This window comes from Marmota monax, unplaced genomic scaffold (assembly GCF_021218885.2).
Source record: "Marmota monax isolate L192 unplaced genomic scaffold, Marmota_monax_Labrador192_F-V1.1 WCK01_AAM20220418_F8-fsc00206, whole genome shotgun sequence".
Classification (NCBI taxonomy): domain Eukaryota; kingdom Metazoa; phylum Chordata; class Mammalia; order Rodentia; family Sciuridae; genus Marmota; species Marmota monax.
Window position 1 is genome coordinate 297137 of NW_026694490.1, and position 66237 is coordinate 363373.

The 66237-nt window shown below is 38.7% G+C and overlaps 2 protein-coding genes across 12 annotated transcripts; both read left to right on the forward strand.

Moving 5' to 3' along the window:
• Positions 1-21706: 21706 nt before the first annotated feature.
• Positions 21707-52398, forward strand: Gprasp3 (G protein-coupled receptor associated sorting protein family member 3). 11 transcript variants are annotated; one of them, XM_046419155.2, is made up of 8 exons: positions 21716-21791; positions 22074-22134; positions 26297-26396; positions 27342-27464; positions 27744-27814; positions 47134-47228; positions 48032-48110; positions 48651-52398. In XM_046419155.2, the coding sequence occupies exon 8, from the start codon at positions 48946-48948 to the stop codon at positions 50581-50583; it is 1638 nt and encodes a 545-aa protein (XP_046275111.1). In that variant the 5' UTR covers positions 21716-21791; positions 22074-22134; positions 26297-26396; positions 27342-27464; positions 27744-27814; positions 47134-47228; positions 48032-48110; positions 48651-48945; the 3' UTR covers positions 50584-52398. The 11 variants fall into 11 exon arrangements, with proteins under 11 accessions (XP_058427227.1, XP_058427228.1, XP_046275112.1 ...); XM_058571244.1 differs by lacking the exon at positions 22074-22134 and having other exon boundaries at positions 21707-21791; XM_058571245.1 differs by lacking the exon at positions 22074-22134 and having other exon boundaries at positions 21707-21791; positions 27360-27464.
• Positions 22225-25277, forward strand: Gprasp2 (G protein-coupled receptor associated sorting protein 2). The gene has a single exon (XM_046419153.2). The coding sequence runs from the start codon at positions 22402-22404 to the stop codon at positions 24928-24930; it is 2529 nt and encodes an 842-aa protein (XP_046275109.1). The 5' UTR covers positions 22225-22401; the 3' UTR covers positions 24931-25277.
• Positions 52399-66237: the final 13839 nt, after the last annotated feature.

Below are 66237 nucleotides of genomic sequence, written 5' to 3' on the forward strand. Positions count from 1 at the left end.
GTAAACAGCAGGGGATCGGTGGGCAGTGATGGCTGCCTCACAGAGAAACAGTATCTCCTCTGCTTGAATCCCCCAGTCAAGGAGCGACAAGGAATGCAGCCTCCCTCTAGTTCACCATCTTGGATCTCCTCCTGTATCATTTTTAATAAATATAAAAAAGTCCAAAAATTTTAAGGAACAACAGAAGACTCCAAATAGCCAAAACAGTATTTAGGAAAATGATAAAATAATTTTAACATAAAACCTGAAACTGTAAAACTACTAGAAGAAAACATGGAAAAATATCCATTACATTAATGTTAACAATTATTTTGTATTGTCTACAAAAGCACAGGGAACAAAAGCAAAAATAGGCAAATGGGATTTCATCAATTAAAAAGCTTCCTCACTGCAAAGAAAACAACAAAATGAAGAGACAAGCTACAGAGTGGGGAGAAAATATTTGCAAACCATATGTATGATAGAAGTTAATATCCAAAATATGTAAGTAATTCAAACAACTCAAAAGCAAGAAAACAGCTGGGTGCAGTGGCACACACTGGCAATCCCTCATGATTGGGGAGGCAGAGGCAAAGAGGATCACAAGTGTTACTGCTGTTTACCGGTGACGATTCCTTGCTTCCCCAATGCTGAAGTATAACACCAGAGAAGCATGTCGAGACAAGTTTAGAGTGGAAAGTAGAAGCTTTATTAAAGGACAGTACAGTGGAATTATTTAGCCATAAGTTGAATGAAAATTTGATTTATGCTACAACATGAATTGATCTTGAGGACATTATGCTTAGTGAAATTAGGCAGATACAGAAGAACAATATAATTCCACTTATATGAGGTCCTAGAGTAAGTGAATTTATAGAGACATAAAGTAGAACAGTGGTCACCCAGGGGCTGGGAGATGAGGTATAAAGAAGTTATTTTTTAATGGTTATGGAGTTTTTGTTCAGAATGATTAAAAAGTTTTGAATATAAATAGTGGTGATGGTTCTACAGCACTGTGATGTTTTCAAATTTATTGAATTTTACATCTACAAACAGTTAAAATAATACACATTATGTTGATGTACAATATCACCACAATTTTTTTAACATTTATTTTTTAGTTTTCGGTGGACACAACATCTTTTTTTTTTTTTATGTGGTGCTGAGTATCAAACCCAATGCCCTGCGCATGCCAGGCAAGCGCACTACCGCTTGAGCCACATCCCCAGCCCTCACTACAATTTTTAAAATGGCATTGGTCAAGTGGTGACCTGTTTGAAGAAAAAATACTCTAACATATATTTCACCACAATACATTTCATTTGGTTCATGTAAATACACATTTGAATCAAAAGTACTAAGAGAATATATTAGATATTCATTTTTATTTATATTCTTGAAGAGAGAAAATGTTATTTTTGGTTAGATAGAAATCAATGGGACATTTAAAGTTGATATGATTTATAATGCCATAAACATCTGCAGGTGAATTAATCTTATTTATAAAAATCCTAAGATAGCCACTAAAAGCTATTAAAATTAATAAAAAGCTAGTAAAGTTTTATAAAATATTAATATACAAAAGTCAGTTTTATTTCTCTAGTGGTAATGGTCAAATCAATAATGAAATATTTAAAGCAACTACAATAGCAACTAAAAGAGTTCTAAAAACTGAGGAATAAGTTTTACCTAGGAAGTGTAATATTTGTACACCAAAAACTACAAAACTTTGTTGAAAGATATTTAAGAACATTTAAATTAATGGAAAGATACCCTGTGTTCATGGATTGGAAGAGTTCATATTAAGATATCAATACCAGCAAAATTATTTTCATCTATAGATCTAATACACAATTCTTACCAAATTCCTGCTGCCTTTTTGTAGAAATTTGCAAGGTACTCTTAAAATTTACATGGAAGGGGCTGGGGTTGTGGCTCAGTGATAGAGCCTCACCTAGCACATGCAAGGTGCTGGCTTCAATCCTCAGCACCACATAAAAATAAATAAATACAATAAAGGTAAAAAAAATTACATGGAAATGCAAGAGATCCACAATATCCAAAATAAAAAGTCCAATTGGAATAATCATATTATCCAGTTTCACTGTAATTCATACTCTATGGTACTGATTTAGGGGAGACATAAATATGAATGTAATAGAGTTGAGGGTCCAGAAGTAAATACTTACATATATTGAATATTGGTAAGGTGATGAGAGCCATGCAGTGGGGTAAGAATTGTCTTTCCAAAAAATAGTGTTGGCACAATTGGTTAGGCACATGCAAAAAATTAATTTGCCAGGTGCGGTGGCACATGCCTGTAATCCCAGCGGCTCTGGAGGCTAAGGCAGGAAGATTGTGAATTCAAGCCAGCCTCAGCAAAAAAAGCAATACACTAAGCAATTCAGTGAGACCCGTCTCTAAATAAAATACAAAATGGGGCTGGGGATGTGGCTTAGTAGTTGAGTGCACCTGAATTCAATCCCCAGTACCCCTGCCCCGGAAAAAGAATTAATCTGACTTCCTATCTCATACCATATATAAAAATTAACTCCAGGTCAGGCATGGTGGCACATATCTGTAATCCCAACTACTCAGGAGGCCAAGGCAGGATGATTACAAGTTTGAGGCCAGTCTGGGCAACTTAGATCCTGTCTCAAAATAAAATTTTAAAAAGGGCTGGGATGTAGCTCAGTGATAGAGTGCTTGCCTAGCATGAGCAACGCCCTGGGTTTGATCTGTAAGGAATAAGCAGCAAAAATTTCTCTGTCATACGAAAGCATATGTCTCCCATTATACTTTTTTGGTAAAACTTATTCCTCAGTTTTTACAAAAAAAAATGGAATTGATCAGGACCTAAATGTAGGAGCTAATATATAAAACTCTTATAAGGATACACAGGTACAAATCTTCTAATCTTGGACACCAAAGCACAAGAAACAAAGGGAAGAACAGGCAAATTGGATATCTTCAAAATTAAAAACTTCCATGCTTCAAAGGATACGAGTAAGTGAAAAGTCAACTTAGAGAATGGAAAAAAATTGCAAATCATATATTTAGGAATTAAAATGTATAAAAACTGTTTCAACTTAAAAGGATAACTCAGTAATAAAAAGACAACCCAATAGTAAATTGATTTAAAGATATGACTAGATACTCCTCCAAAGAAAATTTTTAAAATGTGCATAAGGACATGAAAAAATGCTTGACATAATAAGCTAGGAAATGCAAATCAAACCCACAATTAGACACCTCTTCACACCTACTGGGCTATCTACAATATGAAGGCACATAATAAAAAAAATGTTGGCAAGGATATGGAAATATTGGAATCCTTATATACTGCTGGTGGGAATGTAAAATGGTGCTGCTGTTTTGGAAAACAGTGTCAGTTCTTCAAAGGGTGACCATATGTCCCAGCAATTACACTCTTAGGCATTTCAAGAGAAATTAAGACATATGATGTCTACACAAAATGTTGTACACACATATTCACAGAGGGCATTATTCATAATATATAATAGGGAAAAGCAATCCAAATGTCCATCAATTGATAAATGGATGAGTAAAATGTGTAATATTAATACAGTAGACAAATTTTCCAGAATTAAAAGCAATGAAGTACTGATAAATGCTACAACATGGATTAACATTGAAAATATTGTGTTAAGTGAAAGAAGAAAGTCATAAAGGACCACTGTAGTAATTTTCTATAATTTTATCTTGCCCTAGCTTCAATTTTAGATGTAGGGCCAGCCAGGTACTGTGACACACACCTGTAATTCCAGCCACTCAGGAGGCATAGGCAGGAGAATGGCGAGTTCAAAGCCAGCCTCAGCAATGGTGAGGTGCTAAGCAACTCAGTGAGACCCTGTGTCTAAATGAAATACAAAATAGGGCCAGGGATGTGGCTCAGTGGTCAAGTTCCCCCGGTACCAAAAAAAAAAAAATTTATATATATATATATATATATATATATATATATATATATATATATATATATCTCAACTTTCTCATACCAGAAGCAGGGTTTTCATCACCAAGTACTCTTAGTTCATTTCTTCAATATATTTGACCCAGATATCATTCTTACATAACTGCATTCTGGTAATCACCACCCTCTGAGACAAACAGACATAACCTTCTCGACTTGCCCACTGACTTTCATAACCACAAGGACTTTGAAGATATGCCACAGTGATTACCTTTAATCAAAGCATGACTTCCTTAAATTCATGCTTACTTAATTTAAACTCACCAGTTGAATTCTCCAAGGGAAACCTATTTGGGTTGTGCCCTTGAGCTCAATAATGACAGCCCATAAGTTCATCTGTTTCACACTTCCCACTCTGGTTGAGCATCCTGTTGTCTCTGTACTTCCCAGTGACCCTCTTAGGCACCTCTCTTTTATGGATCTAATTAGAAAATGCTTATTTTGTTTCATGTTTTTTGTTGTGCCACCTTCTTTGTATCTCACCTGACCAATGTACCCAAATGTAACTCTCCTACTGGTCAAGACTGACCTTAAAAGTGGTTATCTTGATAAGAATAAATTATATACACGTCAGACAGAAGCCATAGGGCATCTGCTAGTGTAAATAGTTTCTTGTGAGAGAGATATATGATCACATTATGTGTTATGCTAGAATAAAGAATTATCCCATAAAAGGCACAGTATAAACATCCATAACTACCTGAGCCTTGTCAGGGCAGAGAAAGAATTTATAGCCCGCCTCCAGAAAGAGACCTAAGACCAAATAAGAAAAAAAATCACAACAACTTTAAGTGTATGTTTCCACATATATGAAATATCAATAAAAGGTCAATTCATACAGACAGAAAATACATTACTTTTTGCCTCTGGTTTGGAAGTGGGGGCAGTGTAGTTGACAGCTAAGGAATGTGGAGTATTTTAGGGTAATGAAAAAATTCCAAAATTGATTTAAGTGTTGAATGCACAACTCTGTGAATATAAAACAAGCCACTTAATTGTACAGTTCAAAATGGTGAGTCATATTTTAAGAAAGGTGTTTTAAAATATGATAAACAAGTAAAAAATGGCAAATACTGGAAACACTCTTATAACAAGGTAGTTGATGGGCTGTTTTTCTGAATTTACAAATAGTTTAAATCAAAGGTATAAATAACTCACTGGAAAGCTGAGTTAGTAAATAGTTTACAGGAAATGACACAGGTTTGCAGAACTCAGTGAAAAAATGTGGGACTTTTGTTAGTTATTAGTGTTATTTACCAAGAATTTCTGCTGCCCAATTTCCAGACATGTAGACTTGCACTTCCACACACCTTTTGAACACAGCCACATCCATGTAACTTGTTTCAGTCAATGAAATGTAGCAGAAAGATTTTGTCTGTTCTTGGAGGAAATATTTAACAGACACTAAGATTTCTCATGATCTGTCTTTTCTTTTACATGTTAACCAGCAATGTTCCAGATGGCAACTGTTCTATCATTTTAGTTATAGTGAGCAAAGCCCTCAATGGACATGTGTTGGTCTTGTAGTACAGGCAAGAAATATATTTTTGTTATTTTAAGTTACTGAGATTTTGGGGACCTTTTTTTAAACTGCATTGCAGTGTAGCATATATTGACTTGTAAGTTCATTCAAAATTGTACAGCATATTAAAATAATAATATTGCATTTTTACACATCACATTGACAATAGTCTTAGTTGGCTAATTCCCAATGCTGAAAATATTTTTCTGAAATTAACACTTTAAATTTTAAATGTTACATTCCTTTTTTAAAAAAATTGTTTTAGATGTTATGGACCTTTATTTTATTCATTTATTTATATGTGTTGCTGAGAATCGAACCCAGGGCCTCACATATGCTAGGCAAGTGCTCTCCCACCACTAAACCACAACCCTAGCCCCACATCTCTTTTTTAATTTACTAAAAATGTATATATTTATAGTGTACAATATTATGTTTTGATATATGTATACATTGTGGAATATCTAAATTCAGCTAATTAACATATTTATTCCATCTCATTAGCTTGTCATGAATTAACAAAGTCCCTATACTCATATATTTAGGTAATATCTATTTTTTCCTATCATAAACTACCCTGCAAAGAACATCCATGTAGGAAATTTCTAGTTTTAATTGGTACATTTCACTTATGCATTTTTATTTGTGACACCTAAGTAGAGTTTTTGTCCTCTTTTGCCTGGGGTGCATTCTAGGATATTGAAAACAGACCTTGAAAATCTGTGGGTTGTGTGGGTATTTGTATATGCTGCTGCTGGATCATGTCTCTCAGTTTATTCATTTCTATTTACTCTGAATGCATAATCTCTGTGGTGTTTTCTTCTCTAAAATCAACCCCTAGATGAAACTATAGCAGAGAGTTACTATCCTTATAGTTAAATTGATTTTCACATTCTTAGCTAATTCCTTAGGGAAAACTAAAAGTAGAATGGGTGTTTATATTGTCAAATAATCTGTATTAAGTAACTCTCAGTTGTAAAAATAAAAATTACCTCTTCTGTCACTTTCTTTACAGTGACACAACAACTAACACTTATCCAGTTATCAATTCAAGTACCTGAACATTGAAATAGAATACTTAATGGAGTCTTCAGAGTCTTGAGAAAAAATAGTTGTCAAGACATATCAAGTAGTATAGCTTTAAAAAGTCAGAAAGTGTAGTTTTAGCTGTAATATAGAAAGAGCATGGAAGTGAACATTCTCAAACTAACAATAAGTAAAAGCTAAATAAACCAAAAATGAATAACTTTTCTTGGACCCATCAGAGAACTAAGGTCATAGGACAAACCACTAGCATAAAATCTGGAGAAATGGTTAAATTCAGAGTCAAAGTTCACATCTGCTTGTCTGGAACAGAGTCTACTGAAGCTCTAAATTTTGATGAATCACTTAAGGCTGAGTATGGAACAGCAGGAGAGAAATTTTGAAGGTCATAATCTTACAAGGACTTTTGACTTTTAGGAAACCAACTCAGTTCTCATAGTGAAGATGTCACCAGCTGTCCATGGACGGTGTGTGAGAGCTATTGCATATCATAGCCATATGAGGAGATAGGCCTTGCATTGAGGGCCCCCTGTCAGGGAGAGATCACATGATGTAGGTGCACCTCCCCCTCAAGCTCTGCCTAAGATCCCACAAAGCAACTGAGATGGGTGTGACTTGCCAAGATGTCAGTCAATCTGCTGACCACAAGACATCAAGGAATCAAGACTCCACCCTTAAAACCTTATCCTCTACCTTATTTGGTGAAGAACATTCTATGGAAACTCCTTTGTTAGTCCCCCTATAAAAATAAAGAGATTCTGGGTGCACTCGCTCTTTCCAGCGTGGAAGCTGACCCTTAAGGTTGTAGAGCCATTCTTATCCTCAGTTTAAAAACTACTCTCTATACTACGTGATTTTTTTGCCACTTTCTTAACCTATTGTTGCAGCCAGCTCTTTTAAACCCAGTTCATCTCGTCTGCATGGGTGCTGGCGAGAGGAAGAGCCAAGAAATCCTTGTGGATCTGACAGAGCGAGAACTGTAAACATTTTTTTTTTTTTTTTTATTTTTTAATTTTTTTAATTTTTTTTTATTGGTTGTTCAAAACATTATAAAGCTCTTGACATATCATATTTCATACATTAGATTCCAGTTGGTTATGAACTCCCAATTTTACCCCAAATACAGATTGCAGAATCACATCGGTTACACATCCACATTTTTACATAATGCCCTATTAGTAACTGTTGTATTCTGCTACCTTTCCTATCCTCTACCATCCCCCCTCCCTCCCCTCCCATCTTCTCTCTCTACCCCATCCACTGTAATTCATATCTCTCCTTGTTTATTTTCCCATTCCCCTCACAACCTCTTATATGTAATTTTGTATAACAATGAGGGTCTCCCTCCATTACCATGCAAGTACACCCAGAGCATCGTTCATAACATCTGCCTGCCCTTTTTTTTTTTTAAGAGAGAGTGAGAGAGGGGAGAGAGAGAGAGAATTTTAATATTTATTTTTTAGTTATCGGCGGATACAACATGTTTGTTTTGTATGTGGTGCTGAGGATCAAACCTGGGCCGCACGCATGCCATGCGAGCGCGCTACCACTTGAGCCACATCCCCAACCCATCTGCCTGCTCTTCAGAAAAAGACTACCAAAATCTTATTCCACTTGGGAATGACATTTCTTCAATTCCAATCCCATCTAGCATTCCTGATTAGCTGGGGGGTGGTGCAGGGGAGGTAAGAAATACTTGTGAGGTCACAGACCTGAGGAAAATATCCAGTTCTAGCAACCTCTAAACTTCAGGATACAATATCTGAAAGAACTACAGTATCAAACTTTATTTTAGAGAAGTCTGGGGAAACCCAAAGACAGAAGCATAGACAAAGACATCAGAAGAAAATTTTGTACAGCATAAAATAAACACATCCTAACTACTATTAAGACTGAAGGCCTGTTTACCTCAGTTTCTTTTACTTAGTTCATCATGGTAGTTTTTCAACAGCAATAACAAAAAAAAATGGCAAACCAAGAGACATTAAAACAGTATCAAGAGGTAGAGCAAGGGTCAGAAGTAGATTCATATGTAATTAGAAATTTTGGAATTATCTGACTGGGAATTTAAAACAACTATGATTAACATACTAAGGGTCCTAATGGAAATGGTGGAAAATATACAAGAGCAGAGTAGTGATATAAGCAGAGATGGGAAACTCAATAAAAGAATCAAAAGGAAATGCTAAGAAGTTAAAAAAAAAAAAAAAAAAAAAACTACTGCAATGAAGAATGCCTTTGGTGGGTTCCTCAATAGATTGGATGTGCTGCATATAAAATCAGGAAGTTTTACCAAAAAATCAATAGAAAGTTCCAAAACAGATTACACATTAGTAAAACAAGGTGGAAAATGCAACTAGGGGGAAATTCCAAAAAATGTAACATACACATATTAGGAATACCAGAAAGAACATAACAGAGGAAATATTTAAAGTAATAATTGGCTGAGTATTTTCCAAAATTAATTACACAACTGCACTACAGATCTAGGAAATGCAGAGAATGTGAAGCAGGAATAAAACCAGAAAATCTGCACCTAGGTATATTATATTCAGATTGCAAAATTCAAAGACAAAAATTGAAAGACAAAAAACAACTGCATTGCCTACATAGGAGGAGGGATAAGAATTACTTTCAAATCATCTTTGGAAACTATGAAACAAGAATAAAGTAGAGTGAAATATTTAAAGCAATGAAGAAAATAGCACCACCACAGAATTCTTTACCCAATTAAATTATTCTCCCAAAGTGAAGAAGAAATATATATATTCTCAGATAAGTGAAATTTGAGAGAATTTGTCCCCAGAAGACCTGCCCTTCAGGAGATGTTTAATAACATTCTTCAGAGAGCAAAAAAGAAAGAAAGAAAGGAAGAATGTTAGTGAAGGAATAAATGAAGGTAAAATAGAATCTTGTATTTTTATTCTTAATTGATTTAACACATAAAAATTTATCCAAAATAATATTATCAAAATATATGTGATGATTATAAATAAGTGAAATAAATGTTAGCGGTGTTTTAAGGGATGGGAAGGAGAAATTAGAAATACTCTAACTTAAAGTACTTTTCTCAGGACAGATTTTTAAATATTCTGAAAATATTAAAATACAATTTATTAAATTTGTCAGATGCAGCAAAACAGTGCTTAAAAAGAAATACGTAGCATTTAATGAATATATTAGATAAAAAAGGTTATCGAAAACCAGTAATCCAACATTCTACTTCAAAAACTAGACAAAGAGGAATTTAAATCAAAAGTAAACAGAAGAAAAGAAATTTTAAAAAATTGAGGCAGAGGGCTGGGACTGTGGCTCAGTGGTAGCGCACTTGCCTTGTATGTGTGAGGCACTGGGTTCGATTCTCAGCACCATGTATAAATAAATAAAAGATCTATCAACAACTAAGGGAAAAATATTTTTAAAAATAGTAAGGCAGAAGTTAATGATATTAAAAACAAGAGATCAATAGAGAAACTCAATGAAAAGAAAAGCTGATTATTTGTAAAGATAAAAAAATTTTAAGCCTCTAACCAGATAGTCTAAGGAAAAAGAAAAGACATAAATTATTAATATCAGAAATGAAACATGGGCCATTGTTACTTTCCTATGAACAATTAAAAGATAATGGAAGAATATTATTAACAATCTTGTCCTCAACTATGATAAATTAAGTCAAATGGAAATATCCCTTGAAAGACCCAACCTACCAAAAGTCACACAAGGAAAAACAAAATCTACATAATTATTTCACTAAAACTATTAATGAAATTGAATTAAAAGAAATTGAATCCATGTTTACCACCAGCCCCAAAAGGGAAAGCAGCAGGCACAGATGTGTTCACTGGTAAATTTTTCCAGATATTTAAGGAAAAAGCTATACAAATTCCATACAATCTCTCACATAAAATGGAAACCAAGTCAATACTTCCCAAGAAATCATATGATACCAGCATTATGTAATACTAAAACCAGGCAAGTAGGAATACTACAGACCAACATTCCTTACACAGACAGATGTAAAATTTAACAGCTTGTTTTTAGCCAATCAAATCAATTTATAAAAATCATCATACAGCACAACCTAGTAGAATTCATTCCAGATATGCAAGACTGGTTTAACACTTAACAATCAATCAATATAATCCATCACATCAAAATATTAAAGAAGAAAAATGATATGATACAATCAATAAAGCAGAAAAAAAAGTTTGGCAAAATTCACCACCCATTCATAATTTAGAAAAAATAAATAAATAAAACCTCTCAGAAAATATAGAGTGTTACTGTCTAAATGTGAATAGCCCACCAAAAATTCACATATTGAAACCCTAAGCCCCAATGTGATGATATTTAGAAGTGGGGCCTTTCAAAAGAAAACAGTTTCAAATTATGTGATGTGGGTGGAACCCTCCATGATGAAACCAATGCCTTTATAAGAAGAAATACTAGTGAGATTGATCTCTCTCCCTCTTCCTACATGCACATACTGAAGAAAGGCTTCCTAAGAGCACAGTGAGAGGGGCTTCTATATAAACCATGAAGCAGGACCTCACCAGCAACGAAATCTGCTAGCATCTTGAACGTGGACTTTTCAGCCTCCAGAACTGTGGCAAATAAATGTCTGTTCTTTAAACCACTGTTTTAATCAGTTTTGCATCACCTGGACCAAAAGTCCTGATAAGAACAATATAAGAGCAGGAAAAGTTTATTTTGGCTTACAGTTTCAGAAGTTCAGTCCATGGTTTCCCAACTCCATATCTCTGGGCCCAAAATGAGACAGAATATCATGACAGAAGGATATGAGAGAGGAAGGCAGCTCAGGACATGGCAACCAGGAAACAGAGAGCTCCACTCACCAGGGTCAAAATATAAACCCCAAAGGCATGGCCCCTTGATCTACTTCCTCTAGTCACACCCTACCTGACTATAGTTACTACCCAGTGAATTCATATCAGGAGATTAATTCACTAATTAGGTTACACCTTTCACAATCTAATCATTTTCCCTCTGAACATTTTTGCTTTGTCACACAAGAGCTTTTGGAGGACACTTCATACCCAAGACTAACAGCCACTTAGCTATACTATTTTGTTATAGCAGCCCAAGCTGAGACAGAGGTAACTCTTTTTAAAAAATATTTATTCTTCAGTTGTAGTTGAATACAATACCTTTATTTTTATTTATGTATTTTTATGTGGTGCTGAGGATCGAACCCAGAGCCTTGCATGTGCTAGGCAAGTGCTCTACCACTGAGCCCCAACCCCAGCCCTGACAGAGGTAACTCTTTAAACTAAATTTTAAAAATCTCCAAAAATCTTACAGCCAACAGCATAAGGGTGAGAAACTAGATGCTTCTCTGCTTAGATTAGGAATAATGCAAGGATGTTCCTTCAGTGTCAAACTGGATATCCTAGTTGATTGAGAAAAGTAAATTAAGTAAAAGGTATGCAAACTGAGAAGGAATAAAGAAAACCATCTGTTCCCAATCACATTATCATCTATATAGAAAAATCTCCCCCAAATTTCCTTCATTTGCTCCCAGTGAGCTGCTGTGTCCTATAAGAAAAAGATAAAAGACCTCCACAGATTGTTGAACCTCTCACTGTGAAACTGAAGCCCACTGGTTATAAATGCAGAAGATGACAGGTGTCTCTCAACAGTATAATCTCCAAACAGCTGAGCACAACTCTACTGAGGAGATACAAATTCTAGGGTTTGGCATTGTTCTTGAATCACCTTTCCTAGATCCAGAAGTGTAGTTCACTGAAGACTTTTATGTGTTTGTGCCTAAAACTCAGGAACACTCTATTGTCAAACTACACTTGCTAAATAAGCTCTGTTTAGAAAACTAGTGTGTGCATTTTTTGATGATGAAGATTTTTGCTAAAAGTCCTCATGGAAGACTTTTTCCCAATGGAAAAGGGAAAAGAAGACTGAATGAAAACCAGAAAGTACTAAAACAAAGTACTGCAAGTGAGTTGTGGAGAGAAGTGGTATAGCATTTCTAGAAAGGAGTAACATGAAAAAGCACAGTAAAACCATGAGTATTCAAAACACTGCAGGGCTGGAAATGTAGCTCAATGATAGCATGAATAATGTGCACAAAGCCCTAAGTTCACATGATAAAATAAGAGGATAAGGAAACATACTAAGAAAATGAGATTAAGAAGCATACTGAACCAAGATAAGAATGCATGTATTCTTATACCTATAGATGACTCATGAAGGGTTTTACATGTGTGGTAGTAATATGGTCAATTTGTGTTTTAAAAATGGATTGCTGGAGGGATGTGCTATTCAATAGAGCTTTCTATGATAATAAACATGTTCTGTATTTATGTTGTGCAGAATGGCACCCATGGCCACTATAGCCATCAAATAACTATTAAACATGTGAATCTAAAATATATAAAGAAAAATAAAAAAGATCATGAACAATGGTCTTTATCTCTGGATTACAAAGTTTGCTTAATACTTGAAAGGCAATTCATTATATTAGCAGAATGAAGAAAACTTATATGATCATTTTAATAGTTTCAAATTTTTGACATATTTTGACAATCATTCATGATAAGGGGAAAAAGCTATGGAAAGGCTTGGGGTATAGCTTAGTGGTAGCATGCTTGCCTAGGATGCTTCAGGATTTGGGTTTATTCCCCAGCACAAGAAAGAAAGAAGGGGAAGGAGCAGGGAAAGAAGGAAGGAAAGAAAGGAAACTAGGAAAAGAGAGATTCCTAAGTCAATATTGAAAAAGAAGACCAGTGTCAGAGGATATATTTACATGAATCCAATAGTTACCAAGAAGCTACGGTAATCAAGAATGTTTGATACAGGCATGAGTGTCAACAAATAGATCAATAAACCAGCCCACACGTAAAAAAAAAAAAAAAATCATTAGATTTTTCTGCAAAGGAACCAATGAGCAAAGTCTTTTCAACACATGATGCTTAGAATTTGGATTACAGGACATACATATGGAATAAAATGAACCTTGACTCCTGCCTTATACTATAAATTAAAAAATGTGAGAAATCTGATAAACCATTAAACTGTAAAGCCTTTGAAGAAAACAAAGACTTTTTTTCTTGATTGTGAGTGTAGGATACAATATATTAGAATGGGGAGTGAGTAAATCAGCCAAGAAAGGCGGATAATTTTTTACAAATTAAACAGAAACAAACACTAAATCCAACATGTATACCTGGCTTTGACCCTGAACCATGAAAAAAATTACTATAAAGGATGGGGGGGCAGTTAACAGTAATGTAATTTATAAGCTAGATAATAGTGACATATCAATAACACATTGTATCATTTGTATAAATAATAAATTTCCTGATTTTGATCATTAAAATAAAAAATCTCAGAGAATCAATACCAAAAAAATTTATAATGAATAAATATAGCAATATCACAGTATAGGTTAAGATGCAAAATTGGTCTTTTTCTTATATATCAGCAATGAGAAAAATAGAATTTGAAAGTTAAAATATACTACTTAATTATATTAGCACCAAAAGTTGAAATACTTAGGTATAAATCTAATAAAATGTCTACAAGTTCTATTTGAGGAAAACTAAAAAATGATGTAAGGAATCGACTAAATAAAGGAATAGATATTTCATGTTCTTGGATAGTAACACTGTATTGTAAAGAAATCAGTTCTTTCAAACTTTTGGGTAGGTGAGAGGCAGGGTGGATACTGGGGAATGAACCCAGAGCACTTAAGAACTAAATTACATTCTCAGTCCATTTTTTATTATTTTTAAATTTTGAAAGTCTCTCGTTAAATTGCCAAGGCTAGCATCAAACATGCAATCCTCCTCCCTCAGTCTCCCAAGTCTGTGGAATTATAGGTGTTCAACACCATGCCCAGCTTCCAGTCAAAGTTCCTGCATGTTATTTTGTGAATAATGACAAATTGATTATAAAATTTTCATGGAGAAGCAAAAGATCCATAATGGCCAACATAATATTAAAGAAAAACAATCAGAGGACTGACAATATACAACTTCAAAACTTTCCATAAAGCCATAGGGATTAAGAGAGTTTGGTATTGGTGAAGTGTAGATATTCAGTGCAACAGAGAAAGAACCCAGAAATAGACCCACAAAAAATATTGCCAACTGATCTTTGACCAAAAGTGAACAAAATTTGATGGAGAAAGGATATTGGTTTTTAATTTTTTTTAGTTGTAGACACACAATAATTTTAATTTTATTTATTTATTTTTATGTGGTGCTGAGGATTGAACCCAGTGCTTCACAGGTGCTAGCTAGTGCTCTTACAACTGAGCTACAACCTTAGCCCCAAGGATATTATTTTTTTAATGAATGGTGCCGATCCAATGCAAAAACAGAAAAGAATTTAGACATGGACCTTTATCCTTTTACATATATTAACTCAAAATGTGTAATAGACCTAAATGTTAAAGGCAAAACTATGAAACTCAAGAATAAAACACAGAATAATATCTAGTTAACTTTAGAAGACTGTTTTATATATAACACCAAAAGTAAGACAGATGAAAGAAAAAAATCAGTAAGTTGGGCTTCATTAAAGATGAATCTCTTCTGCAAAATACTCTGTTAACAAAGAGTGAAACACCAGAGACCAAGAAAATAGCTAGGAAACAGACATCTGATAAAAGACTGGTATCTAAACATACAAAAAACTCTTAAAATACAACAATTAAAAAAATGTAAAAATAGGTAAATAGTGGGATTGTGAATTTTAATAAATGTCCATGCATGTATGAGTTTGTCGGGTTGAACCAATTACCATGTATATTTATAAAGCTCTAATTTAAAAAAAATAAAAATGGGCAAATGATCTGAACAGATACCTGTCCAAAAAAGATATACAAATGACAAATGAGCATATTTAATAGATGTTCAACATCATATGTCATTAATGAAAAATTAAAACAACACTAGAAATTCAAGTTAAGCTAAATAGTAAAAGCAGGTCCACATCCATGGTGGTTGAAAGGGACCAGATTACGCAAGCCACATGGGCAATGGATATGCTGGTGTTGAAGTTCACAAACATGTGGGAGGCAGAGTAAGGTTGGGGCCAGAGTGTTAGGTATGATGAGTCAGCATAGCTGTCTTTGTGCCACAGCTTAATGCTTATGGGCTATTTGTTTCTGAAAAATTAGATTTCAGGGGCAAGTCAGGGTTATGCAGGTGCTAGTACAGGCACTGGGGAGTGAAACTGGCTGGTGCAATCTGTTAGTCTGGAATCTGTTTCAGGGGGAAGAAATAGTGCTTAGCAATTGGACAGACAAAAGTCAGCATCCTGTTTCAATATTTGATTTGTTCTCCGACTTTATAAAGCTGACATTTAATTATCGAAGCTGCTTTATGTGTAACACATAGGTAGAGACTATAATGTGGAAGAAAGAAAAAAATTCAATTAAGAACATGTAAACAGCACATTTAAAGTTGCCTTCCTTTGGTAGGCACATTCATTCATCTCCAGATATGGTATACAGTACTTCTCAGATATTTTCTTCATATTATCTATTGAAGAGCTAAACGTCTGAAAACAAAAGCTGACATGGAAGTATATAGATTCATGTTGAAAATAGGATTCCTTTTTCATCTATGGAAATATGAGTAGTTTTCAAAAAAAATGGGCATTCCACAAGATAAACTTCAAGGGTCATTATACAACTCTTTCAAGAAAAGGAGAGAAGAGGATTGGTGGAATGGATGGTGATGGTGATGAAACATAATCCGAAAATACATTGACCCAGAGACAGAAATACATTAAAAAAAAGGTGACATATCCTTTCCTGATGATGAAAGTACTTAGTTCCAACTGCTACTATAACAAACAACAGTCCTACTTTGGTGTCCTCAGGAGTTTGGTTCTAGAACCACTACAGATAGAAAATTCTACAGATGCTAAAATCCCTTATTTTAAAAAATGACATAATATTTGCCTATAATTTATGCACAACCTCCTGTATAATTTAAATTTCATCTAGATTATTTAGAATACCTAATACAATGCAAATGCTATGTAAATGTGTTAAACTATCTTCTTTGGGGTATGATGACAAGAAGAAAAATGTCACTATGGGTTCAGTACAGGTGCACTTTTTTCAAACATTTTCCATTTGGGTTAGGTTGAATCCACAGATGAAGAAACCATACATATAGAGGGGCAACTCTATTACAACTGTGGTGACTTCAAATAACACAGATTTATTATCCTACAGTTTTGATGTTTTGAAAATACAAATAAAGTCTCATTACAATAAAACCAAGCTGTAGGAAGAGCTGATTTCCTTCTGCAGTTTCCAGAGAAGAATGTGCTTCTTCGTCTTTTCCAGCTTCTGGAGAGAGCCTGCATTCCTAGGCTCCTGGCTGCCTTCCATGTTGCAAGCCAACAGTGTCCTGTCTAGTCTTTCTCATGCTACTTGCCTTGGGCACTGACCCTTCTGCCTCCCCCTGCCCCATGTAAAAAGCCATTGGACTACTTTTGCCAGGATAATCCAGCATATTTTATAAATTCAACCAGTTACCGAACTTAATTCTCCTTCCCCAGGTAACATAATATGTTTACATATTGTGGAGAATAAGGTGCAGGCATCCTTCCGGGGCCATTATTCTGTCAAACACGAAAAAGAGGCATTTCATACTGCTTTCCAAATTGGCTGCACCAATTTGCAGTCCCACCAGCAATGTACAAGTGTACCCTTTTCCCCACATCCTCGCCAGCACTTGTTGACTTCATAATGGCTGCCAATCTAACTGGAGTGAGATGGTAACTTAGGGTGGTTTTGATTTGCATTTCTCTGACTGCTAGAGATGGTGAGCATTTTTTCATGTACTTGTTGATTGATTGTATGTCCTCCTCTGAGAAGTGTCTGTTCAGGTCCTTGGCCCATTTGTTGATTGGGTTGTTTGTTCTCTTATTGTCTAATTTTTTGAGTTCTTTGTATACTCTGGATATTAGGGCTCTATCTGAAGTGTGAGGAGTAAAGATTTGTTCCCAGGATGTAGGCTCTCTATTTACCTCTCTTATTGTTTCTTTTGCTGAGAAAAAACTTTTTAGTTTGAGTAAGTCCCATTTGTTGATTCTAGTTATTAACTTTTGTGCTATGGGTGTCCTATTGAGGAATTTGGAGCCCGACCCCACAGTATGTAGATCGTAGCCAACTTTTTCTTCTATCAGACGGCGTGTCTCTGATTTGATATCAAGCTCCTTGATCCATTTTGAATTAACTTTTGTGCATGGCGAGAGAAAGGGATTCAGTTTCATTTTGTTGCATATGGATTTCCAGTTTTCCCAGCACCATTTGTTGAAGATGCTATCCTTCCTCCATTGCATGCTTTTAGCCCCTTTATCAAATATAAGGTAGTTGTAGTTTTGTGGATTGGTTTCTGTGTCCTCTATTCTGTACCAAATTGGAAAGCAGTATGGAGATTTCTTGGAAAGCTGGGAATGGAGCCACCATTTGACCCAGCTATTCCCTTTCTCGGTCTATTCCCTAAAGACCTAAAAAGAGCATGCTACAGGGACACCGCTACATCGATGTTCATAGCAGCACAATTCACAGTAGCAAGACTGTGGAACCAACCTAGATGCCCTTCAATAGATGAATGGATAAAAAAAATGTGGCATTTATACACAATGGAGTATTACTCTGCATTAAAAAATGACAAAATCATAGAATTTACAGGGAAATGGATGGCATTAGAGCAGATTATGCTAAGTGAAGCTAGCCAATCCCTAAAAAACAAATGCCAAATGTCTTCTTTGATATAAGGAGAGTAACTAAGAACAGAGTAGGGTCAAAGAGCATGAGAAGAAGATTAACATTAAACAGGGATGAGAGGTGGGAGGGAAAGGGAGAGAGAAGGGAAATTGCATGGAAATGGAAGGAGACCCTCAGAGTTATACAAAAGTACATACAAGAGGAAGTGAGGGGAAAGGGAAAAATAATACAAGGGGGACAAATGAATGCCAGTAGAGGGGGCAGAGAGAGAAGAGGGGAGGGGAGGGGAGGGGGATAGTAGAGGATAGGAAAGGCAGCAGAACACAACAGACACTAGTATGGCAATATGTAAATCAATGGATGTGTAACTGATGTAATTCTGCAATCTGTATATGGGGTAAAAATGGGAGCTCATAACCCACTTGAATCAAAGTGTGAAATATGATATATCAAGAACTATGTAATGTTTTGAACAGCCAACAATAAAAAATTAAAAAAAAAAAAAGAAAAAGAGGCATTTCAATCGATTTTAACGTGGACAGCAGAAACAGCACCACGTGTATGCTTAACCCCATTGTTGTGTTTGTCCCATGCAGCAAGCAGGGAAAAGACAGGGTCCGGAATACAGGAAGGATGTGGGGGTAAAATGAGAGCATTCAGAAACAGCCCAGTATATGTCTTAAGAAAGTGGGAGCACATTGGCTCCTTCCCCTAAGAAAGAGATGGTTATGGCCAAGCTGGTTCAAATCACCACCAAATTTCCACAATGCCAAATATCACAAAGGCTTGGACGTGACTGGTAAGAAAAGAAAACAGAACAGTGTGCAAGGATCCAAGACAGGTTCTACCTGGTGCCTGAAACTTTGTGCTGGGGCACCAGGGATAGGAGTGTGTGATTCCCTGGGAGACCTGCCTTGGACAGCTGTGGGGACGACCCAATGGCCAAGTGAATTCCCATATGGAGTGAGCTATTACTACTAGTGTGGCAGAAAGAGTAATTGTTGGTGCAGAGCAGCGGTACGTCTCTTAGGGCTAAGGGTCTAGGTCAATCTTCCTTTGGAAGGGGAGTGGTAAGGCCTTTAAAGGAAGCCCCCACCTCAGTTCCATAAGCAACAAGAGTGCTTTTCTCCCCGTCATGGCTCCTAAAGCTGTAAAGGAAAAACATGGAAGAGCCATCCCTGAGGCCCCTAGTCGGTCTGTAATGAAGTCACATGTCCGTCCCCCCCAAACCGCAGTCTGCAGTCGTGACACCCCCTCCCATTAGCGTCTAGGAAGGAGGGGGACTGGAAGGAGGGGGGCAGGCACTGCGCAGTCTGGGGTGCAGGCACACCAAAGAGAGTTTTGGTATCCATCCGCTGCTCCCGCCCGCGCAGCGCTTCCCGACCTCCAGATACCGCAGCCCCCAGTCGCCCGCCCTCCCGCCAGTCCCACCAGGAGTAGGTGCAGCGGGAGACTGGGTGGTGGTCTGCACGCTAGGGTGTGCGGTGTCTTACTGAGGCTGCGGGTGCTAAGCCGCCCCTCAGACCCGGGCTCGCGCTGGCCCCGCCCACCTCTTGGTCGGAACTACGGTGGGCCTGGGAGGGGGCGTCGAGCCCATTCGCACCATATCCCTCCGCCCCCCTTCCCGACACCCTCGAGGCGAGCAGTTCTTGCCGCATCCTGCGCAGCCCCTGCCTGGTGTGGTGCAGAGGCGTGGGGGCGGGACGCCTCTTAGCAATTCTGCTAGCACGGAAAGCGGTGGGAGTCCCAGTGTGGAGCTGCCAGAGGACAGAACGGGAGAGGAGAGGAGGGGAATCCCAACGTCCTGGGCTCTGAGCCTGTGAAGGCAAGTGGGGTGTGCAGGGGGCGTGGGGTGGTCTTCCACTGTGGCCGGCTGACAGCTTGCCCTCCCCCCGCCCAGACTTTGGCATCCCTGCGAGGAGACAGCGAGCTGGCGGGAGCTGGTCCCTGAGAGGGGTGTGTGGAGCCGGGGGACCACTGGTGAGGAAGCGGCGGTGGGTCGGGGCAGGGGACGCGGTGCCCAGAGAGCCTCCAGCAGAGCCTCCGGAGGCCAACTGCAGCAGCTGCTTCCCAGCTACCTTCCCTGCGCCCGCGCTGCCCTCCTTGGTGTTTGTGCCCTGGGGGGAGGCTGTGAGGGAGAAATGGCGGCGGGCAAGTGAGGGGCTCCCGGGAGGCCGCAGTGGGTGGGAATAAAAACAGGGACTGGTGTCCAAGCTCTGTCAAGCCCAGCTGGCGTAGCGGGAGGTGGGTCGCCTTTGCCATTCCAGCCGATTCCGGAAAGGGGCCTGTTGGACCCCGCGTCGCTGGTGCTGTCCCTTCCCACAGGCTCCTGCTTGATGTCAAAATCTCCTGTGTGTGCGGTAGGTCTGGTGTGTTCTGACAGGCCAGAGTGCGCATCTGTAGAGGCGAGGCTTGAGGAAAAAGCGGAGCAGGAAAATGGCCTGGATTTCTGGAGGTGTGTGCGGATGGGGGGTGGGCACTGGGCACTGAGTGGACACCTGAATGGGAGTGGGGCGACTGTGACCAGACCTGGCCAGGCATTTAGTAGCACCTCGTCATCTCCTAACAGGTGTCCAGGCACTTCCCCTACCTTCTCCCTCCCTCTCCCAAATCGGGATCCTGAAAAGATGGACTTTGCCTGGGTGGGAGTACTGGGGGGGGGGGGTGAGGGAGTCGTAAGTAGCACTTACTCCATCACCTGCTTTCTAGAATGTGCGGTGCCCTTCCCCCATTTTATGCTGCGCAGGGCAAGGGGAAATGGCGCACCTAGTGGTGAGTCCTCAGAATTGGAGAAGGGAGTATTGGGAAGAGGATGACGTCAAGAGAAGGTGGTGTTACCTCTGGAGCCCTGCAACAGGGCCTAAATAAAACAAGAGTATTCTACCAGCAGGACCCTAAATGTGGAAAGACAGTTAATTTGGAGACTCCTATCCTTGGTGTTGGTCTGTCCACCAAGCTCAGCTTCTGCCCTTTGTTTTTTGTTTTTTTTTCTCCTGACTCTCCTAACTTTTCATCTGTTTGTTCATAGGCCTGCTTTAAGGCTGTTCAATTCTGCAAGAAAGGAAAAGAGGAGGAGGAGGAGACGGGCTCAAATCTCGGGGGGTGGGTGAGAGGGTGGGGTGGGGTGGGAGGCAGCTACTGAGGAAGAGCATGGTAGGTGGCTTTGGGCTTTGCTCCAAGTGGGTGCAAGACCGTGTTTACTTCTCTCTGCTAGACTTGCACACTGCCACAGCATCCTTTGTTTCTTCTGGCCAGAGATATTAGGAATGTTGAGGTAGGTGTAGGTTGGGCTCTGATGGATGATCCAAGAGCTGGAACCAGGAGACAGGGAACTTTAGACAGATAGGACCCTTAAACTGAAAGAGAGCTATTTGTTTTGGGCCAGGGTGTGTCCTATCTGTCAAGCACTCAGACTCCATTCTCTCCTGTATGTTTGTCTGTAGGACCCCCTGCAGTCGGCTGTGGGGCATAACACCATTTGAGCAAAGAAAGGAGAGGGAAATTGCACCACATCAGTGAAGGTTGGTATGGGCGTGGGTTCACTTTTGGGTGGGGTAGTGGAGACCAGCCACTACTGGTGGGGTCCAGGAGTGATTAGGATCTGGTGAGAGGCTCTTCTGCCTCTCTATGGATAACACACTTTCCCATCTCACCCATACTTATTTTGCAGCAGGCAAGAGAAACATTTTCTTATACCTGAGCTGTCCCATTTAGTATTCAACACTAGTCTCTCTGTGTAAGTCTCTGCATGAGGTGACACAGTTGGATGAGACTCAATCCCCCATTTCGTTCTCTCTCCCTAGATCCACCTCCAGTGGCAGCTCTGGTGGTGCTGGAGTTGCTGCTGACCACCACCCTCAACAGGTCCGCACCCACCCAGGAACCATCCATCCTCCCCCAGCTTGGTTGTGCCTCCTCTCCACTGTATCTATATTATTGACTGAGACTGTGCTTGGGTAGGAGCCTGATTGACTGCTGGATTGGCAATTGACTCTATAATTCTTATTTCCAACTTTATTTCCTGGATCATCAAAAGATCAGTGTGTGAAGATAAAAATCTGTGACAGATCTGTTGTCAAATTTGGGACAGTGGTAAAGGTCATTAATTGAGCCTTCTCTGTAAGTGTTACCATGACTGGGGCAGAGATTGAGACTGGTGCCCAGGCCAAGTGTGAAAAGAAGGCTGGGGAAGAAGTTGTTAGTGGGACTGAGCGAGAGAATGAAGTCCCTCTGGTGGTCAGACCCAAGGTTAGGGCCCAGGCCCAGGTAACAACTGGAGCAAGGCCTAAAACTGAAACCAAGTCTGCACCTGGGGCAAGGCCCAAAACTGAGGCCCAGAAAGTGGCTGGGGCAAGACTCAAAACTGAGGCACAGACAATGGCTGGGGCTAGGCCCAAGACAGAGACCCAGGCAATGGCCGGGGCACGGCCCAAAACTGATGCCAGGGCAGTAGGTGGTGCACGTCCTAAAAGTGAGGCCAAAACAGTCTCTGGGGCAAGGCCTAAGGATGATGCCCAGGCATGGGCCCAGACTGAGTTTGGTACTGAGGCAATGTCACAGGCAGAGGGAGCATCCCAGACTAATGCTGTCACCTGGCCATTGGTCAGTACTGATTCTGGATCAGTTACTAAATCTAAGGGCCTGCCTGTAGATAGAGAACTGGTCAGTTTGGATGCTGAAACCTTTCCTGGCAACCAGGGCCAGGCAGGAATCCAGCCCTGGTTTGGACCAGGGGAGGAGACTAGTATGGGGTCTTGGTGCTACCCCAGGCCCAGAGCTAGAGAAGAAGCCTCTAATGAGTCTGGATTTTGGTCAGCAGATGAGACCTCTACCGTGTCTTCTTTCTGGGCTGGAGAAGAAGCCAGTATCAGATCATGGCCCAGAGAAGAGGCCAATACCAGGTCCAGGCACAGAGCTAAACATCAGACTAACCCCAGGTCCAAGTCTACATCCAAGCAAGAACCCTATATTGATTCCTGGTCTGGGTCTGAGGATGAGTCTGGTAACCCGTTCTGCTTTTGGGCTGGAGAAAATACCAATAACTTGTTCCGGCCTAGAGTTAGGGAAGAGGCAAATGTCAGGTCCAAGCTCAGGACAAAGAGAGAGGATTATTTTGAATCTGAGTCTGAAGATGAATTCTATAAAGAGTCCTGGTTTTTGCCTGGAGAAGAGGCCAATAATAGATTCAGGCGCAGAGACAAGGAAGAACCTAATAACATCTTGAAATCCAGGGCCCAGAAAGATGCTAAAAACATTGATAGGGCCAAACAAGAGCCCAGGTTTGAGGAAGATGTCATTATTGGGTCCTGGTTCTGGGCAGAAAAAGAGGCCAGTTTGGAGGCTGGAGCTTCGGCAATCTGTGAATCTGAGCCAGGGGCTGAGGAGGGAGCCATTGGTGGATCATTGTTCTGGGCTGAGGAAAAGTCCAGTTTGGGGGCTGTGGCCAGAGAAGAGACCAGGCCTGAGTCTGAAGAAGAGGCCATATTTGGGTCGTGGTTCTGGGATAGAGATGAGGCCTGCTTTGACCTAAATCCCAGTCCTGTATACAAGGCCAATTGCAGGTACAGAGATCCTGCTGAGGATGAGCTTAATGCATCATCCAGGCCTCAAACTTGGGAAGAAGTCACTGTTGAATTTAAACCTGGTCCTTGTCATGGGGTTGGCTTCCCATCCACAAGTCCCTTTAGAATTCCTGAAGGGTCTTCTGAAATGAATGAGGCAAAGTCCAAGAATGTGGAACTTGGCCCAGAAGGGGAAGAGCAGGAATCTTTGCTTCAATCTGATCGGGCTGAACCTGAGTTCCCATTTCAGTATGATCCCTCATACCGGTCTGTGAGGGAAATTCGAGAGCATCTTAGGGCCAGGGAGAGTGCAGAGCCTGAGAATTGGTCCTGTAGCTGCATTCAGTGTGAGCTTAAAATTGGTTCTGGAGAGTTTGAAGAACTCCTTTTATTAATGGATAAAATTCGAGATCCTTTTATTCATGAAATATCTAAAATTGCAATGGGTATGAGAAGTGCTTCTCAATTTACCCGTGATTTCATTCGGGATTCAGGTGTTGTCTCACTTATTGAAACCTTGCTGAATTATCCCTCCTCTCGAGTTAGGACAAGTTTCCTAGAAAACATGATTCACATGGCTCCACCTTATCCGAATCTAAACATGATTGAGACATTCATATGTCAGGTGTGTGAAGAAACGCTTGCTCATGGTGTGGATTCCCTTGAACAGATGACTGGGATAAGGATGCTTAGACATCTCACTATGACTACTGACTATCACACACTGATTGCCAATTATATGTCCGGGTTTCTCTCCTTGTTAACCACGGGCAATGCAAGAACAAAGTTTCATGTTCTGAAAATGCTACTGAATTTGTCTGAAAATCCTATGGTGGCAAAAAAGCTATTCAGTGCCAAAGCTCTGTCAATATTTGTGGGTCTCTTTAATATAGAAGAGACAAATGATAACATTCAGATTGTTATTAAAATGTTTCAAAACATCAGTAATATTATAAAAAGTGGAGCATTGTCCTTGATTGATGATGATTTCAGTCTTGATCCGCTTATGTCTGCATTCCATGAATTTGAGGAGTTAGCTAAGGATCTACAAGTCCAAATAGACAATCAAAATGATCCTGAGGTGGGACAACACAGTTAGTATGGTTAACCACCTGCCGCTGATCAGCCTTATGTTCCCAAAGAACCCTGAATAGTGCTTTGGTGTTCACAGTCTGGCTTTATGTTGTAACAATTTTAATGCCTATATTAACTTGTCAAACTCTTGTTTTGAGCTGGGTTAACTTTTGGATGCCAAAATGAATATTAGAACTGAAAACACATTTGTTGATATTTGTCTTGCTGTCCAGATTGTGATATTTTTTCGTGTTGAGCTTCTGATGAGCTAAGTCATCCGAGTATAAGCTACCCTGCTATTCGTTGTTTAAACATGTGGTTCTCTACTTGAGTCTGTGTTTTCAATAAAGTTCTATGTTAAAATTGGCATAAGTGACCCTTCTTCACTCTGAAAACCAGGTTTAGCTACATTGTTCACACTTACAAGCATTGGTAATTAATAGTATAATAAATGTGCTCATTAGAAATTCCCATTCTTGGATCTTAAGAAAGGAGAGATTGTTGTGGGCCATGTTACTGGAAGAATGCTTCAGAGACGAGGGACCCAGTAAAATTAGTCAATAAAGGATAGGATGAGACAAATCATTCTGAGAAAGTGGGCCATGATGGTGTGAAGAAAAGTGTGATTGGAAAACATTCAAATAGCATGAGTGTACCCAATATGCCTGAATTAAGTGAAGGAGTTCAGTGAGTAATACAGTTGAAAAGATGGGATAAAGTCAGTTTGGGGGACCTGAGTAAACCAAATCTGCATTTTATAATTCAAAGGACAGGTATTAGTTCAATGTCACATAAAGAGTGAAAGAAAGATGCAACTAAATGGGCTCAGGTATAGGATTATCATTTATGATCCTAGTCCAAGGAGAGTGTTAAGGAAATACCATGCAGCCATTAAAATAGTTATGTGTGGATTGATTTATTGATATTAAATGACATTGGTAATTTTATATTCAGTAAACTAGATAACAATGTGGTGTTATCTATGGAAAATTAGATCTAGTTTTTAAATGTATATAAATACAATTTCTATGCAACTTCAATATGACTTATTAAGCAATTTCATATGTTCCACAGTCTGGAATAAAATATATAATGGAAAAATTCTCAGAGACAGGCATTGAGGAAATTTAAAAAATCAATATGCTTATATCTAGTGCCTCAAGTTACAGGTGGGCATGCAAGAATTGAGTTATATAAATGAATAAGTCATTTTTAGAGGTAAAATAACAGAAAAGTAAATGGATGTGGTTTCAGAAAAACTAGCTTTTTATATGAAATGTTTTAAAGAAAAATCACAGTTGATAAGTTTATATTAGTCTCTTGAGGGTACAAAGATAACAACTTTTGCACATGATTATTACATTCAAACAATCGTAACATTTCCTTTTTAGGTGACAACAAAGTTCTGGAACTAGACAGTGATGATGATTGAACAACATTGAGAATATACTTAATTTCACTGACTTGTACACTTTAAAATGGTTAAAATGGGTAAGTTTTATGTTATGTGTATTATGCCACAATAAAAAAGACCATACATTCAGGCAGAATAATTACAGACATCAGAGATAAAAGTGGTTTAGAGAGGAAATCAAAACTTGTGGAAAATATCAAATGTTTTATTATTTTTAGATATGGAAAAATATTACTTCTTATTTGTCTGATGCTGTCAATTTTCACAAAGAAAATTATGACTCATATAAATTAAAAATTTTTTCAACACAACGAACAACTGCCAAGATCAAGAAAATGGTTAAAGGAGATGTGTGTGTATATAATGTACACAATATAAAGATATAAGCAAAATACATTTCTTTCATAGGAAATTAATAAATATTAGAATAAGATAAGATTGCTGAGTTAAGTATAAAACTGGTTAATATCTTACAGGGCAATAGATTGTAACATTTAATGTTATCTGTACCACTGGACAAATAATTTATATATCTATTGAACAAAATATCTACAATTTAACATTAACCTCTATGAAGTTGAAAAATAGTTCAATCAATAGAAAGTGAAACCCAGCACTGCACTGAAACAATATCCAGTAATCTATGTTGACTTTATCCAAATATTGTATAATTTTCCTGACATTCCAACAAAATTTTCTATACCTGACTATCATACAAAGGTGAATAGAAGTAGGGCAGAGTAGCAATTTAGCTTCTATTTGCAAACTGCAAATATTAACATAATTATCTTTGTGGTGGAAATTAGAGGTTGAATGTTTGTTTTGCTTACGAATTTTTTTCAACAGATATTCTGTCAGTTCATGTACGTCTCTGTTTTAATACTTCCAATTATATAAAATACCAAAAATCAGTTCACCTCCCAAATCCTTATGGAACATTTCTCCCTGGCTGAGTGCTCCTAGAGAGCAAGGTCCAGGCCTAGGACTCAAAACTTGGTTTTCTAATCCAGCCTTTCTTCCAGTTCTCTGTCTTCCCCAAGGTCAGGAGCTTCAGGTTCTTCTAGCAAATAGCTCAACCCCAGAAGCATAAAGATTCTGCCATCAAAGCTGCAGAGCTGCTGCAGTCAACCTGGCTGCTTTGGCAAGTGAGGCAGACAGTGGGTTGTGTGGCCAGAATGTTGCATGGGCAGACAGAGTTGTGTTTATTTGCATGGAGAAAGAACAGGAATGATACACACCTGGCAAATGAGACAGATTGGATGAGTATCGGGGTATTTAGGTGGGTAGAAAATGGGTGAGGAGGTGTCTCTGCATGTGTCAGTAGCTTAAATTTCTCAGGTGATCAGAATTACATCATTTGTCGGTAGAGGAAACAATCCCTCAGCCAATCACAAACACCTCAGTTGGATCTGTCTTTTGTCCAGGAGCTCAAGAAATGGGGAGTCATCCTGCAGGAAGCATCCGTGCAGAGAAGCAGCAGTTGCTATTGGAGGAGGTGGGTGCAAGACCAGGGAATGGCATCCTTGGGAGGTAGTGGCTGAGACTAGGGCTGGTACTTGAAATACCTTGGACTCTCCCACTCCCTCCTGCCTTCTGAACTCCCCCATTCCCAGGCTCTCTACTGTGTTTCTGTGTGTGGATGGAACAGGTGAGTATATGGACAGAGTTGGATTCAGGAGCCCAGATAGGGAAAACAGTGAAGTGACAATTTGTGAACACCTGTAGCTCTGGATCAGGAAAGGCAGTGCTAGGAATGAGAACTGTAGGCTATGCTACCACTATTCCTTCTTTCATCATGTCAGTACTCCTGCTGTCTGTCTATTTCCTTAGTGACAGTATTCAGGCCATGGAGATAGCTGAGATCAACTTAACACTGGGAGAGGGGTGGTGGGAAGAGAGGGGAGCACATCTTCCTTTTGATTCAGGGTTCCAGCTGACTTGGGTTGCAAGGAAGGAATGAACTTCAAGATGTGTGGATCTATGGAAAGGGAGAGGAAACAAGGCTTAAGAGGAAGGAACCTAGCTGCTATGGGCTCTTCACATCTGATATCTCATCGGAATATTCCAAACTTCTCAACTTCCAAGAGGATTCCTGGGTCTCTGTCTCATGTAGCAGCTCTCTCCCATTTAGGAACACAAAGTTGCTGATCTATGCAAGGCTCCCTGTTCCTATTGTCCTGTCCTGGGCCTGAGAGGATGATCTTTCTGGGACTACCTACAGAAACAGTTTCATTGATAACATTATAAGTTCCCTCCTCACTGTTTTGCTCTCTGCCTATTTCTTAGGACTTGTTTCTTTGGATCCATCCTAGGTAGCTGTCACTTAATACTTCCTTGTCCTCTTTCTATCTCCCCCACCTCAATGCATCCACTGGGTACCAAATGAAATAAAACTATTCCTCTGCTCATAACATTTCTGATATAAAATGTGTGGGTTCTTCACACTATGTAGTTTTCCAGTTCTCTGAGGATACTAATTAGGTACCCTACAACTTAATAACTAACTACCCAGGGTTATGGGAGACCCCACTGGTTAAGGGCTCAGCCCCACAAGATTACCCTCAACTTTAGAAAACACAAATAGTGAATCTTCTCAGGTTATTCACAATTCTGCCTGACTTGGGTACTAATTAGGAGTTCCCACAGTCATCCTTAGGACTGATAATTTGCTACAAAGTCTACAGAAATCAGAGAAACACTTGACCTACTATTATAGTTCATTATAAAAATATAAATGATATAAGTGAAAAGCCAGATGAGGTGGTACAAGGTATGGAAGGGTCCCAAGCGTAAGGCTGCTGTCCCTATGAAGCTGAGGTGCACCACTTTTCTAGCACATGAATGTAGTCACCAACCTGGAAGCTTGAAAATCCATCACTTAAGGTTCTTATATAAGTCACATTATATTGACATGATTGATTAAATCATTGACTGTTGGTGATTAACTCTTGTTTCCAGTCTCTCTCCCGTCCCTGGAGGTGAGAGTATGAAACTGAACATTCCAACCCTCTAATCATGTTTTGGGTTTTCTGGTGGCAAGCCCTATCCTGTAGTTACCTAGGGGGTCCAGTCACAGTTATCTCATCAGTATACTAATCTTACCTCACCAGAGATTCCAGGAGTCCTGAGGCCTTAGAAGTTCTTGTGTCAGAAACTAGGGAACTAAGACAAATTATGATAATAAAAGATGGTTCTATTGCATATATCTACCAATAAGGAAATTACAAGTGTTTGGGGAACTATGCCCATAACTGGGTACAAATATTCCTGCCTCCTTTGTTACTTTTATTTTTTAATTTAGATGTAATAATTCTGCATATTTGTTATTGTTTGGATCTGAATTGTCCCCCTAAAAGTTCATGTGTTGAAAGCATGATGCCCAATATAGCAAGGTTCAGAGGTGGGACTTTTGGGCAGTGATTGGAACTGTGACCTCATCAGTGTATTAATCTATCTTATGGATTAATAATTTGAATGGACTACTAGGTGTAGTTCTGCCTTTCTTCTCCATCTTCCAAAAAGAGTTTTCCAACTCAAGGCAAAACTAGAATGTGATAAAACACTTAAAATGTTTAAAGAGCCATTCACTCTCAAATCCCTCACCTTAATATCTAGGTCCTGCTTCACTTTGCCCACATTCAAGCCATAGTCTGTTTCCCAACCCACCCATCACTGTAGATGGGTAAGTGTGGCTGGAGGAAGTAGGTCACTGGAACATGCCTTAGGGTACTATATTTTGTCCTGGCTCCTTGCTTTTTCTTCTTTCTGCTTTTTGGCTGCCATGAGTTGAGTATCTTTCCTCTACCATATCCTTCCCTATTATGTTCTGTCTCACCTTAGACTCAGAGCAGTGAAGTTAACTGACCATAAACTGAGAACTGTTACACCATTAGCCCCCCCAGATAAACTTTCCTTCCTCAGAAGTATTATTGTCAGATATTTTGGTGATAATAATGAAAAACAATGTGTAATGATAAAATCAGGGTAATTAATGTTTCCATAGCCTCAAACATTTCTGAGTGATAGGAGTGTCATTGTTATGCTAATGAAATGAATTATGGTGGGCTTATAGATAGTTTCAGATTGTGAGCTGGTCACCCTTGTAATTGAAGGGTTGGAAATTTGGACCAGCAAAACCTCCATGGAGAATAGTTGGGAAGAGTATTAGTTCAATCAAATGGCAAATGATTTAGTCAATTGTGCTTGTGTAATGAATCCCAATAAAACTGAATTTCAAGGCTAAGTGGAGCTTCCTGTTTGGTAAACATACCATTACCCAGGGAAGGTGATGTTTCTTTACTCCACATAGAGCATGGGAGCTATAGTGAGGGCCTTTGCACACTTTGCCCTACATGTATCCTTTATAATAAAACTCTAAACACAAGTATAACATTTTTAGTGAGTTCTGTGAATTGTTCTAGTGAATTATGAAATTTGAAGATGTGGTCATCCCTAATTGTACCTTGTCTGTCAGAAGTATGTCCACCATGCGACCAGCGCACTGGTTTCATTAATGAGGTTCTTGGCATAAAAGTTAGCTAGCGAGATCGAAATAAAACACACAGATTCAGTTACCTTTTTCTATGACCATGTCCGAGATGGCTCCCCTCTCTGGCTCCAACCTCGAAATACCCGTAGGGCAGCAAGGATTACTCAGGACTAGCAGGAGAGAGAGTGAGCACGCCAGGGAGTAGCCTTTTATTGGGGAACAAGAAATTCAGGGGAGAATTCCATCCAATGAAGGTTGAGGGGGGCCACACTCCAAGCTCAGGGTCAGTGACTGGCCCCCGGGGTCAGTGGTCAGTCACACCCCCACATGGACGGGTTCTCTCATCAGGAGAGGGCCGGGAAAGCTCCGACACAGATTAGTCAGAGCGCCTCAGACTCAAACCGGGAGTCGCCCAGTCACGTGTGAGAATGGCTCTCCACAAGTATGGGAATTGATAATTGTTGTTGGAGTCTGATTTAAATGTGGGAAATATTTCTGTTGACTATGCCCTTAAAGCTGCATGGTATGATGATATCTGAGTAGTTGTGTCAAATCAATGGTGTCATTGACCATAGTTTTAGCAGCCACTCCTGAATTAATAAATGTAAAGCCTGCCTCTGATCTTATATATCCTATATCAAGTTAAAATGAAGGAGGCAGAGCCTACCAATGTCCTACATGTGAATAAACAGTGTATGTTTTTGTGTCATATACTTAAAACTTAGATTTTGAAAGTCTATCTACCTACCAACCTACCTACCTATCTAGTTATACCTATATATCTATATACCTATCTAGTTTTACCAGCAATTCCTTACTGTGGAAATCCTGTTGTGGTACTATATTTATATTCAGGGACGTTCAATTGTGGCCTGGCCTGTGTATACCTAGGAACAGGTATGTAACCAGTTCATACCTGTTGAATTTTTCTTTCTCAATTAAAAGACCAGGTGAGTTTGTGTGTGCGCACATGCAGATAATTGTCTCTGTTATGATAACTCCTTGGGTAAGACTTGTAGCGGGGCAAGGATTATCCATCACATTTTTCCTGGAGTATGGTTGGAATAAAAATTTCAACATTTGCATAGCCTTCTGTTTTTTCCCCCTTTTTGGATAAATACTGTGTTATTTCATGTAACAAATATATCAGGGTCAGTTTAGATGTTGCCTGACCTAAAATGTTGCTGCCTGAGGATACCATTAGAGAGGATTTGTCATCTTTCCAGTCATGAATAAAAGAAAGGTGTCTTCTTATATACATGGAATGTTATTACCCACCAATTCTTGACCCTGCCATCAACTTCAAAAGAGCAATCTTCAATGGGATCTCATCTATAAAATACCTCCAGATTCCCTATTAAGGTTTTCAAGATCCTTTGTCCTTCTGTACAGTTCTGCCTTTCTTCTCCATCTTCCAAAACAGTTTTCCAACTCAAGGCAGAAGTATAATGTGATAAAACATTTAAAGAGCCATTCACTATCAAATCCCTCACCTTAATATCTAGGTCCTGCTTCACTTTGCCCACATTCAACCCATAGTCTGTTTCCCAACTATACTGTGTATTTCACTATTTTTGTGCCTTTCCCCATGCTGTCCCCAACAATCCATAATATTCTTAGAATTCTTTTATGCCCATTGATAACAGATTTATCCTTTTAGGTTCAGCTCAAATGCCATGGCCTGTTTTGAGTTCTGATATCCTCATTCTTGTCCCTTGCCCCTTGGTAGGAATTAATTCCTCCATCCTATGTACTTACTCATTATTTTATTTGCCCTTATATTAGCACTTCTTCCTTCCTTTCTTCCTTTTTATTCATTTACTTAATTATTTTTTGATGCTGAGGATTGCACCCAAGGCCTCACACATGACAGGCAAGCATTCGATCGTGGAGCTACATCCCAGTCCCTTAATTTAGCACTTATTTTTTTATACCATGTATTGAAATGTTTTTATAAATAATACAGAACTAGTGTTGGAAGACAGGTAGCATAGGAAAAGAGCTCAGACTCTGGAATTGTGATTCAAAATAGTCTGTTTGACTACAAAACCTAAACTTTTCACTACTTCATATAACAATATTAAGATTACTGGGTCCTTTCTTTTTTATTAAACAGTGTGATGTGGGGGGGAGGGGGCTTGCAAATTGAACCCAGAGGCATTTAACCACTGAGCCATGTCCCCAGCCCTTTTTATGTTTTATTAGGGACAGGGTCTTACCGAGTTGCTAAGAGTCTCACCAAATTGCTGACACTGGCCTTGAACTTGTAATCCTCCTGCCTCAGCCTCCTAAGCTGCTGGGATTACAGGTGTGCATCACCATGCCTAGCTCAACAGTGTGATATATTTAAAGATTTTTTTTTATCTATCTCGGTTATCATTTTCTTTTTAAAATAATATATAAATTATATGTATTTATAATGTACAACATATATAAGTATATATACATTACATAATGGTTGAATCTAGCTAGTGAACAAATGAATTACTTCACTTAGTTATCATTTTTTGGTGAGAACTTAACATTTACTCCATTTTGTATTTTACAAGAGTACAATATACCAACATTTACCCAGCTATACACAAGATCTCTTGAATTTATTTCTCCTAATTATAATTATGTGTCCTTTGACCAATATCTCTCTAACTCTCTCCCTGCTAGTTACCCTAACTTCTGGTAACCACCATTCTACTCTCACAACTTCTATAAGATCAACTTTTTTAGATTTCACATAAGGACGAAAGCATTAATAGCTCTTTTTCTATGCCTGGTTTTTAAAAATTTATTTATTTATTTATTTATTTATTTATTTATTTATTTTTGTGCCAGGGATTGGACTCAGGGGCACTTAACCACTGAACCACATCCTCAGCCCTTTTTTGTATTTTATTTAGAGACAGGGTCTACCTGAGTTGCTTAGGGCCTCACTAAGTTGCTGAGGCTGGCTTTGAACTCACAATCTTCCTACCTCAGCCTCCCGAGCCACTGGGATAGTAGGCATGCACCACTGCGCCACGCCTGTGTCTGGCTTTTTAAAAAAATTTTTTTTAGTTGTATATGGACACAATACCTTTATTTATTTATTTTTATGTGGTGCTGAGGATCGAACCCAGTGCTTCACATGCACTAGGAAAGTGCTCCATCACTGAGCTACAAGCCCAGCCTCTGTGCCTGGCTTTTATCACTACTACCATAATGCCCATCAGGATCATTCAGGTTGTTACAAATTATAGGATATCCTTCTTTTTATAAGTGAATGGTATTCTACTGTATACATTTTGGACAATTTCTTTATATGTTATTCTATTGATGGATTCTTACATTGATTCCTTATCTCGGTAATAATGCTACAATAAATATAGTAGTGCATTTATCTCTTCAACATACTGATTTCATTTCCTTTGGATGTATGCTCAGTAGTGGGTTTGCTGTATCATATGGTACTGATGTTTTTAACTTTTTGAAGAAACACCATATGGTTTTCCATAATGCTTGTACTAATTTACATTCCCACCAACAGTTTGCGAGGGTTCCTTTCTTCTACATATTTTTGTCAGCATTATTTTTTTTTTGTCATTTGTTAATAGCCATTCTGACTGGAGTAAGGTGATATTTTACTTTGGTTTTTATTTCAGTTTCCTGAAGATTAGTGATACTGGGCATTTTTCATATACCTTCTGGCCATTTTTAGTCTTCTTTTTAGAAATGTTCATTCAGGTCTTTTGACCATTTTAAAATCAGGTCATTTATTTTCTTGCTAGTGAGTTTTTGTATCCCTTTTATATTTTGCATATTAACTCATTCTCAGATGTATAGTTTGCAAATATTTTATCCCATTCTGTAGGCTATATCTTCACTCTGTTTCCTTTGTCACATAGAAGCTTTTTGTTTTGATATATTCCTATTGGTCTATTTTTGCTTTCTTTCCTTTGCTTTTGATGTCTTAAAATCATTTTGTTCTAGTATTTTCATATATTACATTTAGATTCTTACTCTATTTTGAGTTGACTTTTGTATATGGTGATAGATAGGGGTGTAGTTTCATTTTTCTATATGCAAATGTCCAATTTTCCCTGAAACATTTATTGAAAACACTGTCCTTTCACCAACGTATGTTCTTGGCACTTTTGTTGAAAGTCAGTTGACTATAGATGCATGGGCTTCTTTCTAGGCTCTGTACTCTATTCCATTGGCCTGTGTGTCTGGTTTTATGCCAGTGTCATGCTGTTTTGGTTACTATAGCTGTGTAGTGTATTTTGAAGCTCAAGGTGGCTTTGGCTATTTGGAGTTGTTTAGGGTTCCATATCAATTTTAGGATTTTTTTTTGTTTTGGGAAGTATGAAGATTTTACCTATATTAATTCTTCCATTACATGAACAGAGGCTATCTTTCCATTTATTTGGGTCCTCTTAAATTCCTTCATCAGTGTTTTTATAGGTTTTAGTGATATATTATGTTTATTGAATTACAGGTTGAACCATTCTTGTGTGCCTTGGATGAATCCCACTTGATCATAGTTAATTATCTTTATAATATGTTGTTGAATTCAGTTTGGCAATATGTTGTTCAGGAGTTTTGCATCAGTGTCCATCAGGTATATAAGTCTATACTTTTCTTTTCCATTCTTATTGGGTACTTTCAATGTATCAGGCACTCTTCTAAGGGTTATAAATGTGTTAATTTATTTAATCCTCAAAACAAACTTATGGGGGTTGATGCTGTTGTTCCCATTCTATATAGGAAGAAACTGAGGTGAAGACTGGTTAACTTGGCCATGCTTACTGAGTTGGGTAGCAATCATTTGAGGTTTGAATCTGGAGCTCTTGTACATTATCACTGTACTATGGCTATACTCCTGTAATGCTAGTTATCATGAAAACCTTTAATTATCATTGTCACTATTATATTAATCAGATTTTCTTTTCCTTACAAGTTGTAGCAAAGTACTTTGTTCATCATTTTGAAAAAAATAAAAAACTTAACCCTGAATATCGTTAGACCTCCTATTCCTTTTTCCCATTTCACTGTGTATTAGCCACTCCATATTTTCCTCCCTTCACAACCTAATGTCCCATTATAGAATGCTGGTTTGTGTGTGTGTGTGTGTGTGTGTGTGTGTTTTGTTTGTTTGTTTGTTTGTTTTGGTACTGGCAGTTGAACCCAGGGGTGCTTAACCATTGAGCAATATCCCAAGATCATTTTATTTTTTTATTTTGAAACAGGGTTTAACCAAGTTGCTGAGGCTGCCTTTGAACTTGGTAATCCTCCTGCCTCAGCCTCCCAGGCCACTGGGATTATAAGTGTGCATCACCATGCTCAGCTCAGTACAATTTTTTTTTTTTTAGTATGTTCCTACCTCATTCTCTGGCACCTGGCTCCGCTGTCCTTACAAAACACCAACTTTCAAAAAATATCAAGTATCTACCTCTTTCTGTTATCAGTGTTGCTTAGTGAACCTGGAGAAAATTAATCAAACATGCTAACTATTGACACTAAGAATTTATCTTTTTCAACCTTAGTACAGTCCCCTGAGCTGCAGCATATAGTTTCTGATACCTTTATATTTTTGATGTTTCTATAAGGGTATACTTTCACACAATGATTCTCAGAATTAAGTCTATGCATGTCTATGAGCTCAAGCATTTAATGTACTTCTGGACCCTCCAGATCATAAGAGTTTGGGCTCTACCCGAAGCTTTCCTTTTCAATATGGAGCAGAAAACACAGTTGACAGACTTCTAAAAATCATTAGGTATGATGTTCAGAATCTACAGTTTTCCTTTTATGTCTAAATGCAAGTTTTGCCACTGTAGAGGTATATACTCACTGACATGCAGAAATCTACAACTATTACTCATTTAAGAGCTATTTTGCACCCGAACATATGTGTCACTCAGGATTGTTCCATTTTCACATAACTAGAAAGTCAAGTAAAACTAACTTAATAAGGAAATGTCAATTGGAAATACTGAAATAGGGTAGCCTTAATGGTTATTTAATTCATCTAAGAAATTGGATTTTTTTCCATCTCTTTCTTCTGCCATTTACAATGTTAAAGCTAAAGCTGGTAGGATGACTGGATGATTGCAACAATTCCAAGACTCAAGCAACTTCCTAAGGAAGAAGAGGAAAGAGTCTTTTCTAATGTTCTTTTCTTATGAATTAGAAGACTTTCCTCAGAAATACTTCTGTAATCCTCCCCAAATGTCTCATTTATCAGAGTTAGATCACTTCCCCACGATGAACCAGACAGTAACCCAGGGATAGATTGCTCCTAGAACAAAGAGGCTTACCCTTGGAACTGGGATTAGCCTCTTTGGCACATGGCTACAAGAAGTGGGGAGGTATATTTAAGCAAAAACGATGTTCATTTAGTAAGGGGTTATGATAAGCAAAACAGTATACAAAACACTGAGGTTATAACAACAAAGACCACAGTGACAATGTCTTAGCTGTTTAAACCCTTATAAATCACCATGGAGTTTTCATTCCTTTTTTCCTGCTTTCTCAAGCTATCCCACGATATGAATAGATCAGAATTTTTAAAGGATCTAGAAATAGCTGGGCATGGTGATGCACAACTGTAATCCCAGTGGCTTGAGAGGTTGAGGCAGGAGGATCTTGAGTTCAAAGCCAGCCTCAGCAACAGTAAAAAGCTAAGCAACTCAATGAGATCCTGTCTCTAAATAAAATACAAAATAGAGAAGGGGATATGGCTCAGTGGTCGAGTGCCCCTGAGTTCAGTCCCTGTGCCCTGCCCCCTCAAAAAGAATCTAGAAATACTAGTTCTTTTAAGGTGGTACAGTATATCAGATACTTTTTTTCCTCAGTGTGCATAAGAATCCTTTGAAGTAGTATTTAGTATCACCAGTCTCTTTTAAGGATGAAAGAACTGAGTTATAAAGACATTAGTATTCTTTACCAAAGTTACAAAAATTACTAAGCAAAAGCCTGTGGCAAAGTCTATATTCAAACTTTGTACTTCCTGACTCTGAAGTCTGGGTACTCCCTAATATATTATGCTACTTCCCTTTACAAAGTACTTCCAGAGCTCAGAAACTGTTCATTCAAATCTAAGCAAGCACCTAACAATCATAGGCAACTAATGTAAAGTGTAAATTGTAGTAGTATTATGCACTGCTTCCTGGTGGTGGTGGTGACAGAGATTACTTTTTTCTCCCTGAATTAAGTCAAGGTTTCTTAGACCTCACCACCAGGAATTTTGATTTAGGTCTAAATTCTAACTTGCATTCTGAGTTAAGAATTTTGGGACTAGGATGACAGGTTCAGGGAGCTACACAAATTTCCTGCACCTGGGAGAGAAAAGAGCTAATATTTGGGGAGCAGTTGGGTTTTCAAGGGCAATTTTATTCCTACATCCAACATCCAACTGAAAAGAAGACAACAGCTATATTCACTGGTCTTTAGCTACCCTTGTGAAGTCCACGGCCAAATTCCAGTGTTCTCTCTGACATGTGACAATCTTGGAAGTCATTGTTCCTGTGCATAACAACCAGACAAAATCTACAGGGGACTTGTCAGAAACCATGTCAGCAAGGAGAAAGTGGAGCCCCAATACCAAAACCAGACAAGATACGTCAAGGAAAGAAAACTACAGACCAATATTTCTGATGAACATAGAAGAAAAAAATTCTTAATAAGATATTAGCAAACCACATTGGAAAACACACTGAAAAGATAATAAACCATGATCAAGTGGATTCTATTCCAGGGAAGCAAGGTTGATTCAACATATATGAATCAATAAATGTAATTCACCACTTAAACAGAATTAAGCACAATAACCATACACTCAACTCACTAGATGCAGAAAAGACCTCTGATAACATCCAACACCCATTCATGTTAAAAATGCTGGAGAAGCTAGGGATGGAAGGAACTTACCTCAACATCATAAACACTATTTATGACAAACCCAAAGCCAAAATCACAATAAATGGAGAAAAACTAAAAAACATTTCCTCTAAAATTAGGAACAAGACAAAGCTATCCACCCTCACCACTCCTATTTAATATAGTTCTTGAAATATTAGACAGAGTAATCAGGCAAGAGAAGGAAATGAATGTGATACAGGTAGGAAAAGAAAAAAAATCAAACTATCTCTGTTTGCCAATGACATGATCCTATATCTAGAAGACCCAAAAAACTGCACTAGAACACTTCGAGAGCTTATAAATGAGTTCAGTAAAGTAGCAGAATATAAGGTCAACACCCACAAATCAATAGCTTTCCTACATTTCAAGACTGATTCAGCCAAGGAAGAAATCAGGAAAACCATTCCATTCACAATAACCTCAAAAAATTAAATATTTGGGAATCAATCTAACCAAGGTGGTACAAGAGTTCTACAATGAAAACTATGGAACACTGAAGAAGGAAATTGAAGAAAACCCTAAAAAATGGAAAGACCTCCTATGTTCTTGGATAGGCAGAATTATTTATCAAAATGGCCATAGTACCAAGAGCAATGTACAGATTCAATGCAATCCTCATCAAAATACCAATGACATTCCTCACAGAGTTAGAAAAAAATTCTGAAATTAATTTGGAACAATAAGAGACCCAAAGCAATACTGAGCATGAAAAGTGAAGCATGAGGCATTACAATACCTGATCTGAAATTATACTACAGAGCTATAGTAACCAAAACAGTATGTTATTAGCATGAAAATGGACATGAAAACCAATGGAACATAATAGAAGACATAGAGAAAAATCCATATACCTTCAGCCCTTTGGTACTTGATAAAGTTGCCAAAATATATTTTGGAGAAAAGACAGCCTTTTAAACAAATTGTGCTGGGAATATTGGATAGCTTTATGTAGAAAAATGAAACTAGGTCCTTATCTCTCACCTGCATGAGACTCAAATCAAAATGGATCAAAGATTAGGGATTAGACCAGAAACCTTGCAACTGCTATAAGAAAATATAAGGTCAACACTATCATATTTGTGCTGGCACTGACTTCTTTAACAAGACCCCCAAAGCACAAGAAATAAAACCAAGAATCAATAAGTGAGATGCCATCAAACTAAAATCATTTTGCACAGTGAAGGAAATGATTAAGAACATCAAGAGATAGCCTAAATAATGGGAGAATATCTTGGACAGCTACTACTCCAACAGGGGATTGATATCCAGAATACATAAAGAATTCAAAAAACAACACCAACACAACAGATAACCCAATTAATAAATGGGCAAAAGAAACAAACAGAAACTTACCAAAGGAAGAAACACAAATGGCCAAATATATAAAAAAATGTTCAACATCTCTAGCAATCATGAAAATGCAAATGAAAACTACATTAAGATTTCCTTTTGCTCCAGTCAGAATGGCAATGATCAAGAATACAAACAGGGGTGGGGTTGTGACTCAGTGGTAGAGTGCTCACCTAGTATGCATGAGGCAGTGGGATTGATCCTCAGCACCATATAAAATAAAGATACTGTGTCCATCTGAAGCTAAAAAATAAATATTTAAAGAAAGAATACAAACAATAATAAATGCTGGTGAGGTTGTGGGAAAAAAGTACACTTGTACATTTTTGGTGGGATTGCAGACAAGTACAACCACTCTAGAAAGCAGTATGGAGATTCCTCAAAAAAAACTAGGGATGGCAAAAGTTGTTCCTAAGAAGATTTGGAGTAATAAAGCTGTATGTCAAACACAGCAAGGATATTAAAAAAAAAAAAAAAAACTAGGGATGGAACCACCACACAACCCAGGTATCTCACTCCTTGGTATTTTCCCAAAAGATTGAAAATCAGCATACTATAGTGATATAGCCACCTCAATGTTTATAGCAGCACAATTTGCAATAGCTAAATTATGAAATCAATTCAGGTGCCCATCAATAGATGAATGGATTGAAAATTGTGGTATGTATACGCAGTAGAGTTCTACTCAGCCATAAAGAAAAAATGAAATTTTGGCATTTGCCAGTAAACAAATGGAAATGGAGAATATCATGCTAAGTGAAATAAGACAAACTCACAAACTCAAAGGTCAAATGATTTCTCTCATGTGTGGAAGTTAAGGGTAAAATAAAGGAAAGGAGGAGGGAAAGATAGGATATCATAAAGATATAGGGAAATCAGTAGTATAGAAGAAAGAGATTGAGAGGCAGAGTGTATGTCAGAATATACCCTACTGTAATGTATATCTAAAAACAACAAATAAAAAAATTAAATTAAAAAAATCATGTAAATATATAAATATACAATAGGGAATTTCACCTTTATGTATAAGTAAAAAAGAACCAATTAAATATAAATAAATAGATGAGTGAAAAGAATTAGTAGAGTAGAGGTAGGAGGACAGGGGAGGGGAGAGAGTACGAGAGGAAATAGAGTGGGAGAAGGGAGGATTTGAACAAACATATCAAATTCCATGTATGTTTGTTTTTGTGAGGATGAACCCAACTACTATGTATAACTACAAAGCTCTAATAAAATAAGAAAATGCAGTGAAATATTTAAAATGAAAAGCATCAACCTTTGGGTTGGGGTTGTGGCTCAGTGGTAGAGCACTTGCCTAGCACAGGTGAGGCACTGGGTTCAATCCTCAGCACCACATAAAAATAAATGAATAAAATAAAGGTATTGTGTCCATCTACACCTAGATTTTTTTTAAACCCTACATTTCTATGACCACTGGAATTGTCCTTCAAACACAAAGAAAAAATAATTTCTCAGACAAATAAGAATGGAGGATATTCATTGCCAGAAGACCTGCTCCACAAATAAGGTTAAGAAATTTATCAGGCAGCAGCTCAGAGGCTGAGCCAGGAGCATTACAAGTTCAAAGCCAGCCTCCGCAACTTATTGAGGACCTACGCAACTTAGTGAGACCCTGTCTCAGTATAAAAAATAAAGGGCTGAGGATGTGCTCAGTCTTTAAGCATCCCTGGGTTCAGTCCCCAGTAAACTCTCCCCACACATACACAAAAAGAAATTCTTCAGGGAGAAGAAACAATAATATTGATTAGAAACTTACATCTAAATAAAGAAAAGTAGAGTACTGGAGTAGAAATAAATGAAGACATGCTTGCTAGTGCCCTCATCATTGTTCATCTCAGTGTAACAACCATCCTCACATGTAATACTCAGGTACAGTTTAACCAAACCAGGAAGAGGGAATTTTCACTCTCTTGTTCTAAAACCACTATGCTACTAATGCATTCATCAAAATCACATGAGATGGCTGGGGATGTGGCTCGCCTGGCATGCGTGCGGCCTGGGTTTGATCCTCAGCACCACATACAAACAAAGATGTTGTGTCCACCGAAAACTAAAAAATAGATATTAAAAAAATTCTCTCTCTCACTCTCTAAAAAAAAAGCAGATGAGAATCTCATTTACAAGTGTGTTTTAAGTATATAATTTTTCTCTGTTCTTATAAGTGAATTACACCTCCTAGCCCTATAGAATTTGAATAATACAACAGAATTCACTTTAAAGTTCTCTCTCTCTCTCTCTCTCTCTCTCTCTCTCTCTCCCCCTCCCTCCCCCTCCCCCCCCTCTTGGGGTGCTGTGGACTTTATTGCTGAGAAAGTGACAGTAGGGTTCCCTAAGGCCATCTGCTTCTTCAGGAGTCTGGGATGGATACTGGGAGGGGGGTGAGATTCTTAGTGTGATGAGGGATTGAGTTTTGTGGCAGGGTCTCCCCAGCAGCTGAGGGTCTCTCTTTTTCTCTCGTGTTCTTCCTGGGGTAGGTGGATCAGGGGCCTAACTCTTTGGATGCCACATAAACCATAAAGTCTCCCACTCTGTTGCTGTATCCAAATTCACCATAATACCAGAAAATGAACTTGACAAAGTGATTGTTGAGGGCAATACCAGCCCCAGGATTGAAGGTGGAAGAGTGGATATCACTGTTTAAGTCATATGAGAGAACTTGATCCTTAGTGTAACTCAGGATGCCCTTGAGGGGGCCCTCTGATGCCAGTTTCATCAACTCGTATTATTTATTTATTTATTTTTGGTACCAGGGATTGAAACCAGGGACGCTTAACCACTGAACCACATCCCCATCCCTTTTTATATTTTATTTAGAGGCAGGGTCTCACTAAGTTGCTTAGGGACTCACTAAGTTGTTGAGGCTGGCTTTGAACATGTGGTCCTACTGCCTCAGCCACCCAAGCTTCTGGGATTACAAGCATGTGCCACCATGCCTGGCATTCACTACCTTCTTGATGTCATATTTGGCAGCTTTCTCCAGGTGGTAAGTCAGATTCATGAATGACATATTGGGGGTGGGCACAATGAAGGCTATGCCAGTGAGCTTCCTATTCAGTTCAGAAATAATGTTGCTCATGGCATTGGCAGTGTTAGTGGATGCAGGGATGATGTCCTGGGCAGCCCCACAGCCATCATGCCAGTTTCCTGGTGAGGCAGTCCACTGTCTGAGTGGCAGTGATAGCATGGACTCTGGGTATTAGTCCTTCCAGAATGCTAAAGTTGTCATGGGTGTCTTTGGCCAGGGGAGCTAAGCAGTTGGTGATGTGGGAGGCATTGCTGATGATCTTGAGGGAGTTCACACACATCACAAACATGGGGGCATAAGAAGAGGCAGAGATGATTGCCATTTTAGCACCACCCTTCAAATGAGCCCTGGCCTTTTCCATAATAGTGAAGACACCATAGTGCACTCCATGGCATATTCAGCACCAGCACCACCCCTTTGATGTTGGCAGGAGCTTGCTCTTGGAAGATGGAGATGGACCTCCCATTGATTACAAGCTTCACATTCCTAGACTTGATTGTGCCATTGAACTTTCCATGGATGGAATAATGCCAGAACACATAGACAATGTAGTTGAAGTCAATGAATGTGTCATTGATGACAACAATATCCACTTTAATAGAATTAAATATATATACCTGGTGACCAGGTACCCAATATGGTCAAATTCATTCAACCCTCACCACTGTGTCTCAGGAACACAACTGGCACTGCATGAGATGTGGCTGATTGTGAAACAGGGCCTCCCCAGAGATAATCACTTAGCAATTTGGTATAGACACATTCCACACATACATATGCACACATATGTAATGTATGTGTATATCTTTTTTTTTTAAACAAAACATGATTACCATAAAAGGAATCATATGTATTACTCTACAACTTCCATTTTCACTTAACATTGGATCTGGAATTATTTCCATTTTGGCATATAGAGAGCTGCTTCACTCTTTCTGATATCACAATAAAGTAGAATAGAACTTTATCAAATAAGTGTACCAAACAAGTTTACTTTCCCTATTGATGGACATATAGATTATTTACAATTATTGTTATAAGAAATACTTCTAGTGAATGTCCTTGTACATACAGATTGAATATCCTTGATGCCTTATCCCTTATCCAAAATGCTTGGGACCAGAAGTATTTCAGACAGACTTTGAGGTTGAGCATATTCAATCTGAATTCTCCCATACTCCAAATACTAAGCTTGAGGTACTTCAAACTTAAGTTTCTGATTTTGGAGCACTTCAGATTTTGGGATTAAAGATGCACAACCTTTAAACATTTCTGCTCCCAAGCATTTTGGTTAAGGAATGGATGCTCAGCTTACAAAATCAGTACCTTGAAAATCACATATACAGGTGTGTCAGATTGAGGGACTCCCAAAGGGAATACAAATTAACAAATAAAAGAATCATTAATTTTTGCTGCCTTTTTGTGTCTTATAATTTAAAATGGAGGTATTCTTAGTATTTCTAAAATGTGTGTGCTTCAGGAATTGACTCACAATCTCTGTACTTGCCTCTTGCTCCCTTTCTGCACTGAAAAGCTATGTAGGCAGAATCTCCTGGGTGACTGACTCTGGGCCAAGTGCTGGGTTTAACAGGCATCACAGATAAAGACATAGCTATAGAATATTAACATAGAGCTGAAAACAATAAAGAGTACTATGGAATTTTCATGACTCAATGGCACCTTAACTCCTTACCACTGTCTACTTAGAAGCTGAGCATAGAGTGGTGAAAAATACTGAAAAGGGAGCCCATCTTTCATGGAATATATACTCTTAATTCAAACACTCCACCTTTGGAGAGTGTCAAAATTGTATATAATCAGGAGGAAAAATGCACATGCATTTATTAAACAGGAAGCAGGGCTGAGAGAAAGGGGAAGTTGAGGAAAGGAGCTGAAATCTGTCTTGCGAATGTACATGGGTACTGGTCTCTAACAGAGCAATGTACAGGGATCCAGGAGTGGGGCACCAGGGTGAGGAGTGTACGGCTACCAGGGAGTCCTGGCGGAGCAGGCCTTGACTTGGACAGCTGTGGGATGACCCAATGGCCAAGTGAATTCCCATTTGAAGTGAGATACTACCAGTGTGGCAGAAGAGTAACTGTTGGCGCAGAGCAGTAACAGGTCACTTAGGGCAAAGGGTCAATCTTCCTTTGAAAAGGGCGCAGAGGTAAGGCCTTTAAAGGCAGCCCCACCTCAGTTTCCTAAGCAACAGGAGTTACTTTCCTCCCTTCCATGGCTCCAGGAAGCTGTAAAGGAAAAACATGGAGGAAGAGCCATCCCAGAGGCCCCTAGTCAGTCTGTAGTGAAGTCACCTGTCTGTCCCTTCCAGCCCCGCAGTCTGCAGTCCTGACACCCACTCCCCTGACCCTCTCGGAAGGAAAGGAAGTGGAAGGAGGGGGCAGGCACAGCGGGAAGGTTTTGTATTCATCCGCAGCTCCCGCCGGCGCCGCGCTTACCGACCTCCTGATACCATTCCCCACAGCCCCCAGCCGCCCGCCCTCCCGCCAGTCCCACCAGGAGTAGGTGCGCGGGAGACTGGGTGGTGGTCTGCACGCTAGGGTGTGCGGTGTCTTACTGAGGCTGCTGGTGCTAAGCCGCCCCTCAGTCCCGGGCTCGCGCTGGCCCCGCCCACCTCTTGGTCGGAACTACGGTGGGCCTGGGTGGGGGCGTCGAGCCCATTCGCACCATATCCCTCCGCCCCCCTTCCCGACACCCTCGAGGCGAGCGGTTCTTGCCGCATCCTGCGCAGCCCCTGCCCAGTTTGGTGCAGAGGCGTGGGGGCGGGACGCCTCTTGGCAATTCTGCTAGCACGGAAAGCGGTGGGAGTCCCAGTGTGGAGCTGCCAGAGGACAGGACGGAAAAGGAGAAGAGAGGAATCCCGATGTCCTGGGCCCTGAGCCTGTGAAGGCAAGTGCGGCACGCAGGAGTGATAGCTTGCCCACTCCAGACTCTGGCAGCCCGGCGAGGAGACAGCGAGTTGGCGGGAGCCGGTCCCTGAGAGGGGTGTGTGGAGCCTGGGGATCCCTGGTGAGGAAGCGGCGGTGACCCGCCTGGGTCGGGGCAGGGGGCGGGGTGTCCAGAGAGCCTCCAGAAGAGCTTCCAGAGGCCAACTGCAGCAGCTGCTTCTCAGACTTCCTTCCCGTCTTGACTTTGTCTGTGTCCGGTGAGAGCCCTGGGGGAAGCCTGTGAGGGAGAAATGGCGGCTTGGGAGCTGGGGCGGGGGCCTGGGGGGCGCCCTGGAGGCCGCAGTGGGCGGGAACAGGAGTAGGGGCTGTTGTCCAAGCTCTGTCCAGCCCAGTTGGCTTAGCGGGAGGTTGGTCGCCTTTGTCACAACAGCGGGTTCCAGAAAGGGGCCTGTTGGACCCTGAGTCCTGAGTCCTGGGTGCTGTCGCTTCCCACAGGCACCTGGTTGATGTGAAAGTCTCTCATGTGTGAGGTAGGTCTGGTGTGTTCTAGGAAATGGGAGCAGTGAGAGTTAAGAGGAAATTGAAATGAAATGTTCATCAGCCCTTAGTACAACACTGTCTTATTCCATTCTATATTTAGATTCCCATGCCCAATTTAGTACAACCAAATGGTCAAGATGGTAGAATTTCGTAGCAACAGGCCATGTAAATTAATGGTGTGGTGTTTATTTTGGCATTCAAAATCTATTTTTCTTAAAATCCCGGTGCACTATAAATAATATTTTGATGTGTGAGAATAGCAGGTCAGAGTAAATGGGAAGTCTCTCTGAATGATATATTTAGAACATTTGAAGTCAGTCTGCTTCTTTGGTTTCTTTTTCTGGAAACCCAAACATCACCCATCACAGCCTCACATTCCCTCTCATTTTTTTTTTAATACAGAAATAGTTCAACAGAAGGTTTTGTGATGTTTCTGAGAAATGGTGAGAATGCTAGACTTCATTTACTTTGTTCCTCGTGGTCAAAAAGGAGGTGTTCCAACTTGGATTCTGGAAATCTAACATGTTTTTCTACCATTGTTAATATATTGTCTTGATTGTTTACTGAATGTCTGCTTCTTTTTATAGGTACTGACTCTTCTGTAACCAGGGGACTCTTCTTTGGTGCCAAGGATAGCATTTCATGAGGACCCCTCCTTTGTGACCAGGCTGGCATAAATGAGGTAGGATCTATGTATGGGGATTGGCAGCATGCAAAGATGGCATTGAAATAATAATAATGCACATTAGTTTCCCTGCCTGCTTTCTAAACAGTTGTCTAAGTTCCACTACCTATTCCTGTACTTCATATTTTTGTTCAGGGAAAGAGGTGTATCCATTGTGGGAAAATAACTGACTCCAGAGTTGAAAGGAAATATAATCAGATATACTACAGGTCTGGAGGGGTTTGGCTTGGGAATCTCTGGGGGGAGCAGACTAGTGGGAGACATTTGACATAGCCTTGAATATGCAAAAGCATGTTATAACCCCATCAAGTGTATTGTACCATCTCAGTCTCTTCTGTTTTTGGGTTTTTTTTTTCTTCTATCTGTAGGTCTTTTCTTTCTAGATTCCTGTAGGGATCTGTAGGTAGCTGTTCACTTGGAAGGTAATTAAGAAAAAAGGAAAACTATTCATTTGGATCCAGGTTAGGTGTGAGTGCATGAATACCCCTGTTGATTGGGGTTAGGAGTGGCTTTTGGCAAGTGGTTGAGACCAGATCATGTCTTGGAGACATTGTCTTCCAACTTTCCCAACAACTTGGCCCTCACATTTGTGTACAGATAATGTGGGCAGGATAAGACAAGGTTATACCTATAGGTAGGTAATTGGTTGATATTGGAACAGGAAATGGGGAGGGAAGCCATGAGGAAAACCAGGGTGGGGCAGAAGTGATATGTAAAAATCTCTACGTATTAAGATACCAAAGTGCAGTCAGTCTAGCAAATACTCACAATTGCAATACCACGTGTATTTTTGTCCATAGGTCTGTTTAAGGGTCAACTGTTGCTCCTATCAATACTGAAAGCAAGGAAGAAGGACAACATTGCATCAGAACAGTGCAGGTTGGTGTGAAACCTGTCTGTATGGACCTATAGTGTTTATTAGTATGTATCACTATGGCACCAAAGGGATTGGACACTCCTTATCCAATTCTACATTCAGCAAGCTTATCTACCACTATTGTTGTGTTTAATACAGTGGAAAAAAAAGAATGTTAGTACTTGGGCAGGATGTTTTGGGCATTAGTGGGATGTACAAGGAATAAAATGAGTTAACAGAGTTTTCTTGTTTTGTTTTTTTTTTAGTACTTTAACACTGAGCTATAGCCTCAGCACTTTTCATTTTTTATTTTGTGACATGGTCTCACTAAGTTGCTTGGGGTCATGCTTGACTGCTGAGGCTGGCCTCAAACTTGCGATCCTCCTGCCTCAGCTTCTGAGTCACTGGGATTACAGGTGTGAGCTATCATGCCCAGGTAGCAGAGTTTTTTACTAATCCACTTCTGCCATACAATCATCTCTACTATCGTGTTTTTCTATGTAACTATGTATAGAGAGGCAAAGTTGCAGGAGACTCAAAGCCCATTTTTTTCTTCACCTCAGATTTCTCTCCAGTTGTGGCTGTGGTGGTCTCAAATTGGTAGAAGATCTTCACATTCAACAGGTCTGCATTCAGCAACCATCATCCTCCCCCAGCCCATGTATTCCTCTACTCTATCTGTATCATCTACAGAGGTTGTGTGCTTAGAAAGGGGACTGTGTGACTGCTAAACTGACAATTGACTCTTGCTACCAAGTTCATCTCTGACCCAATAAAAAAGAGTGTAGAGACACTGACCTGGGACACACTGAGAACGAAGGCTAGGACTGGACAAGACTGTATAACTGGTATTCAAGCATGCCTGGGACAAAGAATAAGGCTAAAGCCCAGGCCAAAACTGAAAAAAGAACAAATGTACAGGCTAAAGGTGGAGCAGAGAGGGAAGCTACTGGCACAGCCAAACCTGTAACCAAGACCCGGTCCAAAGCAAAAGCCAAGGCACGGCCTAAAAGAGATGCAGTTGCAGAGACAAAAGCAATATCTAAAAACAGAGTTGTTGCTGAGAATAAGGAAGGAGCCCTGTCAGAGCCTAAGGCTCCAGTGAAAGCCATGGCAAATATCAGTCCCAAGGCTGAGCATGAGGCTACCAGCTCCACATGTAAAGATAATGCCAGTGTTGATACCTGGTTCTGGGCTGGGGAAGAAGCCAGTATCAATTCTTGGTTTTGGAAGGGAGATGAAGCTAGTAATCGTACCAGTGCTAAAGATGAAAATAAAGCTCATGTTGGTGGCCAAGTTCGTCCTGAATTGGAGCCTACACCTGGGGTTAGCAGCAAGAATAGGTCAGGGGATGAGGAGGAAGAAGAAGAGAATGTTATTGGGAGCTGGTTTTGGGAAGGAGATGATGCTAGTTTTGACCCTAATCCTAAGCCTGTAAGCCGGATAGTTAGGCCTCAGCCGGTAGATGAAATTAATGAGAAAAATAGGCCAAAGGACTGGTCTGAGGTAACTATCTGGCCCAAAGCCCCTGCTGTAACTCCAGCAGTGTTAGGTTTTAGATCCCAGGTCCCATCTGAGCCAAAGCCTTCTTCATATATTGTCCTGGCCTCATCTGAGGAAGCTGCTCATTCTTCAGCTGCAGCAGCCTGCCCTTCTAGGAGTGCTCGCTCAAACTTACAGCCTATCCCTGAGTACCCATTTGGTTCTGACCCTTGCATTCAGACGATAGATGAAATCAGACGCCAAATCAAGATCAGAGAGGTAAATGGGATTAAGCCATTTGCTTGCCCTTGCAAAATGGAATGTTACATGGATTCTGAGGAATTTGAAAAGCTTATTGGCATACTTAAGTCAACTACTGATCCTCTCATTCATAAAATAGCACAGATTGCAATGGGTATCCATAATGTTCATCCATTTGCCCAAGAATTCATTAATGAAGTGGGCGTAGTGACACTTATTGAAAGCTTGCTCAGTTTTCCTTCCACAGAAATGAGAAAAAAGACTGTGATTACTCTGAATCCTCCTTCTGGGGATGAAAGACAACGCAAGTTGGAATTACATGTGAAACATATGTGTAAGGAAACCATGTCTTTCCCCTTGGACTCACCTGGACAGCAATCTGGATTAAAGATACTAGGGCAACTGACTACTGATACTATTCATCACTACATTGTTGCCAATTACTTTTCAGAGCTTTTCCATTTGCTATCCCAGGGAAATCGTAAAACTAGAAATCTTGTCTTGAAAGTACTTTTAAATATGTCTGAAAATCCAACTGCAGCCAGAGACATGATCAATATGAAGGCATTGGCAGCATTAAAACTCATTTTTAACCAGAATGAGGCAAAAGCCAACCTCGTTAGTGCTGTGGCCATATTTATTAACATAAAGGAGCATATCAGAAAGGGCTCAATTGTAGTTGTTGATCATATGAGTTATAATACACTTACGGCCATTTTCCGTGACGTTAAAGGGATTATTCAAGCAATGTAAAATGAGCCAAAAAGAAGAGAACAGTCACTGAACAATCTTCAAATTCTGACAGGCTGTACATTCCCAAAGAACCTTGCATAATGTTTTGGTTGTTAGAGTGTGCACAAAATATACATTGCTTCTTTAACATAATGATACCTGTGATAGGCTCTAGCTCAGAGCTAGTGTTTTGGTGTATCAAATGAATATTAAATCTAGAGGTCAAATGTTTGTTGATGTCTATCTTGTCTAGACTGGCAGATTTTTAACGTTTTACTTAATAAGATAGTGAATCAGTTCATTATACATAAGCTAGCTTGAACATTGGTATTTTCTTAGGTCCATTTGTAGCTTGAAATGGCAAAAAAGAATATTATTATCTAGTTACAGTAATATGGCATATATACACAAAAAGGTAACCAGTAATACTTATAGCATATATATGTGTGTGTGTGTGTACACACACACACACACACACACACCCACACACACACACATATGTTCATTGCCAAATATGACTTCTCAATATATAAAGGAGGCAGGTGTTCTTACAACTGTTTAAGAGAAATGTCTATTTTTCCCCTATTCCAGCTATATCAGACACTCATTCTATAATATAGAAATGGCCCTGCATTCCAGATAAAATGTAATGTTTGTTCATTTTTTTTATTTTGCTACTACATTTATAACTCTTAAATCATTAGGCTATTTCATTTATGTCAGATACATCTCACAGAAGAAAAGGGAGGTATGAGTGGGGAGAAAATACTTATTGAGTGCCTACTGTGTCAGACACTGTATTGACACTATATTTTACAAAAATTTTCCCTCCTTTTGCAGTGATCCCATGAACTAGATATTTATGTTATAATTAAAGCTTATTATTCTGGATACCCTCCAATGAATGAGAACATTTCCTAGATTCCCACAGCAGGCAGGTGGCATTGCTCTTCCTACACCAGACCCCATCTTTCCATACGACCTTACAGTCCTTCACTTTTTTAGGTGGTGGCTTTCAAAGCTCAGAGACTGGTTGTAATTGTTCAATTTTGCAGTGGATTATGTCACTTCTATGGGTAGACAAATGCACTTATCACTAGGCATTTGGCTATACCTGGCTGGAGGTTAAGAGGAAGGTCTGAGATGAATATATGTTTTTTACCCAGCAGCATCTGGGAAATAGTAGGTGTTGAATGAATAAGATGTGGGTGTGGAGTTGTCAGAAATTGAAAGTTCTTATATACCCTGTCTTTTTCTATTAATGTGTCCTCTTTTCAAAAAGAGAGGAATCATTCTGAATATTTCGCACTCTGCATTTGAAAAGGTAGTTGCTTTCTTTCTCTTTGCAAAATCATACCTTAACTTTTTAGCATTTATGGTTTATTCTCCTATGTGTCATATGAAAGGCTAAATGCTGTATCTTTTACTAGTTGGCAAGTGCATTTTCTGCATTTGTACTAGCTGAAACTGAGAATAAAGTTAATTGGAGAAATTTACATCCAGAGCTGCAGCTTCAATAATACAAAATAGGAAAGCAAGAGTGGCACTACTGTCTCAACATACAAGACAGTGATTCCTGGAAGTCCACATGGTCTTGAAAGTATCTCAAGATTTCAGGCTATGGTTGAATTCTTTAAGACTCATGGTAATGATTACAGACCCTGGTCTAAGTTGTAGAGAAAGTTATTATGCAATGAAACCATCCAGTGATTTGAGATTTGGGGGCAGTTAAGAAACTCAAGACCACACTTTAAATATTATTTGTAACTTGTATCCTCACAACTAACTGTATATCGTGAATGTATTTTTTGTGTCAATAAATATGATTCTACAGAATATTTTTGAATCATGTAATATTTTTCCTGTTAACAGTTGATGTAGTTTTATGATATTTTATTGTATATTAACATACAATATGCACAAATTTATTATTTTGCAAAAATAGTATTCAGCAACTCACCCTTTTATCTTAACAGTTATTTTTCCAGTTCAGTATTATACAGATCTATGCAGATCTACCACATGCTTTTTGTTTAATAGCTTTATTGAGATATAGTTGACATACATTACACTGCATATTTCAAGTGTACAATTTCAGATAATTACATATTCATATATATGTTCATATATATGTGTATGTGTGTGTATATATATATACACACACATATATGTTTGTGTGTGTGTGTGTGTGTGTATACCATAACAACAATCAAAATAGTGAAAATATCCAAAAGCTTCTTTGTGCCTTTTTGTAATCTCTCCGACCCTGTGTCCCTCTGTCCCCAGGCAACTACTGATCTGCTTTCTAACAAAATAGAATCATTTTCTGTAATCATATACAAGTAGAATTATACAGCACATTCTCTTTTGGAAGGGGGGAGCCTGGCTTCTTTCACTTAGCATAATTGTATGAGTTTCATTCATGTCATCTATCTCAGTAGTTCATTATTATTTTTTTTTTAATAAGTAGTAGTCTATGGCTTTTTTCAGTTTTTTTTTTTTTTTTGTCCATTCAACTGTTGACATTTGGGCTCAGATTTTGGTTATTACAAATAAAGTTGCTGTGATAATTAATGTACTTGTGTTTCTGTGCACATATGTTCTGGATTAATAAATACTTAGGAGTGAGTGGAATGGCTGGATCATATGGTAGTTACATGTGTAATATTTACATTTTTCAAAGTGATTATGCAATTTTTTAAAAAGTATTTTTTTTGTAGTTGAACAGTATCATTTTATTTATTTTTTAAATATTTATTTTTTAGTTTAAGGTGGACACAATATATATATATATTTTTGTGGTGCTAAGGATCAAACCCAGTGCCTCATGCAAACTAGGCAAGCACTCTACCCCTGAGCCACAACCCCAGCCCTATTTATTTTTATGTGGTGCTGAGCATTGTGCTAGGCAAATGCTCTGTCGCTCAGCCCCAGCTCCAACCCTGATGATGTAATTTTACAACTCCATAGTGGTATGTAAGAATTGTGATTGTACAATTTTACATTCCCACAGCAGTGTATGGAGTTATGATTCCTCTACATCATTGCTAGTAGTTGGTATGGTCAGTCTTTTTAATGTTATTCATACCATAGTAGTTGTAATTAGCATTTCTCTGATGACTGAAGATGTTGAATGGTGTGTGTGTGTGTGAGAGAGAGAGAGAGAGAGAGAGAGAGAGATAGAGAGAGAGAGAGAGAGATAGATACTGGGGATTGAACCCAGGTCCTTATACAGGCTGGGTAAATACTATACCATTTACCTTTTTAAATTTTTATTTTAAGAAAGGGTCTTGCTAAGTTGCCCAGACTGGCCTTCAACTTGGGATTCTCTTTCCTCAGCCTCCCAAAGTAGCTGGAATTATAGGTGTCAGCCAGCTTGAATATCTTTCCATATGCATATTTACCATCCATATATCTTCAATGAAATATGTGTAAATCTTTCCCAATTTTAAAATTTATTCTTAATTGCTGCATTATAGTTATTCATAAGAGTGGAATTCATCATGATATATTCATATATGTACCTAATATCCTTTGGTTGATTTCATTCTGCAGTTCCTCCCCTTTCTCATCCCTTGACTCTTTCCCCTTGTTCTCCTTTCTTTTCTCTACTATTCTCTTTTCTATTTTCATGAGATCTTACTCCTTTATAAATTCCTTATTACTCTCTAGCTTCTGCACATGAGAAAACATTTGACCCTTGACTTTCTGAGTATGGATTATGTCACTCAGCAAGATACTCTCCAGTTCCATCCATTTACCAGAAAATGAAATAATTTCATTTTTTAAGGCTGAGTAAAACCCCATTGTGTATATATACCACGTTTTCTTTATCTAATCATTAATTGAGGGACACCTAGACTTGTTTCATAACTTGGATGTTGTGAATTGTGGTGCTATAACATTGTTATGCATGAATTGCTGTAGTATACTGATTTTAGTACTTTTCTATAAATACTTAGGAGTGAAATCACTGGGTCATATGGTGGTTTCATTCCTAGTCTTTTGAGAAATCTTCATAGTGCTTTCCAAAGTGTTTGTATTGATTTGCAGTCCTACTGACAATGTATAAGTGTACATTTTCCCACATATCCTCACCAGCATTTATTACTATTTGTATTCTGATGATTGCCTTTCTAACTGCAAACTTCTGTTTTTCAAAGATCCGGTTGTTGATTTATTTATTTATTTATTTATTTATTTATTTATTTATTTATTTATTTATTTTGGTGCTGGGGATTTAACCCAGGTCCTTGTGCATGCAAGACAAGCACTCTACCAACTGAGCTGTATCTCCAGCCCCCATGACTTTTTTTTAAATATGAAGTGGATATAAGTGCATTATCAGGTATATGTTTTATAAATATTTTCTCCCAATCTGTGGGATTTCTATTCTTTTAAAGATGTCTTGAAGAGCAGAGTTTTAAAATTTGTGATTAATAGCAATTCTTTCACCAGCTAGGCTTTAGTGTTATCTATAAGACATCTCTGCCTAAACAAGGTCACAAATACTTTACCCTTTATTCTAAAATTTTTATTGTTTCTCTAGGTTTCAAGGCCAGGGATGTGTAATACATTATGAGTTAAGTTTTATATGTGGTATAAGTGATAGGTCAGAATTCTTTTTTGTGTGTCATTGCAATATCCAGTTTTTTCATTACCATTTTCTGACAAGAGTTGTCTTTCTTCACTTGAGTTGTCTTGGTGTCTTAATCAAGACTCAGTTTTCCCAATCTTGTTTATCTTTCAAAAGAACCAACTCCTTGTAACATTGATCATTTATGTTATTTTTCTATTCTATTTAATTAATTTTGGTTCATGTCTTCTACCAGTTTTTTTGTTAGTGTATTATAATTATACATAATAGTGGGGGATCATTGTGACAAATTCATATATACACATAACATAATTTACTCCAACTAATCCCCTAGTATTTCTTCTTTCCCTCCCCATTTTCCACTCTCTGTTCCTCTGGAATTCCTTTTATTTATTTATTTACATGTATTTTTATTGGTACATTATACATAGAAGTAGGATTCATTCTGGTATATTAATACATATACAATAATTTGGTCAATTTTATTCTCCAGTACTTCTCCTTCCCTCCCTCCCCCTTAATCCTCTACCTCTCCTCTACTGATATACTTTCTACTTATATGAGATCCCCCCATTTTCATTTCTTTTTTCTCTCTAGTTTCCACATATGAGGGGAAAACATTCTATCCTTACCTGTGTCTGGCTTATATCATTGAGCATGATGTTCTCTAATTCAGTTTACCAGCAAATGACACACTTTCATTCTTCTGTATGTCTGAATAAAACTCTATTGTGTGTACGTACATTTTCTGTATCCATTTGCCTGTTGATGGACAACTAGACTTATTTCATAACTTGAATATTCTCAATTGCACCACTATCAACATTGGAATGCATATATATCACTATAGTATGCTGATTTCAGTTCTTTTGGAGAAATACTGAGGAGTAAAATATCTGGGTCATAAGATCATTCTATTCCTAGTTCTTCGAAGAAGCCACACTGATTTTCACAATGCTGAAAATATATGGGATGACATCAAATTAAAAAGCTTCTGCACAGCAAAGAAAACAAAACCATGAAAAGAGAGCCTACAGCTGGGCATGGTGGCACACACTTGTAATCCCAGTGGCTCAATAGGCTGAGGCAGGAGGATTTCGAGTTCAAAGCCAGCCTCAGCAACTGAGTGAGTCTCTGTCTCTAAATAGAAAAAGGTCTGGGGCAACAATAAATATTGGCAAGGATGTGGGGAAAAGGTACACTTATACATTGCTGGTGGGACTGAAAATTGGTACAACCACTATGGAAAGCAGTATGGAGAGTCCTCAGAAAACTTGGAATGGAACCACCATTTGACCTAGCTATCCAACTCCTCAGTTTATACCCAAAGGACTTAAAATCAGCATACTATAGTAATGCAGCCACATCAATGTTTGTAGCAGTTCAATTCACAATAGCTAAACTATGGAACCAAACTAGTTTCCTTCAATAGATGAATGGATAAAGAAAATGTGGTATTTATATTCATTGAAATATTACTCAGCTTTAAAGAAGAATGAAATTATGGCATTTGCCAGTAAATGGATGGAGTTGGAGAATATCATGCTAAGCAAAAAAAAAGCGGATCCCAAAAAACCAAAGGTCAAATGTTTTCTCTAATATGTGGAGTTAATTCACAATAAGGTTGGAGGCACTATAGGAGAATAGCATTACCTTAGATTAGGTAGAGGGAAGTGAAGGGAGGGGATGGGAGAGGATGTGGGGATAGGAAAGATAGTTGAACAAAACAGACATTATTACTGTATGTATATATGTGACTCCATGACCAATATGATTCTACAACATGTACACTCAGAAAAATGAGAAATTATATCCCATCTATGTATGACACATCAAAATGCATAAATGCATTCTACTGTCATGTATAGCTAATTAAAACAAATTTTAAAAAATTTAAAAAGTGCTGGGGATGTGGCTCAGTGGTTAAGTGCCCCTGGCTTCAATCTCCAGTACCAAAAGCGGGAATGGGGGGAGGAGCCTACAGAATGGGAGAAAATCTTTGTCCACTACTCTTCCAGCAGGGGATTAATATTCAGCATATTTTTAAAAACTTGGCACCAAAAATGAAATAACTGAATCAATAAATGGGCAAATGAAACACACGTTTCTCAAAAGAAGAAATGCAAATGGCCAACAAAGATATGAAAAAACATTAAACATCATTAGCAATAATGGAAATGAAAATCAAAACTACACAGAGATTTCATATCACTCCAGTTAGAATGGAAATCATTAAGAATAGTAACAGCAAATGTTGGTGAGAATGTGGGGAGGAAGGAACAAATATAAATTGTTGGTGGATCTTTTGCTGATTTTGGAATAAATTTGTTCCTGCTTTTCTAGAATAAGATATAACCTTAAATTGGGGGATTTTTTTTTAACATAGGTATAACTTAATGCTATAAACTTTGCTCTTAGAACCACCTTCATAGTGTCCCAGAGATTTTGGTATGCTGTATCACTATTGTTGATTGATTCTGTGAGTTTTTTTTTTTTTTTTAATTTCTTCCCTCTTTTCTTCTACAATCCATTCCTCATTCAAAAGTGAATTGTTGGGCTGGAGGTGTGGCTCAGTGGTAGAGCATTTGCCTGGCATGTTTGAGGCACTGGGTTTGATTCTCAGCACCACATGTAAATAAATAAAGTCCATTGATAACTAAAAAAGAAATATTTTTTTAAAAAGTAAATTATTCATACTGGGCGAGGTGGTGCACACCTGTAATCTGAGCAGCTAGGGACGGTAATGTAGGAGGATTATGAGTTCAAAGCCGCAAATCAGTAAGACCTTGTCTCTAAATAAAATACAAAATGTGGCTGAGGATATGGCTCAGAGGTCGAGTGCACGCCCTCTAAGAAAGTGAATTGTTCAATCCCCATACGTTTATGTGGTTTCTATCATTTTTCTTGCTATTGGTTTCTAATTTAATTTTGTTATGATCTGATAATATGCAAGGAATGATAGCATTTTTTAAAATTTGCTAAGACTTGTTTTGTGACTTAACTATGATATATTTTGCAGTAGGTTCCATGAGCTGCTAAGACAAAAGGGAATTCAGCTGTTATTTGATAAAATGATCTACAGATGTCACTTAGGTCCATTTGATTTATATTATTTTTATTTCAGAAGGGTCTTTGTTGATTTTATGTTTGGATGATGATCTACTGGTGAGAGGGGAGTGTTGAAATACTCAGGATTATTGTATTGAGGTATATCTGAGACTTAATGTCTAGAAGTATTTTGTGGGAGGCCATCATGTCATGTGACCAGCGTTTTCCTTTCCTAATCAGTTGAGGCACTGTTGGTCATCTCCCACCCCACCCCAGCCTATGATCTGGCTACGTCTTCTCTTGCTGAAGACTGTAGCCCCTATCTTGAGGATAGAAATAATGCAACCAAATGTGTCTTCTTGCATAGGCGTGCTTTCCTGCAGCCCCATGGGTCGAGCTACACTTACCTGTTCCTTTGTGATATTACCCCTTGCCCTGTTTGGGATAGAATGTTCCATGGAAACGCCCTTTGTGTGTCTCCTTCTCTTACTCTGCCCTTGGGTGTGGCCTTCCTAGATGTCAGTCAACTTGCTGACAGAAGACATCATGAAGCTAGACTCAACCCCCCTGAAACCTGACCCCTTGACTAATTTGAATGGCTTCTTCTAAGTAAAAAGGGTCAGTGCGCTCTCACTCACTCTCTCTCTCTCTCTCTCTCTCTCTCTCTCTCTCTCTCTCTGCAGACCCTTAAGGTCAGAGGAGCCGTCACAGGACCCCCAAAGAAAAAGGTATTTCTGTCTCTTGTGTGGTTATTTCACGCAGCCCAGTTCCCATGGAGTGACCCTGAGTGTTTAAGTTGCGAGCAATGCGACAGTATTTGTTTTATGTAATTAGGTGTATTGATATTTGGGACATAAATATTGCTATAATTATATCTTCTTTTCTATTTCTTCTTTTTATTTATACATGATAGTAGAATGTCTTTTGGCAAATTGTACATACAAAGAGTATAACATTCTAATTAGAATCGTATTTTTGTGGTTGTACATGATGTGGAATTACTCTGGTCATGTATTTAAAATACGAGGCTAGGAAAGTTATGTGATTAATTCTACTGACCTTCCTATTCCCCTCTCCTTTCCTTTCCCTTCAATTCCCTTTGTCTAATCCAATGGAATTCTCTTCTTCCCCTCCCTACCCTCCCTTGATTTGGGTTAGCAACCACATATCAGAGGGAACATTTGGCCTTTGGTTTTTCGAAATTGGCTTATTTCACTTAGCATGATATTTTCCAGTTCCATCCATTCACCAGCAAATTCCATAATTTCATTCTTCCTTAAGGCTGAGTAATATTCCATTGTTTATATATATACCACATTTTCTTTATCCATTCATCCATTGAAGGACCCAAGATTGTTTCCATAGCTTGGCTATTGTGAGTTAAGCTGCTATAAACACTGATGTGGTGGCATTACTGCTGTATGCTGATTGTAAGTCCTTTGGGTATAGACTGGAGAGTGGGATAACTGGGTTAAATGGTGGTTCCAATTCAAGTTTTTTAAGGAATCTCCATACTGCTTTCCATAGTGGTTATACAAATTTGCAGTCCCACCAACAATGATGAGAGTACTTTCAATAAGACTCCTAACGTGCAAGAAGTTAAAATCAAGAATCAATAAATAGGATAGTATCAAACTGAAAAGCTCCTTCACAGCAAAGGAAACAAAGAATGTAAACAGAGATTCTTCAGAATGGGAGAAAATCTAACTGTTTTATAAGTAATAAATTATCAATTACTGAAATGTTTTCAACTGAAAATACTGTTTCTGAGTTCTGTCTAATAAGTTGGCTTTTGGGTAATTTCACAATTTAGTTATGGTGTTTTATAACGATTACACACATGCCCAAGACTCTGAGTGCAGATCTAAGAAAGCAGCTGCTAAGAAGCTCTTGCTTTACTCTCTTATAATGTTTCCAAGTGTGTCTACAAATAAGTTGTTCTGATGGGTCCTCTCTTGGCAATGTGTGGAGTTTTCATAACTGCGTAATTTCAGCTTAAACAGGATGCAATGTAAATTCAAACTCCATGATCAGGTTTTATTATCAAACTCTAAAATTATTCCAGGGCACAATCAAGTTCATTCAGGAAGTCAGTTTGCCAGAAAATCTAAATCAATATTCTACAATATTGCTCTTATAAGAAATAAAGTCAATGTATTGCTCCTGTTATTCTTTGGTCATATTTCTTAGTTTGTTTAAAGCTCAAACTAGGAGTGGGAACATATTTTGGGGGCCCATTAAAGATCCAAATATTGGGAAGTAAGATTATAGGAAAAATTGGAGAGCCAATTAGACACATAAAGGGGAGTACAGCTTTGAGCTATTATGAGACCTACCCCGAAAGCAGAGCAGAACAAGTGTTCTGAAAGCCAGCTTTGGTAATAAGGGAGACTTGGACTAAGACACACATTTCTCCTCTCAAACTCTCCAATCAGGTAAGTCATTCTTAAGATACAGAGGCCATGAGTGTGTAGAGAGGCTATATGTTGTTGTTTTTTTTTTTTTTTTCCATGAATTTCCCTTCCTTTGGAAGTAAACAGGAATAAAGAATAGAATTTCCTCAAGATATACCATTATATGGTTGAACTGAATAGATTTTTTACTACCCTTGATTATATTATCCTAGATATGCTTTCCTGAAATTAGATTCCTTAATATTTTTGTATTCCCAGATAATTGTTACATAATTATGTGACAGTTTTCAGCCACAGTTGACTAGCTGCTTTGTGTGGAGCATGAGTTTTATATGATCATTCTCAGAGAACTCTCTCATCTGCAAGAACTCTAGAATACCTCACTGTTTCTTTGTGCACTGATATGACTATCATAAGGTCACTTTATTTATTTATTTATTTATTTGCAGTGCTGGGGATTGAACCCAGGGTCTTGCTCATGCTAGGCAAGGACTGTAGTACTGAGCTACATCCAACCTCTTTTTAATATTATATATATATATATATATATATATATATATATATATATGTATTAGTGTATGGACAGCATGCCTTTATTTTATTTTTATGTGGTGCTAAGGATTTAACGCAGTGTCTCACACATGCTAGGCAAGTGCTCTGCCACTGAGCCCCAGCTCCAATATTATATTTTGAGATAGGGTCCCCTCAAGTTCTATGGCTACTATCCATCTTGTGATCCTCCTGCCTCAGCCTACCAGCTGCCTAGGATTACAGGGATACACCATGCCACCGCGCCTGACTTTAAGGTCACTTTCAGAGCAAACAGAATTCCTGACAAGAACTTCCATTTCTTTTACCTTAAGGAGTGGAATTCCAAATATTGCCTAAGTCCCAGCCTAATTTCTACAATTAATATGCTTTCTCAAGTTGTGACCTGAATGGCGAAGATGTTTTCTCTCAGTCAAATGCAAGAAGACAGGATTGGGAATGTAGCTCAGTATTGGAGTGCCTGCTTAGCAGGCGAAGTGCTCTGGGTTAGATCCCCAGCACTAAAAAAAGGAGCAAGGACACAAAAGGCCAAGAAGGCATTTCCTGTGTGGCATCGTGGTTGCCATAGGAACCTGATGTCATTAAGGCGACTGTGATAACAGCGAAAGGAAACCGACATTGGACTCAGCGGAGAGTGTGGGTGCCCCACCCGCGGTGGGAGCCGAGCCTGTCTGGGGTGTGGGAAGACTAAGGGATCCCAGACCCAAGTTGCCTCGTTTGCGGTCTGGGACTTGGTGCTCCTTTGACTGGAGAGGGAGAGAGATAGGGGAGGTTACTGACCACATGCAGAGGGATGTCCTGCTGCAGGGTGTCCTGGACCTAATTTCCTTGTAAGGCGGGGCGCAGGAAGATAAGACAGGGAACAGCCCTCTCTGAGCCCTGCCTCTCTGAAAAAACGGGAGCAAGAATGCTCACCTACATGCCCACCCACGTGCAAACTCATAGCCCTGTGGTTATTGTGGGATCACAAATACATGTATGAATATAGGCCACTTCGTATTTTCAAAATTATTGTTAGGGGATAGATGAGGAAAGGAATAGAAAAAGCCTCTGGTGAGAATCCCATTGTACCTCCCGGTTGTTATGATTTCTATTAAATTGTATCAGTGTCATTGGTCACTGCCAGTGCCTAGCATGTTGACAGGCACATAGTTCCTCCAAAAACAGTTATTGCTGACTTAGTTTTCTTCCTGAGCAGCTCTTGATTGGGTGACTGAACTTATATCAGGTGTGTGAAGAAGGTGGGTTCTAAGGATCTGGACCACAATGGCTGTTGAAGCCTCTAGTCCAGATTTAAAGGTAGCAATGCTCTGGACCTCCAGTGTTTCCTTTCATGGTGGAAATGCCTGGCACCAGTAAGTTCATGTATCTGAACTAAATCATATTGTAAAATTGCACCTGTGGAATTCACAAAATAGCCTTAAGTAGAGAAGGTGCTCAGATCTCATCACTTAAAAACAGATGTAATTCATTCTATTGGCAACTGTATACTGGAATTAGGGGTTGTGGCTCATCTCAGAGATGCTGTCTTTGAAGGCAATGCATTTTCCAATTTGAGGAAGGAGCTTGATGTTTAACATATCTTTTTGATAAATTTACATGCTTTTTCTGATTACATAAATAATGCTGATTCCCTTCAACATCATCAAATATCAGATGGATATTTGAAAGATGCAATTGATTAGAAGGTCTTCCTAATAATTTAAGGTTGTAATATGTACTCTTCCATGGTTGTCATCATTCATTTTTTTTTTAGAGAGAGAGAGAGAGAGAGAGAGAGAGAGAGAAGGAGAATTTTTTTTAATATTTATTATTTTTTAGTTTTTGGCGGACACAACATCTTTGTATGTGGTGCTGAGGATCGAACCCGGGCCGCACGCATGCCAGGCGAGCGCACTACCACTTGAGCCACATCCCCAGCCCAATAATCATTCATTTTTGACAAAATATTTTATGAAACCAGAATTTATAAAGTGTTACTTTAATATGTCAGATGCTATATTGATACATGTATACATCGTGGAATGACTAAATCAAGATAATAATATGATTTACATGTAATTTTTGTGGTAAGAAAACAAAAATCTACTGTCTTAATTTTTAAATATATATAATATATTGTTAACTGTAGTCAGTTTGATGTACAATAGATTTCCAGAATTTATTCCACATAATTGAAATTTTATATACTTTGACTAACATTTCCCAAGTGCCCCTCAGAAACTGATAATTATTCTACTCTCTACTTTTATGAGTTCAATTTATTTAGATTCCATATATAAGAGATCATGCAGTATTTGTTTTGCTGTGTCTAACTTATTTCTTATAACATATTGTCCTTTGAGTTCATCCCAGTTGTGGCAAATGATAGAATTTCCCTCTTTTAGGCTGAATAGTATTCCATTGTCTATATGTACCACATTTTCTTTTCTTATTATTTTTATTTTTGTTTGTTTGCTTTTGGGTACCAGGGATTGAGCTCGGGGCACTCGACCACTGAGCCACATCCCCAGCCCTTTTCTTTGTATTTTATTTAGAGACAGGGTCTCACTGGTTGCTTAGTGCCTCACTTTTGCTGAGGCTGGCTTTGAACTTGTGATCCTCCTGCCTCAGCCTCCCCTGCTGGGATTATAGTCATGTGCCACTGGGCCCAGCTTCTTATTATTTTTAACTAATATATAATATACTTATTTTGGGGCTATAGTATTCAAATTTTATATATCAGTGTTAATTAGCCATCTCTTCATATATGATTTTTCCTATGTGTTGGGGCCTTCAACTATTTCTCCTCTATTTATTTAAAATGATAATTAATTGTTGTAGACTATAGTTACCCTACTGTGTGCTACAGAACATTAGAACTGTATTTTGGTACTCACTCTCTGTCCCCTCTCTATCCTTTCTCCCTTCTACCCTTCTTATTTTCTACTGTTATATATTTTACTCTTTTATGTGATCACCTTTTTAGATTCCACAAGTAAATGAGACCATGAGGTATTTGCCTTTCTGTGCCTGGCTTACTTCACAAAATATCCTCCAGTTTCATTCAGGTTGCCACAAATGGCAAGATTTCATCTTGTTTTATTGCTGAGTAATATTCCATTGTGTATTCATGCCATACTTTTGTTTTTTATCTATTTTTTTAGTTGTAGATGGACACAATATCTTTATCTATTTATTTAATTTTAGACAGAGAAGAGAGAAAGAGAGAGAGAATTTTTTAATATTTTATTTTTCAGTTTTCGGTGGACACAACATCTTTATTTTAATTTTAAGTGGTGCTGAGGATTGAACCTAGTGCCTCACACATACTAGGCAAGTGCTCTACCACTGATCTACAGCCCACCCCTCTTTTTTGTCTGTTGATGGATACTTATGTTTATTCCATGTCTTGGCTATAGTGAATAACATTGCAATGAACAAAGGAGTGCAGATAATACATTTACATGGATGCTATAAAGGAAGGGTTCTCGTGTGGGAGTTCCTAGTGATAAATAACGCAAAGGACTCTAGAGTTACAAGTTTATCCTGAGTCAGTTTAGCCTGATGTCATAGACCTACATATCTTCCAAACCTCCTATGTAGATAAACTTGATCTGTTTTTCACTGGTATGATTATCTAGCCCTGATATTTATCCCTCAGATTGGTCTAAAAGATGCATTGTGGCCCCTAAAAGCCCTAACTGATACAGTTGAAGGGCTCCTTCTACAAAAACATAGAGGTAATGTTAATGAGAAAGCTGTTTTACAGAAATCAGATTGCATTAGATATCTCAACTACAGCTGAAGGTGACACCTGTGCCATTATAAAAACTAAATATTGTGTATGGTTTTAACAACTCTGCTAATATTTCTATAACAGCAGTCCACCTAATTTTTTGAATATATCCCTGTTGCTCTGCCACTGAGGCTTATTTTAAAATACATTTTTTCTCTTCTCCCTCTCCCCCTCACTAAGCTGGTAGAGGTGGGGACTATATTACCTTTCTTTCCCACTCTAGGAGTTATCCGTCCTGGAGCATACATCCACCGCAAGAACAAAGTAATTCAGACTTAGAGGATGTCCCCAGAAGATCTAACAAATGACTCTTACCCAAATTAAGAAGTGAATTTTGACTCCCTTAGGGCACACCTGGAATGTAGCCTTTGAATCACCTCTTTAAAATCCCTCTGTTCACTCTGATGGGTAGAATCACAGCCTCTGGGATGGGAGTCTTCTGTGTTTCTCCTTTGCTAGCAAAGCAACAAAACTTTTTTTCTTTTTTTCAAAATTGTGTCCTCATGCTGGATGTGGGGGCATACCTGCAATCTCAGCAACTTGGAAGGCTGAGGCAGGAGGATCTCAAGTTCAAAGCCAGGCTCAGCAACTCCGCAAGACACTGTCTCAAAATAAAAAAATAAAAATAAAAAGGGCTTGGGATATGGCTCAGTTTTTTCAATACCTGGTACCAACAAACAAACAAACAAACAAACAAAAACAAAACAAAATATGTCATTGTGCTTGGGATTGGCATGGGGACAAGGACTCCCATTTTATTGGGCAGGTCTGGCACTCCCAGCAAACCCCCTTCTGTGAGCTCACGCACACAAACAGTTAAGTTTTGTGTGCTTAGCAAAACAAGGAGTTCTGTGAGAAAATATGAACTCTTTGAACTGTGTCCTTGTTGCTGTCTTAAGAAGATAAGAGAAAAGAATGATCTGCCAAGTGTAAAATTTATATATATATATATATACATGTGTGTGTGTGTGTGTGTGTGTGTGTGTGTTTGCCTGGGAATAACTAACCACAAGTTAATTGATAAGAAATACGGAGCACTGTGAGAAAAAGGAAACTGAATGCAGTAAATTTTCAACACCTTGGCATTTGGTAAGCTCCTCCAGTGTGCATGCTAAAACCCTTGATTCTACACATCTGGTTCCCTTCTGTGGGAACATCTGGTCCTTCCTTGAAGGGACATAAGTGGGAGTAGAGATATGTCTATTTTAAAGGTTCCTATCTGTCAGCCATAGTTTTAGTTATCCTCTCTGGTTGTATGTGTTTTTGTATGTATCTGTTACTGGCCCTTT

Coding starts and splice junctions, on each gene's coding strand:
- Gprasp2 (XM_046419153.2), top strand. CDS start 22,402: ATGACTGGGGCAGAGATTGAGACTGGTGCCCAGGCCAAGTGTGAAAAG.
- Gprasp3 (XM_058571244.1), top strand. CDS start 48,946: ATGCCTGGGACAAAGAATAAGGCTAAAGCCCAGGCCAAAACTGAAAAA.